Consider the following 72,089-nt stretch of genomic DNA (forward strand, 5'->3'; position numbering starts at 1 on the left):
CCTTTCCTTTGGCAAAATGGGTCAAAAGAAGGACTTGACAGGCTCAGAAAAGTCAAAAATAGTGAGATATCTTGCAGAGGGATGCAGCACTCTTAAAATTGCAAAGCTTCTGAAGCGTGATCATCGAACAATCAAGCGTTTCATTCAAAATAGTCAACAGGGTCGCAAGAAGCGTGTGGAAAAACCAAGGCGCAAAATAACTGCCCATGAACTGAGAAAAGTCAAGCGTGCAGCTGCCACGATGCCACTTGCCACCAGTTTGGCCATATTTCAGAGCTGCAACATCACTGGAGTGCCCAAAAGCACAAGGTGTTCAATACTCAGAGACATGGCCAAGGTAAGAAAGGCTGAAAGACGACCACCACTGAACAAGACACACAAGCTGAAACGTCAAGACTGGGCCAAGAAATATCTCAAGACTGATTTTCTAAGGTTTTATGGACTGATGAAATGAGAGTGAGTCTTGATGGGCCAGATGGATGGGCCCGTGGCTGGATTGGTAAAGGGCAGAGAGCTCCAGTCTGACTCAGACGCCAGCAAGGTGGAGGTGGAGTACTGGTTGGGCTGGTATCATCAAAGATGAGCTTGTGGGGCCTTTTCGGGTTGAGGATGGAGTCAAGCTCAACTCCCAGTCCTACTGCCAGTTCCTGGTAGACACCTTCTTCAAGCAGTGGTACAGGAAGAAGTCTGCATCCTTCAAGAAAAACATGATTTTCATGCAGGACAATGCTCCATCACACGCGTCCAAGTACTCCACAGCGTGGCTGGCAAGAAAGGGTATAAAAGAAGGAAATCTAATGACATGGCCTCCTTGTTCACCTGATCTGAACCCCATTGAGAACCTGTGGTCCATCATCAAATGTGAGATTTACAAGGAGGGAAAACAGTACACCTCTCTGAACAGTGTCTGGGAGGCTGTGGGTGCTGCTGCACGCAATGTTGATGGTGAACAGATCAAAACACTGACAGAATCCATGGATGGCAGGCTTTTGAGTGTCCTTGCAAAGAAAGGTGGCTATATTGGTCACTGATTTGTTTTTGTTTTGTTTTTGAATGTCAGACATGTATATTTGTGAATGTTGAGATGTTATATTGGTTTCACTGGTAATAATAAATCATTGAAATGGGTATATATTTGTTTTTTGTTAAGTTGCCTAATAATTATGCACAGTAATAGTCACCTGCACACACAGATATCCCCCTAACATAGCTAAAACTAAAAACAAACTAAAAACTACTTCCAAAAATATTCAGCTTTGATATTAATGAGTTTTTTGGTTTCATTGAGAACATGGTTGTTGTTCAATAATAAAATTAATCCTCAAAAATACAACTTGCCTAATAATTCTGCACTCCCTGTATATAGCCGATACTGTAGAGTCCATATGTACGCAGGTCGACATTCTTGACCTTGATATTATAGCAGACAAGCCATATGTCTTAGTGATAGTGAGTTATGTGCTTATCACTGAAATCTGGTTTGACATTCAAATCAGGGATTGGAATCAGGCCTAATCAGGTTAGGATTTCATTCGAGTTGGGCAAAATGAGTAGCATTACACCAGGCAATGATAAAATACCAGATATTTACAGTGTTTTGAGGTGGAAAAAACGGAGGTGGAAAGCGCTATTAATTATTTTTGAATTTCACTATTGCTTCGAAGTGTATGTGAAAGAAGCATAAATTAAAGGTGTATGAGGGACAAAATACAAGTCAACACGTATAATTACTTTTGCTTTGTTTCCCTTAGCCGTCATGGGTGTTTGCTCATAAAGGTTCAAATATTTAAGACCCTTCCTATTAAGAACGATTCGAGAAGTTTTTGGCTCCTTTGTGTTAAGCATCATTGGTAAGATTCAGGACTACCGCTTAATTTTCTCATTTTTTCCGTGGAACACTCAAGTTCACTCTAATATCCATTAATTACCTCTTTACTCCCTACCGAAACTTTGTGTTGTATACATATCAATTGCTCTTAGGAGCAGACTGTTACTGTTTGCGTGGGTTGCTTGCAGTAGGACTAAATCACGGATTTCCTTTCACAAAAAAGGATTGCGGATTTCACTCTTCCTGATCCGTTTCTGTAGTAAAAAAGAAAATATCATCTTACATCTTCGCTTTGTGCTTTTATTCAAGCTTCTATCGGTTTGCAGGCCCAGCAGGAGAGGAGGAAGCCTGGATCTCACCTGTTGCCTCTCCCCCTTCACAAAAAGTACTACATGTTTTTTAGATGCATACTACCAGAAAGTGAGATGAATGTTAATTACTGGAAGTTTGGTAAGATCAGGAGAAGACGGCCTTCTATGAATTCCAGTATTGTGTTCAGGCGGCAATAGTTCCTCTCTGTACAGAGACAGGATGGCTCTATTAAACGTTGATTTTCTATCCATGCCATAGCATCTCCTTAGCGATGCATATTGAGGACAACAGAAATCTATTATGGGTGTGACATTTTGGCAACTAGCCGGCTCACAGAATATTTAATGAAGGGACACCGAGTTCTAATTCTAGAACTCTCACAGGACATTCTGACCAGTCTGATAGCGAGAGAGCGTCGACAGACAGATTTATTTTCACTTGTGTAGGCATTAAACTCCCCGGCTCGAGCCAAGCAATACTCCACAGGTGGCAGGAAGAAAGTTCGGTAACGAGGAATCCTGTTGCGACTTAATAGAGATGGCGCGCGTTTTTTTTTAATTATTCTCCAGTTGTCATCAATAATAGCGATTCAAAAGAACTGGCACAGAAGCCTGTTTTTTTTTCAAGAAAGTGTTTCTAAAGTATCCAAATTAAGTTAAGTAAAATGACCTCAAACGCCTGAGTTTTTAGTTTTTGGAGGGAGATCTGTGACAATTCAATTTGCCACTTTGGATATTTTTTCAAGAGGTGGACCATCCTATGGAAATGGAAGAGATTTACTTACAGGACAGTGACTCTGGAATGTCAGCAGAGCTGTCTGACATGTGTCCGACTCTATTCTGGACCTTACAGAGAAACCAACCTGCAAGTTTCCAAAGTTCCATACAGACCAGTACGCCTCTAGCAATACAGGGCAGCATCAAGTCAGCTACCTGTGACATAAAGAGGGCAAGTTCTCGCTCCAGTTTTTGAGGTCAGTACATTAACCTGACATCTAAGGTGGTAGGTAGACATTTATATGTAAGCATTCCAGCCATTCACCTGACATACATGAAAAGTATTCTTCCAGGAAGAGTATGCCTCTTCAATGGTATGAAAGGTTGACAGTATCATTCATGTATTCTGCTTCCTCTGCCTGCCCACATCACTTTCAGAACTTGTTACACCACCTACGAGGCAGTCAACAATCACATCCCACCTTACCTCGCATCCAGCTTCAGGACCTCCCCACATCCTCTTCCCCTAAGGGGTTCAACACCAGCATCCACATGGGCTCTGCCCAGCCGCCTCCACTTGTACCATAGCAGACGTTTCATTTGAAGCAAATGTTAAAATATGCACAGGAAATTACACCAGCTACAAGTAGCATCCTGTTTGGGGTCTTCATAAAATTACATTTGTGTAATAAAAATTACACAGTAGACTATTTTTGCACTCACCGCTTCTATCATACGTTATCCGTGTATTTTGAATGGCTGCTATTATCGCTCGCATTTACCTTTAATGGATTCACAAATAAATAATAGTCTTTATTTATCTCAATTTCTGATTTATTTGTATGAATTCCTTCCTGATGGAAACCAAGCATTTTCACCTTGGCATGAGCTTTCCAAACACTTAGTTGTAGCCAAATTCACTTGAGTAGCTCCCAGAATTGTGTTCATTTCAGGTCCATCCCAACGCATGTTTTCAGATACAAGGATAATTCTGCAATTTAAAGCTTTACTCAGCAGCACTCCAGTAGACATGTTCTAATATGTTCTGGGTACGTTCCTCATATGTCCATACATAATGTGTGGATTTATTTTTGCATATGTGAAAGTTAGGGTGGTCCTCCTCCAACTACGGATTGGTATTTAAATGAACTAAATACTGCCTACTTGAGTAATCACTTTGGGGCTGCATTACTTGCTTTGTGTGCCAACCCACTCTGCACTACAGTATACCTTTAATTGTGTACACTGGGGCAGACGGGGATGTTGTGGCGTATCACAGCAAATGTGCAGTTCATCTGTACTTAAAACAGTGGATTAGAGAAAGGCAGACCAAATGTTTAGAGCTGCCAGTCTGCCTTTCACTTTCAGTGGAGGCCCAGTCTCCAATTCAAGAGGAGGGTGGAGGTTAGAGATTTCCATGCAGGCCAGTGCAGTAAATTAATGTATCTGCCTACAGGGGACAACCCTCCCAGAAGGTTCCCTCAGAAGCCACACTGACTGTGCACCACATCTATATAGCACACATTTATTTATTGCGCCCCTTATCTGTAATAGGGTAAATGCGTAAAGGATTATAGGATTATCTCTTTTCCATGATACCACGCACTCTTGCAAATGACATGTCCTCATGGGATCACACGAGAATTATTTTATTGGTGGCATGACCCATAGAATGAGACACACAAGCATTTGTGGACCCTTTCACAATACCAGAGTGGACTATGGTTGCGAAAAACTGGTGCACTGCGTATAATATGGTCCTGTTTTTTTTTTTTTTTTTTAGGTATATTGTTTAGTATTGCAAACAACTTCATATTTAGCAAAGCTAGTGCTTCAGAGAACTGAATTTCAGTCCAGATGATAAAAGGTTGTATCCTCGCTACTGGAAGTGATTTTGCTGCTCTGCAAAAAACGTACAAAATTGTATACTGTGGCCTGTTGGAGTTGGTAGAACATAATTTTTTACCTGATTTCAACGAGGAGCATTTATTAAGTAGGTTATTGGATGCAGTTTCATATACTCACTTTTACACAAAGGTACTTAACGCCCGATCTTTGCCCTATTGTATCCCTACATTAATTCTTATCCTATCTTGGCTTTAACTCTTACTACAACTCTCTTAATTATATTATAACCCTAATACAAACTGTGATCAGCGCTATAAAGTTATCCTGGGTACAACTAAACTCCAACCCTAATGCCAACACTATCCCTTGAGCTATTGCTAAGGCTATCTATAATCTCTTACGAGACTCCAACTCTACTCCTGACCTCAATCATAATAAAACTCTTAACTACAAAGAAAATAACTAATTGACCTCTAGCTAAATAAAAATCATCTTAGTAACTTCCCAATATTTTCATTACAGCAAATTATATGCAAAGATTTTTTTTTGTTCTTAAATTGCTGCCATAACACAATCTTCATACTGATGTTAGAGGATCATTCTTCAACATGGAAATTGTGTAATGCCAAAAATGTCAGTCACACGGTAATCATACCTACTTGGCATCTGCTATGCCCTCCGATGCTACCAAAAACCCCATTCTTGTGGAAATTCAACAACTGACCATCTAAAGGTGTCACAAAGTCCTTCAAACAGTCTATATGACTAGGCAACAACCAGACATCTAAATAATAGGACCACAAGCTGCTGCTGAAATGGCCTGTGAGCAATTATCTCTTGATGCTATTTATATGGAATACATAGGCTGCTGTATGATGAAAATGCAGCCTTGCATGTGAGAGTGAGAAAATGGGAATGGACGTGTGCTGAAGGATCTGTTGGGGTAGAAAAGGTTCACATTTCCTCATAGTTCATTGGGGTTGGTGGGGTGATGCACCTGCATTCTCCACATTCAGTAAGTCCGGATTTTTTGCTTTTTGGATCATCTGGTTTTGGACTTTGAACTGTAGGTGAGTCTCACCACATGTGACTCACCCATGGTAATCACATGGTGAACAGTCTGCGTGTATTGACCACCAGAGTCCACCTTTTAAGATAAGACTGCTGTGACACAGCAGAGGCAAGGGGTACTTGACTGGTTACAGGTGAAAATGTGTGCACACGTGTGTGCACATGTGTGAGGGCTGTGGGTGTAAGAATACTGTAGTGCTTAGCCTGGTAACTGCACACAGGGAGCTTGGTGTAGAGGGGATTCTACAGAGTTAGACATTGACCTGGGATAGGCCTTAGAATGTTAGGATAACATGTACAAAGGACTTTTGCAAATGCAAAACTGCCACCATGAGAAAGCCCACCTTGCCGACAGGTGTGGGCACCTGCTTCAGCAAGGAAGTTGCGACCAGGCAGGGGCAGCTCGGGGTGGGCTTCCCGAGCAGGCGCCCACTATTTAGGCATGTGGGGTTCCCAGGGGGGAATGGACAACCCAAACAAAAAAGGAAGTGTGCGGCGCAAGGCCATACACCAAAATAAAAAAAACATCAAAGATGTGTGAGCTCCCAGCACAGTGGGAGACCCAATACTATAAAATTCACTGATTCCCCGGAAAGGCACCCCGTAATTTCTCAAGAGAGGCTCATCTGCATGTTTGTTTGCTTCTTGTGATAGCCCCAGGAGGACAGGGCCTCCACCAATGAACATTGGAAGTGTGGAGGGGGGATGTAAAAGTTACAGAAGCCCCTAAAATCATTTTGAAGTTGCTCACCCTACATCTGTGGGGGGCAGAAAACCAAAACCCCTCTTGAATTTTGCTTAATGTTTTTGAAACATTCCCAAGGCTGGAGTCTCCGATCAACAGTTAGGATTGCAACGCCCTCTAGGGGCTTGTTCTATGGTTGCATTTACTCTGGCTGAAAGGTGTTAAAGAAGGTACAAGTTGTTCATCGCCCTCTAAGGGCAAAGTCTTCCGTTGCATGTTATGTAATCAAAATGTAATCCTCTCTAGGGAATGTTTTTATGACTGCATTTTCATGGTTGGGAAGTGTGTGGAAAGCACACAGCCACATGGTTTGCTCATTTTAAAATGTTTTATTGCTATAATAAAGTTGACAGAGATTATAGATCACAAATATGCATACATTTTAAGTGCACTTACACATGATTATTATTATTGATGATTGTGTTTATGTACCAAATTATGGGCCTGATTCAGACCCTGGCGGCCGGTGACCGCCAGGGTCACCGGCCACGGGAGCACCGCCGACAGACCGGCGGTGCTCCAAAGGGCATTCTGACCGCGGCGGTTCTGCCGCGGCCAGAAAGGGTAAACCGGCGGTCTCCCGCCGGTTTACCGCTGCCCTTGGAATCCCCCATGGCGGCGCAGCTTGCTGCGCCGCCATGGGGGATTCTGACACCCCCTACCGCCAGGAACAGGATGGCGGTAGGGGGTGCCGCGGGGCCCCCGTAAGAGGGCCCCACTGTGTATTTCAGTGTCTGCCTAGCAGACACTGAAATACGCGACGGGTGCAAACTGCACCCGTCGCACATGCCCACTCCGCCGGCTCCATTCGGAGCCGGCTTCCTCGTGGGGAGGGGTTTCCCGCTGGGCTGGCGGGCGGCCTTCTGGCGGTCGCCGGCCAGCCCAGCGGGAAAGCCAGAATGGCCTCCGCGGTCTTTCGACCGCGGAGCGGCCATATGGCGGTTCCCTCCAGGCGGGCGGCGACCGCCGCCCGCCGGGGTCAAAATGACCCCCTATGTCTTTAACATGTGGTGTGTTAATCTGGAACCTTTGCCAAGTCAATAGACTTACCTTATATGTTTGTGTCAACCTTTAGGGGGTCAAAGTTAACTATGCAATGTCGTCTATGGTATTTTCCAGCTGCCTATGTACATATTTGTAAATAACTGCATTGTATTTATCAGTATGTGTGTAATAGAGGTGCCTTTCCTTTCTCTGAAGAAAAGGCACTGACTGGACAATCATTTATTGAGTGTTATTATTGCTCGCCAGCAAACAACGACCACAGTTTCTCCCCCAAGTAGGACTTGGACTGCTCTGCTTTGCTACCCTCAGGGAGTCAAGTGCTACAATAGGGTGCTTGGTTCCCAGTAAGGAGAATTGTAGACCTATTCCTAGTCCAGGCAGCACAAATAATTGCCCCATTTTCTACGGGGGGGGTGATCAAATCCAACAGAGATCAGTCAAAAGATATGCAAATGTGCAAATGTATCCTCAATCACCTCTGTCTGCACAAGAGTTCACAAAGTTCACATTGCAAGATTAGAGCTGAGAGAGAGGGCAAAATGACACTCATAATTTACAGCCAACAGAGCTATCTGATGAACTTCACTAAATCACATTGCCCCGACCCCATAGATGTGATTTGTGGCTGGCATCCTACCTTCTTCCCAAGAGTAATGAGATGCAGCAAATCAATGTAGATAACACAAGCATGGAGACATTGATCTCAAACACACTGTGGCTTCACTATCTTGGGAGACATATATAGAACACAAGGATATCACTGCAGGGAGGCCCTGTTGCTAGGGAAAGACTCAGAAAACCCTACATCACCCATAAATGCATAGGTCCACTCTGCACAGCCCCTCAAAGGCACAATAACCATGTCAAGATGGTCATAAGGCAGTGCTGAAACCTTCCCACACCACCCCCTCTCAATTATGTCAATCCCCCAGAAGATGCAGTGGTTGGAACAAAGGTGAAAGTCTTGGTGATCTCACAATACTACCAGGAGACCTAGGTTATTGATGCTCTGTGGTCTGGGGCCCAAATGAGCAAGACTTCCCATTGCTCCACTTTGGTAGGGCTAAGATGCACAGACCTTTGCTTAGAAATAATGGTAAGAGTCCACTCGTTCATAGAATCAGCATTGTACCCTAGACGTTCATCAACCCTGCAGTGGTTCTAGTTGACCAGGTGCGACTATAGCTCATAGCAGAGAAATGCAAGCCAAACTCTGGAACAGCTCATTCAAGCCATCCCATATACTACAACAAGATAGAAAAGCAGCCCTAAATGGGGTACCTTCCAAGCAGCCACAGTTCCCAAAACACAAAACTAGGCAAGTAGTTACAAGGATAGATTGCATAATTAGAATCATTATGTATGCTTACCCCAGTTGCCACAGTACTGCAGTGGCACCTGCATTTGGAAAAGGTTGGAAATGGCGAAGAAAATGTAATGTTCAGGCTTTTCACTTCTCTGACCACTGTCACAGAAGTGTAATAGTAAAGATGGACTGGAACAGAGAATACGGTAAATTTACATCTATTTTTACACCTCCTTGTAGCAGTTCTAATGTATTTTTAGTCCAGTGTTTATTAATGCATTTAATTTTATATTTCACTTTTTACGATTGTCACCTTTGGGGATGCACATTATTTTGGATTGTTTGTAGTCAGTATCATGGGTTATGTTACTATAGACTATATGCTAATGTTGTGTAGATACAGTTTGAGGTAGTTAGACATCTTTGGAATGGGTAGAATCAAGCATACATCTCTGTGCAGTGTGTGATATCAGAGATGCACTACTGGGTTAGATGATTAGCCCATTAAGTGAGAATGATGTTGTAGGGCTGGTATGTTTAGTGGCCGTAGATAAAAGCATGTTCATTATCTCATGCTAATCGATAATGGATTTTCCTACTACTAGATTCTCATTCTAGATGCAATGCAAATAATTTAGCATTGAATGTCATAATTTCAAACCAGGCAGTGAAACTGGCAAAGATCTAGTTAGATATTTACCCTTGGTGATTTTCAGGATCAATCAGACTGTTTTTCTGCACAATCTGCATATTCCTGTGATTTCAAAAGGAGGGCCTGAATAGATGGAAAGATAGTAATCAAGACCTCAATAGCAGAGGTCTCTGAAGAAAATTAATGTATGATGTGTTGAGATCAATACTATAGTGATTTTCTTTTACTGTTGTAGGGAGTAGTCACATGATTTTACTATTTGAAGATTCAGAGGATGGACAACAACAGAATATGAATTTTAGGATGTTGACAGTATCATCTGGCTAAAGATTTGTGATCAGCTGGCCTGGACACTAAAATAGGATCAGGGAGATCTCCAAATGGGTTTTGCATCAAGAGTTACCTGACTGTGGCCGAGATACAGTTCCCTTTGAATGACCAGTTCCCTGTACCCTGATATCCCACCTATCATAAATGAGACATCAGACTGCAGTGAACTCTGTTTCTCTGATGTCACCCAGGACTGCACTAGCCCTGAGTGGCAGCTAGGAATTTTAGTTTAACTACTGGTGCTCAAGCGGAAGCAGAGAAGTTGAGCTACATTGAGGATCCTTTTGTGTATTGATTAATCTGTGTGTTTGTGTGCCCAGAGGGATCCAAAAGATATTGAAAAGATCACCTGACCCAAACCTCATCCAGACATTATCATGGCATGCTTCATCATTGGCGTCCTATCCACACCAGAGTAGGTAAGTACCACTCTGGTGGACTTATCCACGAAGGTAGTTCATAGATAACATTTCTACTGCACTAAAGCAGGGATCCAGATGCAATGTAAAAATATCTCAGAGTACACTCTAAGAACTCCCTCTATTGGTGTGTAACCGGGATATGGTTAAAAAAGTTCAGTATTTATGGCTATCTGATGAAGTGCAATAAATCATTTATCCACATATTCATACTGTCATGTTTCTACTGGTAGTTAAGCCCATGCAGGTCAGCAGTGTTCTTTAGGGTTTTTAGACACCCTGCCTATATACTGCATGCATTCAATGCATATTCATGAGGCATAAGACTAATACCTGACATTTTATATAATATGGACACCATTTTCAGGGCTATTTGAGGGATTCCTGGTCATGATTGGGGGGCACCTCCCCTGTAGTCACACATTCAGCAAAGGGTAGGTGCTGCCTGCATTACCTGAAGTTTCCCCATCTGCCATATTATAGCAGTGGGGAAACACAATAGCCACAGGTCATCTCCTTTTACCACTGCTGGAAGACCCACCTTTGAACTCCCAGCAGAGGGGAAAATAGATGTACATTCTGTCACTCCTGCAATAGTAAGCAGCTTCAGACCAGGACCCATAAGGTGAGTGCAGCAGAAGGAAAGTACCAGCTGAATTGCAGGGTCATTTAGTTCCCCCTTTTTAGTAAAATATTCAGCTTCATTGTTTAAAAACTGTTGAAGCTGAAAGAACATTTTTCAAGAAGCTGTACGCTCTTGTTGGGGTGCAAACATTATTAATAAAAATTGTGATATTAAAATACTGTATGAAATAACAAATAATAAAAGGTTTACATTAAATCGTGTATTAATAAATAAAAACATGTACCTAATATGGTGGACACCATAAACAATGTGTATAAATATGAAAATGATTGACTAATGAAAATGTATTTGTTAAATAATAGTTACATGTACTTAGAATTAATTCATATGAATACTAAAGTAATTGACATAAATGATTATTTGGTTTCAATGTAAAATTAAATTCTTAATTAAATATGGGCCTCATGAAAAGGTCTAAAGCTAATGCTACATTTTAAAAGCTTGTGCAAATGTTTCCTATCTCAGCAGTTTCTAGAAACCCAATGTTCATTGTTCACATATTGCTGACTTCACATAATATTTCAAATGTTTAGTGACGTATATTTTCAATATCCTGTGTAACTAGCACACTGCGAAAAAGTTATTTTCTTATGTTGTAACATTTGTCTATCTTCCTGGGACGAGATAATATGTACCCAGGAACAATAGATTTCAGTGCTCGTGTATAACCTGGAACAATTGTATTCTATTGCGGAAACTGGTAACTGCAGTGAGAGAAAATGAGCCAATCATAAATGGAGAAAATGAAGAATGATACTTCTGAGAATGTGGAAAAATGTTAACTGGTTCTCACCAAAACTACCCCATAATCTGACCAATGGCATTCAAGTTAGTTGCTTTCTAGGACTTTAACATAATAAAGTTTAGGATGTAAGCTCATTGCCTTCCAGTTTTAGCTGCAAGCAGATTCCATTTAACTTCAGTGCTGTTTAAATGTCTTAGCTCTTTGTCTATGATACTGACATTTCAGATGCATTAAGGCCAAACTATACTGAACTGTTCCGTATTATGCAATTGCCTAATGAAGAAGACCAGAAGATGCTCCACTGATGAAGACATTGCTGTTTTGCTGATCCATTTAGGTATAACCAAATGTGCATTTGTCTTTCTTGCAGATTTTTATGTTTTCTCTTTTTAGAAAGCCCATCCGCTATTTTTGGTTATCGCCATAGTCAAATGTTTTCCAAATTAATTATTGTCTTCTTTTCTTTTTGCATGAAGCCATACATGCCTATAAAATTGGAATAATAGTTAAGGATGTCAAATCCTAAATTCAACAGTTTCATATAATTTGATTGTAAACAATTCATCTGTGATAACTACATGCATTACGTTTCTATCATTCATCTCTTATTGTTGTTATTCTGCATGGTGGTTCTTGAATGTTTAATGATAAACATTCTTTGTAGGTTAAGATTCTTTTGAAGGTTTGGTCAGCCTGTGCTATTCTTGTTTTTTTATTATTTGGTCTGCGTTTGATTGGTGTGATCTTAGCATTGTTAATCGAAAGGGCAATAAATGTTTGAACTTTACTAAATTGGTGTGGTGATTCATGGCCACATAGGTCGTGATGCGTATTAATTACTGACTGCACAATTGAAATAGATGGTTATTGATTTGATATTGTTAATGCTGTTTGTGAGGATTTTATCAAACTCCTATCTGAATCCAAAGTTTTGTGTCGACCTCTAACCGTAATTGATGGTTAGCCTATATGTGTCTAAATAATTTATCAAAAGAAATATAAGGCTGGACACGCCCACACTCTACAACTTCCAACTTTACTCACATCTATTGCATGTCTCTTTTACCACTGGGTCAGACGTGTCTGACATAACATCGTAAAGGTGTCCATGAGATGGTTACACATGAGTAGTGAAGACAAAGACTCATTTAAGGGAAGTCATTTTCTGAGTTTCTGCACCAAGACTAAAGAACATGTCAGAAGAGAGTATACATCCAATTTCTTAAAACTCTCCAGTTTGATTACATTAGATCAACCACTAGCCTATGGCTGATCATCTTAAACCTGATGAGTTCTAGTGATGCTCAACTTAAGAGCTGCAATGTTACCTATGAGCCTATAAAATATGTATGAAAATACATGGGAGTGGCCAGGCACAACATGTTGTAGGACATATTCCTCAGGCTCTCCCCAGTGGCACTCCCAGGAAGCAGTGAGTAAGTGAAGGTCTGAGACATGTGAATGATGATGAGAGGAGAGGCCTTTCACCAGATAAACATGGACTGTTGGCTCTGTGGGGCAGCACAGACAGCATTGCAGTCCCCGGGGTGACACTACAAGAGCATGCTTTGCCTTGAAATTGCACCATAAATGGAAAATGGGACTACAGCCATTGCCCACGACTGACATGGCACATTTCTGCATACCCTCTGTGAGGTGCACATTTTGTGGGAGGGACGTCATAAGTCGATCCATTCAAGGACCTGGTAAGCCAGAAGCTGATTCCTCCCATCGAGTTGCTGGACCATACCCGGAGCTGCCTAAGAGCAATCTGAGGCTCTGAAAGCATAGAACTCGGAGCAGTGCAGATGGCTAAAGATGGTGAAAACTAAGACTAGTAAACTGCAGAGTATAGCTGAGCTATATCCATCCTTGAAGATGACAAAGGGGGGTAAAGACAGAGACTCTATTAAAGGGCTCAAAACACTCTAAAAGAACATGCTGTCAAATTCAGCACCATATTGTAGTCAATAAAGGAAATGCTGAGTAAATTTGAAACAAAGTTACACTTGGTCGCAATTGATGTCAGCCACCTGCAGCGCATCATTACAAACTATCTGAAGGAGTAATGGAGAGCAAAGTAAAGTTGGGAGTATACAATGAAACTACAAGCCCAAGTGACAGTATTTAAGGACACTCCATATTAGAGCAGATGATCTAGAAGTTTGTTTAAGGCATAATAATAACTAATTTGTAGGACTGTTGGAACCAGTGGGACAATGCCTTAAATAATTCTTGGAGGAATGACTGATAACCAATATTTTTGATAGGAACCAGTCTAAGCTATTCACAGTGCAGTGGGATAGCCAACATTTATATTAGGAACCAGCCGAAGCTCTTGACAGTGCAGTGGGCCTATATGGGTCCCTAGACTAATCCTGATGCCTGAGGCCTCTCCCAGACCATTGATTGCAAGATTGTTGAAATTTAGGGATCTTGATCAGATCCTACAAGTGGCTTTCTTGATTGATTACACTGGAACTGTGCAGTGCCCGAGGAGCGGACTCTATGATAACTGGGCCTTAACTACTCACTGATGTTTCAAGCAAAATTCAGAGTCTTGAAGGAGAAAAACATTCATATTTTCACAAATCCAGACATCTGGACCTAGTTGTAGGGCAATTGAGTCCCTGCAGAAGACCAGGGATCTGGCAACATTCAAAGAAGATGACAGACGCAGAAACAAAGTAAACTCATACTCTAGACATGGGGGAAAACAAACATGGAACAGACTTCTAAAGAAGGACACAACTGTTGGAGAAGTTGCAGGCCTTGGGGGCATCCAACTGACTTCCACAGACAGAAAGCAGGAGGGAGATATCTAGAAGTGATGAGACATAACAGCCTGACAAAATCAGTGTAGTGATGCATTGGGGTCATAAGCTGACCACAATGACAGCTGATGATGTAGCATGATCTGACATATCATATGAATGAGACCTATGTGCAGACCAGCTATTGCAGTAAGATTGCATTGATCGGAATGAACAAGAGAAGGAGCAGGGCTCGATACACTCACAGTGCATCCATGTATCCAGGTGCCCAGGTTGCCCATATGTATATAGCACCCCACAACAAATTTGCATAGAACAAAAATTCAGAATGCATGAGTTTTCACTTATTATTCAAGTTGACAGTTACAATGGCAAAGGAGTTTTTTTTTACTTTGGTCTGGGGATGTGGGCTTTTGTTAGCTAGACCATACACATATGACATGATATTGTGGTGTGAACTCAATCCAGCAACACCTACAACCTCTCTATGGAGGAACCCTGATCTGACATATTGTACACTAATAAGGGAGGTCACATTCCAGTTACACAAATGTGATGTAAGAGTGTTGGGCACGTCTGCTAAGAGGCAGAGAATACAATTACAGTTGAAATGAAAAAAGGGCCACCTTCCATAGATGCAAAGAAATGCATCTCACAAAGAAACTGGCTGCATAAAAAGTGGCATGGGCAACTTATGAGCACTGACTATTCAGTGTATTCCAGTCATACACTAGTTTGGATATCTCCGGGTACCCCTTATGAGATTAGGAATGCACACATTGATAAGAGTGACTGATACACCATATTAGAGGGCAAACCAGAGAGGGAACACTAGTTTGCCGTCCGTATTTATACCCTAAACGTGAGCTAAATTCAGTTCTATGACTCATTAGTCCCAACACTCTTCAGATTTCAAAACATTCTAAGAATATGGGAGGAAGGCTATCACTCAATAGCAGACTGTGAGAAAGACAGGTCAGTTCCTCCACTAATGGGTGCACATTATGGAATCACTGCAGATAAATTTACACTACAGACTCGGCAATGGCAACTAAAAGATATATGAAGACTGATGCACCCTGGAGATCAGGAGTTTTCATTTTAATGCTTTGGTCCATTTATACAAGACTGGATGTAGTTTTAGGGAGTTTGCAGATTGTAAGGACAACCCAAAACACAGAATATTAATGTCACACCGACTCATACCATAACCCCTTGCTACTGTCCATGTAATGGGCCAATATGCTAAAAGTGGTAACTATGTGGAGGCTATTGATGGAGGCTCTGATGGATATTGTACTCAGGGCAATAGGAAATGCAATAGGCAATAGGAAATACATAGAACACTACTTTTCTGAAACTCTGATGGGATGTTCTCAAAGTAGTGATTAAGAGTACTGCAATTAAAAGCACCTACTTGATGAAGCTGACACATAATAGGCAAATCAGGGAACCAGAGAATGTTATTTGACTTTTTGAAAAGAGGGTAGGTAATGATTAGCAAGGCATGGGAGACTTGCTGGCTGCCAAAAGAAAATACAGAACTTTTGTAGAGAGACTACGAGCAGTGGACTACAAACAATATATTGCTAGACAGCACACTGAATGCAAAAAGGCAGACAGGTTGTTGGGATAACTATTGAAAGAACAGATGGTCAGGGTGCCCATTTGTGCTGTTCATTCAGAAAGGGGGGACATGGTGACTTCACTAACAAGCGTTAACAATGCTTTTAGACAATGCCATAGGCAAATTCATTCATCTCCTTTTGACACATCTAATGACCACACTCAAGCACACCTGACTGATATACCCTTGACCCGACTGAGTCAGGAACAGACCAAAAAATGCATGAGTTCCTGATGTTGACAGAGATAACAGCTGCAATAGATCAGCTAACTGGGGGAAATCACTAGGGTCTCATGGGTTATCCCAAGTATTTTATAGCACATATAAGTCCATGTTGGCCCCCAGACTTGTGGATGTATATACAAAACATTACAACACTGGATTGTCCCCTTCTCCACAAGAGAAGCCATTGTTGTGGTCTTGCCAAAACATGGTAAGGACCCACTAGATATCTGGTCAAATAGAGCACCGTCCCTATTGAACAATGATTATAAAATACTGGGCAAAATAATTGCTAATAGGCTTTTCCGTCTGATCAGCGAGTTGCCACTTGGACCACTGTGCATTCCTACCTGGTCACAACACTCATTATGACCTGAAGCAATTGGTTCATGTTATGGACGTGATGCAAGAGGGGGACTGAATACCTCCAGTCCCCTCACTTGACATCAAGAAAGAGTTCAACACACGTCTTTGACCATACTTACTTGAATTACTAAGAAAGATGGGATTAAGAGAAGTTATAACTAAATGGATCAGTCTTTTGTACACCACCCCAGCAGTCAGAGTTCATACTGGGCGTACTGTCTCTGAACAATGGCCTAATATTCAGGGAACCCTGCAGAGGTGCTCCCATTCCCCAATATTGTTCACAACTGCAGAAGAAAATGTAACAAACAATTTGTGTACACAGGGGAGGAATGAGGAATCAAGCTTTCTCAAATGACACACATAATCTCAATGTATGCAGATGATACCTTCTCATACTCGTGCAACTGAAAAGCTACCCAACCTGATGTAATGGAAATATTATTGGATTTTAAGGCATATCTGACCTTAGGATGTACTTGGATAAATTATGCCAATTTCCCCATGAGACCTGTGGTGGGTATACACCACTTGATGTTGCCGAACACTCCTCTTGATGAGAAACAGTAACATTTAACCATGATGATAGCACGTTCCAAGGAGCTAATCTTTGGAAGGTAGTACCTAGGATTAAATAGTCGGTTCCTTTCTGGCGCAGGCTACTGTTTCCCTCCATTCGTTGGGTCTCCATTGCTAAAATGATCATCCTTCCTCATTTATTCCCACAAGATATCACTTTACCAATCACAACAAAAATATATATTTTTTAGAATACTGGACTCTATACTCTCTGGTCTTAAATGGGAACTGCGAGGACACAACTGGCTTTGATTAGGACGTGGAAGCAATTAGGAGAGGGTAGTATGGGAAATCCTAATTATGAAACGTATTATTTAGCAGCACAGCTCCAATGCAACTCAAATGGATAGGAAACACCCATGCTCTTGATCAGGCCGAGATCAGGCACTTACTTGGGTGGAATGCCCCAACACCTATCGTTTATGCAGACTCGACTGAGATAAAGGGGAAATGGGACACTTTCGTAGGTATGGCTCTTTCCAAAAAATATTGGCTTCAGGCTCTGGAGCATGCATAGAAGGTACATTTACCCAGATTAATTACCTCCACTGGGCATACCTCACTCCGGCTAGGTTAGTGAAAACTTATCCTGGAGCCCCAGCGAGCTGCCCAGGGGTTTTGCTGATGATCCTTACTTCACCCACATAGCATGGGGATGCGACCACATTGAGCAATAATGGTAAGAATCGTTTGGCCATGTCAGAGACTTTACTGTGAAATGATTAGACCTCATGCCAGGATCGTGCTTACTGGGCTTGATGCACAGAATGAAACAATATGTAAGTATGTGGACCCTGCTTTAGATTTTGCTAAAAGATACATTGACATCAAGGGGAAGCTTAGTAAGGCCCTGTCAGCATGCCCGGTACTTAGTAAGTAAACTTACAAGGGGACGCGTATAGGCCGATGAAACGTTTGATTCGCATGGAGTATCCTAGACATGTAGTAACCAATGTCCATCAATAATCAATACTCAAATCAATACTCATTAAGCAAATCATTAATCAGCAGTTAATAGCGTCAACATTTCATGAATAACCACAACTCAATATACGGTTTAGCAATTTTATTTCCCTATTGGTTACAATAGTAATTCATGGGATTAATTCAAACTTTATTCAGTCAACTCAAGATTAATTCATTAGTGACCACCAATAACATAATCTAATCAGAATTTGAGAAAACATACATTCTACCGCTTCAGCATAAGCCAACATATCAATCAAAGATGAATATGTCAACATCAGTAGCAGAGTTCAGCAAATCAGTCCGTCAATCTTTGTCTCTGTATATGCCAACGTCTCAGAATAGGAACCTTACCTTACCCAGATTAGCATTAGCATGTGGGACTTCATGTGAAAATAGTTTAGAATATGAATTTGAAAAAACATCTAATTAAGAGAAAAACTACTTAGACAGTGCAGTTGGTACCTAGAAAGAAAAGGCACAAAAGGTAATTCAGTCACATTGTCATAGCTACCTATCCAAGGTATGGATCAGCAACAAAGTCAGTCTTCGTCTTCAGGTCATCAATCGATCAGCATCACATCAGGCTCTCAAGAGCATGGGCCCAATGACAGAATCTCGAATCGCCTTGGCATCTCTCTCTATTCGTCTCATCACCATCTGTTCTCCCCTAGCATCTCCCTCATCCATCTGCATCTGAAGTTTCCTCCCTTTGTCACAACATTATATCAAAGTCACCCAGACTATCCCCCCAATTCCTAATTGGTCAGTTAATCACCAGTTATGACTCTATCCAATAATCAAAATTTCCCAAATCTATGAATTCTAATATTACAGAGTTCTTAAGATTTCGATTGGTTCACTGTACAATGTCCTCATCATCCGGCTCATCAGGTATCGAAAATGTTGCATCTTCTCCTCCAGTCAGTGTCTCTATTGTTCGAGTCCTGGGAAAGTACATCCTGTCTGCTTTACACAGTCCTTTATACAATTCTGATTCCATCATCTCCTGTCCGTCGGTTTTATCGCAGAGAATTGTAAGTAAGCAGACTTTATTAAACAACGAGCAGTTCATGGTCAGTTCAGTACATTAGCTTCTCTACATTCCATTATTATTCAGCTTCTGCATGAGGCCTGGCAAAACTAGGCCACAACATCGGCTAAGTTAGCTCTACAATATAATGTAAAACATACGTTATATATCTCTATATGACATATTACTACATCATTATTACGCATTTTCAACATTTCACACATCTTAGTTACTTTTTAGTATAATTCGTGAAGCCTGGTGAACACTTTACGTGGGCACATTTTCAAACGTGCACATTAATTCTCTACATTTTTTATTTCTACATTTTTTATTGTTCAAAATGCATAATCACTCATCAACAATTCTAATTAACATATCTGCTTCAGTAGCCCTGATGTTAAAGTGCGGATTTGCGACGTATGTAAATAGTTCACTTGGGAGATCACGGTCCAGACTACACAAAAAAGGGTAAATAGAACAAGGACTCTCTTATGGCATCACTCAGCAGTTGAAATGTTGGACTAATGTACACCCTAACGTTTATAGATAATGCCACCTGAACATGATTTTTTACATGCAGCAGCTATACGTTAATAGGCAAGGGACCATGTATGTATATATGAAAATGTTAGGCTAAGAGCATAATACATTTCTTATAATGTGCTAGGCAGCATTCTTTTTAAGGTCAAAGCCTGATTCTTAAATTGTTTCTAAGCCAGCAACACAGGGGACAGCTACAGCCAGTGGTGAGACCAAAACAGTACACATCCAATGAAAGGGATTTGAGGATATAAATAGATTCAGTGATAAAGTGGCAATTACATAATTAAGCCGCTTGTTGCCGGTCCAGCAATTAATGAGAAAAAAAGGCCTTCCCGGATGCTGTGAGGTGGCGGGTTATTCCATTGCTTCTGCTCAGCGCTCTGCTCTGGTTCAGCTTCCAGCTCTATTGTCCAAGATGTAGGTTCATTGAAGAATAAGAGATGCGCTATGCTTCTGTGGCAAAATATAATAGTAGTTAATGTAGTGTCTTGTGAGTTATCGGTGACAGGACCCTTCTGGTTCCTGATGGACTCTCTATAACTATGACATTAAGGACCTCATTCACAAAGTTTTGGTGCAAGGCAATGCCGCAAGCCTTTTTGCAGCGCCGCCCTGCGTAGAAACAAAAGGGCAGGAATGTGCTGCACTTATAAGACACAGCGCATTCCTGTCCTTGTCACTTGTGCTGGTGCACAAATTGCTACCTTATGCTGATGCAAGCACCCTTCCACCGCGGTGCAAGGGTGCTTGCATTGCAGGGATGATTGCTTATGTGCAGGAAAGTGGTGGTGCAGTGTGCCGCTAGGACCTCATAGATGAGGCCCTACATTTTAGGGTTTGGTGAACAGATTTCATGTTTACAATGTTGAGTTTGCTCTTACAAGCAGACAAATAAAAATGTGTGAGACCAAGCCCCATGTGTGGGGTATTCATTTATGAGTACCCAGGCTGGGGAGGACACTACATCTGGTGGCAAGATAGGGTATACATAACCTGAAGAACTGACATTGCTCTCCCAGAGAGTTTGCTGTGTCAAGCAATCTGCTCGTGCTTGCCACACACACCTCAGTCAAAGTGAAAAAACAATGTTTCGTGTATATGGAGTCAAAGCACCACTCAAGCCAGTGCCAAGCTTTCAAAGAAGATGAAGTCCTCACAAATAAATTTGTGTATTATTGGCAAGAAACCTGCTGGTGAGGCCCTGAAAGAAGTACAGCACCACAATGCAACACAGACTTGTAAGATATAAGTAATGATAATGGTAAAGGCAGTGAAAACTAGGTACATTACATACAATGCAAGAGGTGAGAAGGGTGAAGAAACCGTGCAATAAACAAAGTTATTAGTCACCGCTAATGAAGATGACAGCACCTCACAGCCAGATAGTGGGCGTGCGAACCCAGGTGTTAGCATACAGCTAGTGCATGACGTATGTGCCAGTACCAGTAGGCAGCAGGTGTTCCCAGACTTAGCTCCACTCTCAACATTAGAAAGTTCCACAGGTTATAATGCTGCCTGCTTATTGAACTGCCAATTCCTTTCGATACCACCAAGCAGCAAAATATTGGTGACGATTTACTGCCTAAATAGAAACTTTTGATGATTTTTTCAATGCACCCAAAGAAACAATTAACAAAAAATATCTAAAGAATCTTCCCTGTGAAAAAGGAATACAAGTAATATAGAAAAAAACACATGCTGATGAAGTATCATAACGTCAAATCAAAGGCACACTAAATCTCAAGTTCAATCCAATGACAAATGTTGATTTTGAAAGATATATTTTCAGTCAGTAAAGGCAGAAAGCTGGTGAAACAGTCAATTAATTTATTGAGAGACTTGCTATGCTCATCAAACATTGTAAGTGCAACAAATTCAATGATGAAGAAGCCATACCTCTTAATGTTATAGATGGTTGTTTTTCAGATTCATTTGGACAATGAATGCCGAGAGAAACCCTTAGTATGGAACAGGTACTCAATGGCTGCCAGAGCTGAGGAACGTGCATGTTACATGGAGGCCTGAGGTGCCTACAGTGAGTCAGTCATTAACTTGAAAAGTAAGCTGAAACACAAGGCTGAAGGAAACAAAGTGATGTCTTCAAAGGAAAAAAACTGTGCTTCAGGTGTGGATTTTCATTTCCACATCAAGATAAATGTCCCACCATTGGACAACTATGTAAGGGCTGTGAGAAAGAGAAGTGTTTAAAAATGGTTTGCAAGGCGAAGGAAAAACTATGGGCCTGATTTACAAGAATGTTGCGCCGCCACTGCACCATTTTTTTTTGATGCAGCGGCAGCGCTAAAACAACTCCACATTTACAAAGTGAAGCTGGAGGCTTCTAGCATCACTTTTTCTACCTCAGTGTAAATTGTCATTAGCGTCGGATCTGGCTGCATCTGATACCAACAATGAGATGCAAGGTAGGCGTTCCCCCTTAAAAATTGACATTGCTGCGATGCAGCTGTATTTACAAGATTTCTGAATCATTATGCATGCTAAGGAAAATTTGCACACACAAAACACCCTGGCAACATGGAGGACAACATGGATTTACTCCTTCTATGGCTCAGGGAACCAAGAAGACCACCCCAAACCCCACCATCACCACCACATGCACCAACACTACCACAATCACCATTACCCTCACACAGAGGCAGTGCAGGAGAAAGGTCTGCATCTACCGCCAGCGGACATCCCTGACTGCCCTCAGGGAAGAAGAGTCTATCACCTTCTACCTGCTGCACAGGGAGTCTATCATCCAACTACTCCACCTCATTGCACCCAGACTGCAGGCTACAGTGGACAGGGTGAGCAACATACCACCACTGACCAAGCTCCTTGTCGTTCTACATATGCTTGCGTCAGGCTCCTGCAAGACCATTCCACCACAAGCAGGAGGAGTGTCACAGCCATCCCTGTCAACATTCCTGCCCTATGATGTGGATGCCACCATCCACCTCACACCACACCACATCCTCTTCCCCTACATCCAGAAACTGCAGCAGGAAATAAAGCAAGGCTTCAATGCCAATTCCGGATTTTCGCATGTGCTGGGTGCCATGAACTGCACACATGTGCAACTTGTTCCTCCTGCTGCAACTGAACACTTATACAGGAACCGGAAACACACCCACTTAATAAATGTACAGGTCATTGTTGACCATTGCGGGGTGATCCTGAACGTGGTGGCCAAGAACCCGGGCAGTATACGTGATGCCTACATCTTACGGCAGCCCATCAATAACCAGAGATTCTAGGATGGACAATTTGTAAAGGGTCTGCTTGAAGGTGAGAAAACAGCAAGTACCTAACTGACACAATAACAAATAGATATTGGTGACAAAACACACAGATAACTGTCTGCTTGCACAGATGGGGAGTGCATGATGAGGCATCTGACACATATGTGCACCATGCTCCAGTACACATATGTATGCAAACGTCCTGACATACAGGTGAAGACATCGCAACCCAGTTTTACTCACATTGCATGATGTTAAGGCACACAGCCATGCATGGTGGCTAGGAAATCTGCCCAACATCTCTGTGTACACTGGGGGTGGCGACATGCAACACACATGGGCCATCACCTATATCATGGCTCACACATCAGGGACAAGGAGCCTCATGTACAAGGCTTTACTAACACAATGCACCACTGCAGCAACATTTCACTCGCGCTGTCATGGCACAGTGAGCCAGTCCATATTTACAAGGCCATAGAAAGCCATCTTGCATTGCTTTTCATGGCCTTGTAAATATGGACACCTTTCACGCATAACACTGCATGAAAGGGGCATTCCATGGGTTTTGCTTGGGGTGTATCCATGTAACACCTATGGCAGCTAAAGTATTCTGATGCATTCCCAGATTTACAAGGCTGGGAATGTAGCATAGTCTTACAAGACCTCAGGAGTGGCATGAGAGTGATGCAATGGGAGGATTATATTTATTCTCCATGTAGCATTATGCAGCACACAAAGAAAGAGGGAAACACCTCTTATGATTGTTTGTGGCCTGGAAGGTGTCCCTTCCTGCACAAAATCAATCATGCCCACAATGCAGGCATCCAGTAATTTGTGTGTCACTGCAGGGGAGAGGACAAAAAGGTGCCATATCTTGAAGATATGGTGCATTTATGTCCTTTCCTGGTGGCGCATAGCAGGACAGCTGCGCTGTCCAGTGCCATAGGCCCCATAAATGAGGCCCTACCTGCCAGATGACAAAAAAAGACCCTAGGTGACATGTAACTGTATAAATGTATAATGGTATGCTAAATAACTCCCATCTCACATGTTTGAAGTGTAATGCTACACATAGACATCACTTACCATGCTTCTGAAGCAGTAGCCTTGTCTGGAAGGTGCTCCCACATACACAAATTACATCTTGAAATCAAGGGAGACCACCTACAGCTCCTGATCAAAGTTTGAATGTGTACCTGCTAGCCAACTTGTGTGTAAGTCTAGTTGTATGGACCCAAAATCTGCAGGAGGCCCCAAGTACTGTGTACCAGTTCCCCTTCTTAGAGACATAGCACAGTGCAGGAAGTGGTGTAGCTGGACTGCAGATGACCACCAACAAACTGGCAGGATTCATGTGTTGTATGCACATATTGGGCACAATGCCGTCACACATGTACACAATGTTCCCTAACCGTGACATGCAACCATGGATTGAGAAATTGCAGTTGTCACATCATGTCACTCAGTTGGGATGTGGGAGTGCATACTGTGTGGATGGCATTACGTCAACTGTCATTGATAATGTAGGACAATCAAATGCACGGACAAATGTAATGTTTGGCAACACCAATATCAGGGTAGGAACATGGACCTATGCATGTGTCTGTGTCAGCCATGTCTGGTATGTCACCAACAACCTAGGCTGGACCTACAAAGACAAATCACATTCACATTCTGTCTCTCCACACATGTATTTTGAATACCAAACATTGAGTGGACTTGAGCGATGGGAAGCAGACACCTTCTAAATCTGCTGCAGAAATATGACAGTCAGGAAGTGGAATTGTATGATGTATCTGACCATGCATTACTTTTGACATGCCATACAGTGAGTGAAAAGGCCCCTGGAAATTGCAGTATGCTGATATTATCGACATCTCTTGTGGTCATAACTGGGAGAAGTGCATGATAAATTCAATACACATAACACACATGGGCAGGACGTATGCAAATACAGTAATCCAAAACAATGACTTTGTTTCTTTTCTTTTACATTTCAGCTGACGTAAGATATGGCATTCAACAGTGGGTCATGACACCATTTGGACAGCATTTGGAAACCCACAAACTGAGACAGAAAAGGCTTACAACCAGGCACACAGTTGTATGAGAAACGTAATTGAGGGGACCTATGGTCTACTCAAGAGCCGGTTTTGCTGCCTGAATGTTTCGGGTGATAGACTCTTGTACTCCCCCCTCCCTGGTCTGCAAGATAATATTGGCCGGCACAATACTGCACAATATTTGAGTCAGGAGAATTATCCCTTGGGACGAAGAACAGGAGACACCAAGGGAAGAGTAGGAGGAGGAGTCACCACATCAACCTGACCTCCAGACCACTGGTGCAGGTTCACAGAGACATGCACACCTCATGCAGAACTTCTTTAGTTAAAGACATGTGTCAGTCAGTCAGTCACAAAACTTTATTCGGCAAATGCCATAAAAGTACAGACAAAAACACAAAAACCACACAATAATTACGTTACAGTAAATAGATAGAAGAATAAAATAGTACCATATCTAAAACATTACGTAAACATCCGGTCTAAAATCCCATAAAATAAACAAATAAAACTCATAACATAAGGAAAATCACAATAACAGAATACAAAAATTAACTTACAATATTAAACTATACATACATATACATTTAAAATGAAATGAGCCTTTTCCTAATACTTAAAGAGGCTGTAATAAAATCTAATACAAAATGACAAATTTGCCTATCTGGCAATCTCTGAAAATATATTAAAGCTTCCTTGTAATGGATGGGTCTAACAAAACGTAAAGTGGGTAAAATGCAAACTCCTCTAGGAGCAGCATAAAAAGGGCAAAAGAGGAAAAAGTGCAAAGTACTCTGGGTTGATCTAGAATCACAGGGACAAAGAGGTAAATCCCTTTTCCAAAAACATGGTTCAGGAAACGCTACCTTAAAATGAATTAAATTAAGTCTAAAAAGTGTTAAAAAAGAAAGTATCTTAAAACTGGAAAACCAGGTCAGATAAGGTTCAAGGCATGGGGCTGTCACTACCTGAGAATAGGAATCAAAGGATTTTAATTTCAGAGAACTACAAAATCTCAGGTCTGATATGTACTCGGAGTAAGTAGCCTTCAGAACGGACCTAGAATTTATAGTTAATAGGTGAGGTTCATCAAACATGTATCTAAGACCTAAATTCTCAAAAGAGTTTCGTAAAAACATAAGCCAGGGGATCCTGTTTGAATTTTCCAATTGTAAGCATTCAGAAATACAATCTTGGACCAATTTTGCCATTGGGTTTAGCCAACATCTAATCCAAAGCAATAATGGCGCCAAAAAAACCCTGTCCTCCAAAAAACACTGACCAAGTTCTTCGTGGCAGATGATATTTGCAGTACATTTTGGAACCAACAGTAATCTTCGCAAAAATTTATTTTCGACCCTCTGGAGAGATGGTACCTTTACACAGCCCCAAACGCCTGCTCCGTAGAGCACAGCTGCGGTACACTTAGAATTATACAGAGTTTTCATCTGTGCAGGGGGTCTATGGCCTAATTTATTAGAGAAGCGAAAGATCGCTTCGGTGTTCCTTATCAGCTGTTGGAGCTTAAAATTAATATGAGTCTTCCAGGACAGAGAGGAACTCAAATACATGCCTAGGTAACAAAAATCTTTGACCTTGATAAGAGAATGCCCTCCCATAGTAAATTGTTTGGATTTTGTGTTACGTGGGCCACAGGTAATGACAAAAGTCTTGGGGTAATTGACCTTCAAGTCGAGGTTCGACATAAACTCATAAAATATGTCCAATAAGCCCTGTAAGCCATTTGCAGTACGAGCAATTAAAACTGCATCATCCGCATATAATAAAACTGGAAGTAATCTTTGGCCCATCTTCGGTACATCCTTTGCTTGTTTAACCAAAAAATCATAGAGCCCATTTATATAAATCAAGAAAAGAAAAGGGGCTAAAATACATCCTTGCCTTACGCCCCTGGTTGACGGAATAGGGGGGGTTCTCTGCCCAAATGAGCCGACCTGAACAGAAACCGTTAGGTCTGTATGTAGATGTTTAATAAGCTCCAATAGAGCCGGGTCACACCCTAGAACTTCTAGGATTTGCCATAACTTTGATCTGTTAACCAAATCAAAGGCACTGGTTAGATCGATGAAAGCCATATGGATGGACTCTTTCTTAACAGACACATATTTATTAAGTATCAATTGTAAGTTTAAAACTTGCTCAACTGTGCCCACACCGGGTCTAAAACCGAATTGAATGGGAGATAAAATCTGGGCATCTGTTACCCAATCTTCTAAACGGGACAAGATCACACTACCTAAAATCTTTGCCGTTGAATCAATAAGGGAGATTGGTCTGTAACAAGAGGGGTCTTGTCTATTACCTTTTTTAAAGATGGGAACAATAATAGCCGATTTCCATGAAGAGGGCACATTACTAGTTACCACGTTGTTCAACACATTTGTAACCAAAGGGCCCCAGAGCTCAATTTCTGATTTAAAAAGGTCGACAGGAACCCCATCGGGGCCAGGGGCCTTTCCCTGCCTTGATCTATCAATGGCACCTTTGACCTCATAGAGATCAAAAATAATATTTAGGGCCTTAAAGTTAAAATCTGGAGTAAAATGTGTAGCAGGAATAACTGCCACATGCGAATTCTCATAGGTTTCAGAGCAGAAAACTTTCCTAAAATGATTTATCCAGACATCCTCAGTAATAAAACATTCATTGGCCAAAGAGTTCTTATCAGAAAAGTAAGAGTGATTTATCACTTTCCAGAATTTGGAAGTGTCCTTAAATTCAGATGCGGCCAGAAGATCGCTCCAAGCCCTGGACCTAATTTCGAATTTCCGTTTATCAAGGGCAACCTTATAGTCAGTCCTCGCTAATTTTACTAATTGACGTGCGGGAGGAACTGCTTTAAGAGCTTCTTTAAGTTTTTTATGGGCTAAAGAACACGCAGAATCAAACCATCTATGGACCGCCGGCCCCTTCCCGGGCCTGTCCATCACCAGGGCGCGTGAAATATCACTACTTAAGGATTCGAATTCTCGCACAATACAGTCAGAGTCTAGCTGCTGAGACAAGCACATATGAATCGTATCAGACCTACTTCTTACAATTTCTTGGTTAAACTTTTTAGGGTCAATTTTATCCCATTTTAAACGAATGCCACTATTTAAATTGTAAACTGTAGGATGCACACAAATTTTTGTTCATGGGTGCCTGATTTACCTTTAGGTCCAGTGTAATACTAAGAGGGTTGTGATCACTTGCACAATGAGGCGTAATCTTAAAATTTCTGATTAGATAAAAATCAGGAGAGCTGATAAGTATAAAATCAATGGTACTCCCCTTCAAATTCCCTGTGTAAGTGGGCGTATTACGGGCATCAGGGGCCAATTTCTCTGTAACGTGAACCAGATCAAATTTACAAATAAAAGAATTTAAGGCATCTCCTTCAGAGGTATGATTAAAATGAATTGGTGACTCTCTGCCCTCAACAGGGAAGGCACACAAGTCCGTGTGTTCTTTACAGCATAAGGGAATATTAAAATCACCCACCCAGAAAATAGTTAAATCACTAAACTGTAAAGCATGTGAGGAATCTATAAAATCCATTACCTCTTCCAGATGGGTCATAAGGAAGCCCCGAGGGATATTATTATAAAAGTTTAAAATTAGAATATCCTTTTGCCCGCTTATAGAGACGAGAACAACCATAAAATAAGGGGAAGACCAAATTAGAGACACATTTAAAAGCGGAAGATTTACAGAAACAAGTACTAAAAGGCCACCACTAGCTCTCCCCATGTGAGAAGTCCGTGCCGGCTGACAAAAAGAAGTAAAGCCATTCAAGAAAAACATATCTTTAGACCAAGTTTCCTGTAGACAAATTATATCATAAGAAGAAATGAAACTCTTCCAGTCCGAATTGTTAAGTTTAGATCGCAACCCTGCTACATTCCAACTGAGCAGGGTTAGTGGTCTAAATGCAGAACATAATGATGAGACTTTGGTATTTAGATGAGTTTGTAAATCTGTAATACACATTCCTGTGCCCCTGATACGCTTGGTTTGGACGGTCCCAACCATCCGTCTTTCTAAATTGGAAGAACAGTGGTGGGTCACCGATAGTCAATCATTCTCATCAAAATGACTAAGAGTCGAGAATCTATTGCTAGTTGGAACGTTGACCTGTAAGAGAGACCTATCTGGCTCTTGGCTGTGCATGCTTAAATTAGTAATAGGATGATTTGGTAAAAGCACAGGGTCATAAAAATGGTGCAGGGAATGGATTTGAATCTTGTTATTTAACATATTACAATAGGCCGATTTAGTCAAAAAGTAATCTACTGACTGCGGATTGGCAAAGTTTAAAACAACATAATCGCCCTCCTTCAATTCCTTTGAGAAGCCAACCCTCTTCACCCTTCGGGCCATAAGAATCTTATCATTACGAAAGCCTGAAGAATTTGGTTTAAATTTAGAATTCAACCAATGGCCGGCTTTCCTAATTAAAGAGTGGGTATGTTCTAATTTGCGGCACTCCAAAGGAGGAACGTTAGAAAGAACCAAAACGTACGGATTACAGTCCGGAGGTAAATGTAAAAAGTCTGCATGATTGGTGGATAAGTTGGAGCCATTGTCTTGCAACCTAGAGGAGTGAGCCTTCCTTGCTGGACATAATACAGGGTTATCCACAAGGGTTCCTTGGCCAGGGACAACTTGTAGATCAGACAAATAGTTACCTGCTCCTTGGGGTGCCAATGTAGGGGGAGGAGTAGGTAAATAAACTGATTCGGGGCCAGGGAGAATTCCCGAGCTAAGTGGGCCAGGTTTAGAAAAACTAGATAAAAGCCTAGTTACATCGTTAAAAAAACAATCAAGCTTCTCGGTAATCAAAGTTGTAATTTTAACCTCTAAAGTTGCACAAAATAATTTAAGTGTCGAGTCAAATCTATTAGAGCCATCTTCAGAAATGACCGTACTTGGAAGACATTCAGAGGTAAAAACCAAGGGAGCTGAAGGTTTGTTACTTTGGGTCAAATGGGTAGATAAGTTCTTTTTAAAACCTGTGACCTTTTTTACATTTTGTGGCTTTTTCCCGGCTCGCCTCTTCTTCGTAGGTGGAGAAACAGTCTGAGAACCCTCAGAAGGAGGAGTAACTAAAAGGGGAGAAGAAGTAGTACGATCAAAAGTAGGAATTTTGTCTTCTTTCAACTGGCTGGAGTTTGTTGTTAAGGACAGTGGTGAAAGACCAGTACTTAAGGGGGTAGGTGCGTGGCTGATAAGTTCCAGAGAAGGTTCCAGCGGAGGATATTGGACAGTACTTTGGACAGCCCCAATCCTTTCTTCTACATGTTCTAGTTCAGACTCAATGGCCCCCATTACAGAAGATAAATAGCTGGTAATGGAGGACTGGAGGGAGCTGGACCCACCTATCCCCTTCTGAACATTGATTTTCCTTTTCCCCATATTTAATAAGAGATCACACTGTACCTGGCGCAGCACACAAGTATAAATGACACTGTAGAGAGGAGAAGGCGTAAGAGGGGGGGCCCAGCCCGGCCTCTTCCGGTCGATGACGGGCGAAGGACGGGCCCGCCCTTGGCCCGGGCTTCGCCCGGGCGCTGCCCGCGCGCGTCCCGCGGTGCGGGAGCGCTCGAAGTTATTTAAAGGGCTCCTGCCCCGGAAATGCTCTGCCGGTCCCCAGCGGTGCGGGAGCGCTCGAAGTTATTTAAAGGGCTCCTGCCCCGGAAATGCTCTGCCGGTCCCCAGCGGTGCGGGAGCGCTCGAAGTTATTTAAAGGGCTCCTGCCCCGGAAATGCTCTGCCGGTCCCCAGCGGTGCGGGAGCGCTCGAAGTTATTTAAAGGGCTCCTGCCCCGGAAATGCTCTGCCGGTCCCCAGCGGTGCGGGAGCGCTCGAAGTTATTTAAAGGGCTCCTGCCCCGGAAATGCTCTGCCGGTCCCCAGCGGTGCGGGAGCGCTCGAAGTTATTTAAAGGGCTCCTGCCCCGGAAATGCTCTGCCGGTCCCGGTTAAAGACATGTGACTAAAGGCATGACTGCCAAACATGCCAAGAAATGTGTCAATCTAACATATGTCTTGGTTGTCCATCACAGTCCTGCTTAAAAAACATACACCCACATCCAGGAAATCATAAGTAGGCCAAAACATTTGTCACTCAAGTGTGGAAACTGTCATCATCCTCAAAGTACCAGACACAATGCACTGATCTATGAAAAATGTGGTGTGTAATCTATGCATTTCCAGTCGAACAAACATGTTCAAATGAAAATTCTCATATTTGACAATGAATTTTCAGTACAAAAGGAAAATAGATAGATATGAATCGCCATGTAATGCGTTAGGACTAAAGTGTATGACAAGGTATGTAAATAGAAGACAAACTGCAACAGTGGATCAGTGTGAGGTATGTGTCATCTCAATGGGTGAAAGAGTCATGACACTGGTCTTTTGCACAACCATGTATGGCAAATAGTAAGTGTGTCACACAAGACAGTACACCTATATATGTACCACAGTGTCCAACAAATCTGTGATCATTTTGCATGTATGTTAATCAATGGCATAGAATGCCACATACTATTGCCAATATGTTTTAGTACATCAGGACAAAGAATGACCTGTAAATGTGTGGGCCATTAGCTGTAATGACCATTACATCAACCCACCTCTACTCACTGTGCAGCAGGCAAAGGATATAAACTGCCGCTTTGGGTGAGTACTCCTCACAGTCACACCTATAAGTAAAATAAACAGACTCAAAGGTAGGTTCCAAACAGGACATGCTGCATTGTAGAGGGGATGTCAGAAGATTACCCATTAAATCAAATTTTCACAGGAGCAGATGCCTTTTACCCAACTCCCTACAACAAATGCGTGATCAGACTTTAACTGATTATCTGAACCCTGCATCCGATAGGGGGAACGGGGAATGGGAATGAAAAAAGAGAGACCGCCTCCAGATCCAGTTCCAGCCTGTGTTTCCCACTTGAAGATAGGATATTCAGTGTGTGCCTCTGAAAACCTGCACCTTTCCTCTTAGTGGGATTTCTTTAAAGGATCTGCAGTCGGGTGATAAGAGCATAGATAAGTACATTCCTACTGTGCATTCAACTGTTCAGCCATTCACATTCACCTAATTCTATCGTTCTCCTAACCTGGGTATTTTGAGAGACTAGCTTTTCTCTAAGAGAACAATGTTAACTTAATATCTTCTTTTCTCCAAGAGTCAGAGGGTTTCCAAGGTTCTCTGGAGAACAGTTCAAAAGTTCACAAATATACAAACTACTAATGTATTTTACAGGAAATGAAAACTCCTTCTCAGGGTTCAGTTTTCTCAATCACAGTCTCTAGGAATTAGTCTGAGCACTGAGGTTTGTCTCTAAGACTGACAAGTCTACAAAGCAAAGAGTTCTTGAATGTATATATTGGCAAGCCTGGAAATCAGGATTCCTTACTGCAGTTGCTTGAAGTTCTGTTAAACCAAAACAAATTCTCCTCAGAAAGCCGACAACCAGTTGTTCGAAGAAGGAAAAAAATCTGCTTCTTCAAATGGGAAAAAGTAGCTGGTGTGCACACCGTAACAAGAAAAATAATTAATTACTAAAAACTGGAAGATTTCTCTATGAAACGAAGCGCCTCAGGAACACTGCTCATTCTCCTCAGGATGACAGTTGAAGTGCAGGGCTCCCAGAGAGAAACAGCTGGAGGGAAGCTTCAGCACAAGACTAAGGTAGAAACACTAAAGCACTGACGTCACAAGGACTTGAGGCCACCATCTTGAGTGGTATTCAAACCTGAAGAAGCCAGTTCTAAGAACAGCTTCCGCAAGAGCCACCGGGAGTGAGGACGCCGCTGCAACCAACGTGGGTGCAAGGAAAGGGGGAATCGTTTTTGCTGAGGGAAGAACTTAACAACGCTGGTAATAGTTTTCCTGACAGGGGACTTCCAAAGTACACAAGTATTAGTTCGGGAGTGAGGATATGTTTGGGGGGCCAATTAGTCCACTCGCACCAACAGCAACTAAACCAATACTAGTGTGATGCAAATTGCAGAACACATGTGCAGGGCATAATCTCCCAGGGCCCAATGACAATAAGGAGCATGCAGAATGGGATGATGAGTATGGTGAAGATGAGGAGCAAGCACAGGATGTAACATCAATAGCAGCAACATTGCTGATGTATAATATACTAGTCATGTGTGTGGTACATGCGTGAATGTCTCAAACATTTCCAGAAGAGTGTGATTACAAGAAAAAGTGTTACTATGTAAGATAACACATATCATCACAACTAGTGTGTATCCAAATTACCTACCCAGTCACAGTGTAAGAAAGTCATCCTGTTTGCATATACAACCAAGTTTGACAGACTGAAAATGTTGGTGACTGATCCAGCATGTACCTTGGGTCTGCTAACCAGGCCTAGGACCACTATGCTGAATAAAAGGCATATGTAGAAGTGGCACAAGTACAACTGCCAAAAATAGACTCCTGTAGCACCCAGTAGATAATAGGGCAAGGGGGAATCAAACTACATATAAGTCCTTTGCACGTAGGAATCAAACTACCTATAAGTCTAGAGTAGATAATAGGGCGAGGGGGAATCAAACTACCCATATGGGTACCCATTAGGGGGAACATGAGCCAATTGAACCAATCACATATCCATTCACATGTGGGTACTTGCTATCATGACACTTGCCTGCACTGAAGACTGTAATACCACCCCCCTATTGTCTGACAGCCTGCTGTCTGGACTGTAGGATACAGCACATATTGGCACATGTTGGCGCTGCCTTAGACGTGGGTGTGTGGCCCACATTCCATGGCAAGTCCATGGCATCCCTGAGGGTAAACTAAGCAATGGATTCAGGTGCCAACACATAGTTGGCACATGGGGCAACCCTTTAAAGGTGTATTGTCAAAAAAAACATAGGAAATGTGCCCTATGCATGATCTGAACCCTGTAATACACGTACTTTCACCCATGTACATTTACGAAACATGCATTGGACACATGGACAGAGAGAAGAATGTAAAACACAACTATTCACAGGCAAAAGAGCAATCCACATGATTATTAAATTGAATCCCACATGACACAATACACAGATACATATATTTCATCCATTGCATCAAACAAATCGACGCTTTGTGCCAGTGTGTGTTTTTCAGCCATTGCGGATTGCCAAAAATTGATGCATACCATGCGACGCATCGGAACTTCCTCAGAGTGCTTTGTCATGTGTCCGACAAAATCCACGCATTGGCGTGTAGCATCAAAAAAAAAAACATATTGACTCAAAACATGCCTCATCAGCACAGGAAATGATGCAATGGATCAGCCATGTTGTAAACCAGGAACTATAAACTTAGTTTCACTTTCTCTTACACTCACAGTCTTTGTGTCTGTGCTTGGGAGAGGTTGTGAGCTACTGTTGGTGGAGTGAGGAGTGAGGAGTGCTGTTCATTGAGTCTTCTGGGCTGTCTGCTGTGCCTGTTGTGTCCCTGACGTCTGTTTTGTCCATTGTATTTGTATATTGTGTTGTAAGTTACTGTGTATTGTTGGGTGTTTGTCCTTGGGGTAAATATGTTTCTATGAGTAGCTGGGGGTGTTTTGGGTATTTTTTTCCATCAGTCATGCGTCTGGGGTGGGACATGTCAGGGAAAGGAAGGGCTCTTGGTATGAGTGCAGATGAGTTGGTAGGCTTCATATGGCTGGTCACGCACTACCTGCCAAATATGGTGGCCATGGGCAGGCGGGTTATCTTGGGCTACAGGACTGAGACACGGACACTGCGGTGGGAAAAGGTCCACTTCCATGTGCAGCGGATCTTTGAGGTGGAGCGAACAACCCACCAACTTAAGCATCGATGGGCAGACATCATCTCACGGGAACGTGACCTCATGGATTACTTCAGGACAGAGGTCGGTGGAACAATCTATGTGAGTGATTCCTGTATCGAATTTGCAAGTAGATTTCTGCTACCCACAAGCACTTCTTTACTAAGTGTGGACAGAGGGAATGGCTGTAAGTCGTGTTGCTGTGCCACACAACATTCCTGACAAGTGCAGCAATGTGCTGTAAATATGACAACTGGCACATTCCTGTACTTGTCCCCTGTGGTAACCCACAAATTGTTGATGAGTACCAGTGTAGGCACCCTTTTGTCATGTTGCAAGGGTACGTGGCTGCCAGACACAAGAATACATATGCATGAAGGGACACCTTCCTGCCCATATACAATCATCATAGCTGTTGTCCTTTGTCTATGTTTCTAGGTATTGCATTCCCACAGGGCCACTGTGAAGCTCCCCGAGGTGACGTATGATGTGATGCATTATCAGCCTTGTGCCCATGGTCAAGCACACTGTGCCATGAACCCACAGACATGTTACTCTAGTGATGCAAGATGAAACCTGGGCTGGTAACTGTGGCCCACTGTGTCAGTGGTTGATATATGTCAGGGCTCAAATGCCATCACATCCCCAAAATGTAATTTCAGAGAGAATGCATTATACAAAGGTTTACAAAAACTGGTACGTTATGCCCCTACACTAAGTAGTAACCCTAGCATACCTGTTGGACACTTTTCTGTTCGCACCACAGTGCACGTCACTAGATGTGATGTGGGCAGCCTGAGGAAATGTGCACAATTCCTATATTTGGCCTGCTGCCAGGGCATATGTCAACATGTGCTGCCCTGGGAGATGTGCCTTAGGATTGGAGATCCAAATTTGAGACACATCAGTGAATCATGTTTCATGTAGATGAGACATGATGTGTGTAACTATGAACATAGTCATAACATGTCGAATGCCATACACCTGATTATGTCACACACATGTGTGTACCTGAAATGAGAATGTAGTGGTTTGGGGTTGTGGAAAACATTAATGTTTGTAGTCTTTGAGCATGCAGCAATGGCATCTAATGATGTCTGCTAAATGAGGGGACAAGGATGTCTAACTACTGTTGTATGTTGCATAGTCATGTGTATGTGACAACGAGTGAGGCAGGAGTATTGCTAGTCAGGGCTGAGTGTGTTCTGTGAATCATGTAGTTGCAGAGGATTATATGACGGAACACCGAATTAAAAACAACTACTAACCATAACAACGAGGTCGGAACACCGACCTCGTCCTTACTACTAATGATTTTACCACGAATGCCTTAACAACGATATTTAGTTGTAAAAGCATTCCTGATAAAATCATTAGCAATAGGCACCATTCACCCTACATCCCTCACCCCACCCCCCCAACCCCACCCCAAAACCTAAAACCCCCTGACCCCCCACCCACTCCCCAAAACCAAAAACGCCCCACCCCCCCAACCCCACCCCAAAACCTAAAACCCCCCACCCCCTCCCCAAAACCAAAAACGCCTCACCCCCCCAACCCCACCCCAAAACCTAAAACCCCCTAACCCCCCACCCACTCCCCAAAACCAAAAACGCCCCACCCCCCCACTCCACCTCAAAACCTAAAACCCCCTGACCCCCCCCTCCCCAAAACCAAAAACGCCCCACCCCCCCAACCCCACCCCAAAACCTAAAACCCCCTAACCCCCCACCCCCTCCCCAAAACCAAAAACGCCCCACCCCCCCCAACCCCACCCCAAAACCTAAAACCCCCTGACCCCCCATCCCCACCCCAAAACCTAAACCCACCACTTACCTTCGCCAACTCCCTTCTTTGTACCTTAACCACGCATGTTCGTTGTTCAGAACATACGTAGTTAAGGCACAAAAATACGAAGTCGTGGCTAAAAAAAGCGTTGTTGCGCTTTCGTTAACCACGACTTTCGTAATAAAAAAGTCATAAAAAAGGATGTTTACCGTTGCAGAGTGCTACTACACTTAGCTAGCCTTGAAAAACCATGGGGTAGTTAGTCATTTAAAAGCCTTACACTATGTACCTGAAAAAAAGTATGTATGGTACAATCACATATGTGTACATATCATCCTGGTCTAACAATGTATGACATTGAGACATGCCTAATGGCCCATTTGAGTTGTCACAACCATAAAGCTTTTATGGTCATTTGCAAGTCACATGTAATGTGCAATATTTGACCACAATGTTCATTGTTCAGCATTCAAAGTGCTATTCCTTACGTTATATCTTGCAGGTGGACCCAAGCTGTACACAACTGGAGAAGTAGAAAGTTTAAGTGACTCCGATGTTACCAATTAGTACCATCCTTTATGTGAAATGGCTAGTGCAAGGATTGTGTGTGATGGTGTATGCTGGGTGCAACGCCATGTGCAAAGTGTATGTATGCAAAGGGAAACTTCATAGGCTGTACATTGCTATGGACAGTAAGGTGGAGGGTGGGGTTAGGATGTGCCTTTGCATCTGACTAATGCCAAGATGGTTCTGATTGCTATAACCGAGGGCCCAGAAATATGCTGGTATGACCAAAGAGCAATGACCACAATACCAGGATCTCTGAACATATGTGGTTGTGGCATCATAACTGAATATGGCAGGGACCTGTATGCCTAAGTAAAGTTTTTCATATGCGCCGATAGGCTGTTGTTACTCACGGTGCAAACTATGTCTGATGTGTCTGGCTTGCACACGTGGTGTATGAGTAAAAACACAGTGATGACAGTAAGAACATGTGCCAGAACTATGCTGGGTGACTTCCAGGACTGAGAACCGCGTGAATAGGGCCCTAAGATTAGCAGGACAGTGGTCAGCATACCACACTTGGATTTGGAGTTGTGTATGACAACATTTCTATCCCCTGTAATCTTCAAAGATCTGGAAATGTGTGTTAGACTAGAGTGGGATGTCCATACAACAGTGTCATATGACATGCCAATACCAAATTCAGCTTCAGATAGTGCTGGCCCTGATAGTCTACGGGATGTAATGTACATACAATGAACATCATTAGCCATTGCTGTTCCAAGATCCCTTTGCAGATGAGATGTAGGGCATGCAAACACCCACCTATTAAGTGGCTGTGCTGCATTCTGTGCAGCAAGGTGACATGAATTGTGCACCAATATGTACAGGCAATGGGCTGCATAGTGGGAAACATCCAGTTACTCAGGGAATATGCTAGGAGTCATGCTACAGCCTGCAATGTATGCACATGAGTAGATATGTGAGTAGTTTCATTTATCTCTGTGTGATGTGAGCTAGCCACCCTCTATTCTCACATATAATACCTGGCACATGTATATTCCATGTAGCAATGTGTCCAGATATGTGTTCTTGCCATATCAGGTACATAATGTTGTGAGACATACCATCTAACTTACAGTGCTTACTTAGATTACTTTGTTAAATTCCAATGGATTCAAGGGCAATGGAGTATGCAGAAGGCACAATGATAAGCAAAGCAACATGATGAGTGTGCCATGCCATGATCACAAACAATATTTATCATAACCATAGTCAGCGATGACTTGGTCATTCACAGATGTCCCAAGACAGGGCATTGCTTTTGCGTAACATTCTCTTGGCCTTGATAGCTTGATCATAATTAATATGAAGATGATAGATGTTGGGCAGATGTCTAATCACTTTGCCCTACAAGATGTTATTGCGATTTGTGATGTGCATCATGTAATATTTGCAGATAGTATTTACATAGAATGCTTGATGTTCATTAGCCTTATTAACCCTTGTATGCCATGTATTCCTTCTGTTTACTCAGGAAACATGACCTCATCCCAGAAGAGGAATTTTGAGAAAAGGGCTGACCGCTATCACTACATCCAACGTGTGCAAATGGCCTTCAGGAATATGGGAAAGACATATGACCGGGTGAGAGCATAGAGGTCCTGGAGTGCCTTTCCCCAAGTGGTTCCAACCATGGAACCAGCCACCTCCACCTACCATGGAAAGGGCAAGTCTCGGGTCACAGACAGAGGTGGATCTGCAGGGGCAGGTCCATCCACTTCTACTGCCACCACAACTGCCCCAGCCACACCACCAGCCCCACCAAATGTACTTCGGGCAGAGTTTTAGCAGGACATTTGTCAGGAAATTGCAGACATGAGGATACGTTTGTCAAACATGGAGCACAAGCTCTGGGAGATCTGGGAAATCAAAGCCACAATGATCAGGAAATGAAGAGGAGGATGGCCTAACTTGACACTTACCTCCCTTCCCCTTGTATATAGTTTTTATAGTTGTGGTTTGCAGATAGTTAGGTAAGTTAGTGTAGTGTAGTTTTAGTTCAAAGTAGATTTTATTAGGGGTGGGTACTTTATTTTGGGTTTCTTATTCTTGGGTGTTATTGAGGTGGGTGATGTTTTAGGTCTGTGTAATTAAAAAAAAATAAACAATTTATAAAAAAATACAAAACATAGGCCTAGGTGTTTAGTTAGTTTATGTATAGCTGTAGTTACTGTTGTTCTTGTCAACAGATGTGTTTTAAGATGGGTGGGAGGTTGATGTTTATCATGTGGTGTCAAATGCACAGGATAAGTTAAGATAAGTTAAGTTAGTTGTAGTCATAAAGTATTTCAAGGTAGTGTAGGATAGGTAAAGATAGTTAGGTTAGGTAGTTTAGGTAGTTTTTCGTGAAAGATCAATAGTTTTATAAAAGGTTTATTGTTTACTACATCATGGTCTCCTTCATGATTTACTGTCTAGAATTTAGCATGTGTGCACAGGCTATGTTAGGTACATGCATTTGGCTTTGCAAGCAGTATTTGGAAATGTGTGATGAGGTGTATTCGCTATGGGCAAGTACATGAGCGGGTTGGCAACGGGATCCCATCAGTTATCTACAAACATCATTTAGCAAAGTAAGGGACAATCTGGATGTGAATTAATACATATCCCATAACAGGTATTCATGTGCATTTGACCTGTGTTGGTACGTCATTGGACATGCATTTGTGAAATGTTGTCAGTGCACTCATCCTAAATCATAGATTTGTTACTCACACACTTATGCCTGCCCCTCACAGGCTTAAACCTGCATCATTTGGTTATAACATCAATGTGAGATTGTTGCTACTGTCTTTGCTTAGATCAGCCACTTGTGGTGTGAGTTACATCAGCTGTCACAATGGCTGTATGATACCAGTTGCATTACATGCTGGATGTCCAGACAGAGACCATGGGGGTGAACATGTCATGGTACATGTATAGTAGAGAAGTGCTTTAGCGAGAAGGAGGACCACATTGCCATTAGGGAACATTGGCCACATTGAAAGTTGACATATGTGAGAGGTCAACAGTGGAGATTCCAATTGAGGATGGTGGCAGGTGTTTTGACACTGGCATGATCTTAAGCACAGAGCAAAGGAGAAAGGGGCCATGTGTCACAGAGAAAATATACCAGGAAAGATGGTCTTTCCAGATCTTCATCCTCTGATGTATCTGGTGCCTACCGCAACATTGGTGTTGTACGCGTTCAAGTTGAGGGAGGCACACACACATCAGGGGCTGAAGATGTAGATGCCGTGTCCGTGGCAGCTCTCATCTGTGGGAACACATGAGCCAGCACAGCAGCAAGGAGGAGCTGCAGGCTCTGCAACACTGCAGCAATGTCATGGTAAAGGGCACCCAAGGTGGCAATGAGGGAGTCCTGCGTCTGCTCCATGGACTGCAAGTTATTTTATATTGCCCCCAGCCTGTTGACCAACTCGCTGGTGGCACTTGGGCTGGGCATTTGCTCGTGCCTCTGCCTCATGACACCAGCAATGTCAGCCAGGGATTGCTGGAGGCCAAAAAGCGGAGAGTAGGTGCCCTGTATGAGGCACCTCCAGACTGCCTTTAGGGCACCTGCCACAATCTCTAACCCTACGCTCACCGTATCTGCCAGCTCCTGCTGGACTCCTACCACATTTTTGTGGAATGTAAGTGCTGGTTCCTGGGAGTCCAGGGCTGTGCTTGATCTGGCAAGTGGTGTAAGTTGACTATTGGTTGGATCATCTGAAGACCCTGCAATGCTGTCTAGTCTTTCTGCAAGTGGAGATGGTGTCTGTATGGCACCCAAAATTTGCTGGAGGGTATCTGTAGCTAGCCATCCACATCATCGGAGAAGTCCAAGACAGGCAGCTGGCCAGGAGTTATGGTGTTCTTCTCTGCAATAAAATGGAGCTAAGTTAATGTGGAGCTCTGCTAAACGTTGACATGAGTGATCAGGTTTACAATCAAGGTTTCCAAAGGAGCACTTTAAAGGCCTAATTTCCTAGGCCCTAGCAGCACACTGTGCAAGTGGAGTGTCACTGAATTTGATGCTCCAGTGGCACAGTGTGCAGGCCCATGATTTACAAGGCCACATCACACCAGATTGTGTAACTTGTCATGGCCCTTTAATTGTGTACCCCCTGCAGGTACCACTACACCATGGTACCAGGGTGCCTGTGTCGGCGCTAGGAAGCAGTGAGTACACCATCATGGAGGAAAGTACAGGTATGTTGCATATTGGTAAATACAACACATCCCTGCAAAATGATGCAGTGCAGCACAGCAAGCTGGCCTGCAGCACCAGGTTGCATCATTTCCTCATGCATGGGGCACTGAATTGGACAGTGATGTTTAGTACACCTGTTTGGCATCGGTACTGATGCACAGTTTCCTAAGATTTACATTACAAATGGATTGTTCTCACTGGCACTGTGTACCTGCTCTGAGCGGATGGGTTCTGTCCTACTAAGTAGTTTAGCTCACTTACATTCCACCCCTTATGTCCTGATGTGAGTTGTTTATCTGCATGATATGTCACACGTCATATGACTCAGTCCCACGCCATTGTATGTGTTCATACCTCTTAAGAATATCCACTTTTAAGTCCTGGTACAGAGGTCACATGTGGTCCATTGTTGTACATTTTTCATATCACCCACTCTCCAATTGATAATTTATGATGAGTTCCTATGGTTCCTTCCTTGGCAACTGACACCTGTGTGCACTCCATGTCAGCTGGGTGCAATTTAGTTTCATGCAGGGTACAATAGGCATGTCTCTTGCCATGTCCCTATGTGTGTATTCCTCCCATTGCCCACACCTGACCCCACTCAGATGTTATATTATTTTACAATAATTTTTAGAGCGCTACAATTACCCAGAGGTGTCGAGGTGCTGACTGAAGTGGAAGCCAGAGAACCCCACCACGAAAGGAGGGCCTGATGGTAGGAATGTGAACAGTGTGGACTGGCCTAAGGGTGAGATTAATGTAAATCGGGGTTGAACAGCCAGGTTTTCACTGCCTTTCTAAAAGCTAATAAGGTTGGGGCTGATTTGATGGCAATGGGCAATGCATTCCATGCCTTGTTCAAGCTGAGGATGCAGCTTCTGCTGCCCCAGAATAAACATTTGTACGTGGGAACTAATGCCATCATGCTGAAAGCTGACCTAAGTGACCTTTCTGGTGTGTGCCATTTTCTATTTTCAGTAAGGAAAGCTGGCGCTTGATAATTGAGTACTTAGTAAGCAATACAAAGTGCCTTGAAAGCAATCCTGTGCCTAATGGGTAGCCAATAAAGTTTCCTAATGTGTGCGGAACCCGAGTGAGACTTAGGAATGTTTAAAAGTAAATGAGCTGCAGCGTTCTGTAATGTTTGTAGTTTATTTAGTACGTTTTGCTGTGCATATTGAAGGAGCCCATTGCTTATTCCAGCTTTGCAATCTTCACTCTTAAAAGACATGATAATTTGTGTGTCATCAGCGTATGAAGTGATCGGGAAGCCAGTAGATCTAATTAAGCTTGACAGTGAAGTGATGTCTGCAATAAAGACGGTGGGGCTAAGGGAGGAGCGCTAGGGGACCCCACATGGGATGGAAAAAGTGGGTGCAACAAATTCTCCAAGATGAACCTCCTGTGGGCGATTGGAATAAAAAAGACTTCAGAAAGTCCCAGGCTGCTCTTGTGATCCATATGTCAGCGGGATGCTCCAACAGCAACTCATGGTTGACCATGTCGAAGGCCGCGGACAAATCTAAAAGGATAAGGGCAGCATGCCCACCCTCGTGTAAGGATCATCTAATCTCCTCGGTGGCCTTAATAAGTGCTGTTTCAGTGCTGTTCCCAGGGTGGAACCCAAACTGTGTGTGATCAAGAAGATTGTATGTGGTTTTTTTCTGCGGTTTTAGCTGGAAAAGGCAGACAGGAAATAGGACAATAACTGTTGGGGTCCTTAGGGTCCAGATTCAGTTTCTTAATGAGGGGAAGTACAGAGTCTTTCGTCCAGGAGGCGGGAAAAGATCCACGATTGAACATGGCCTGAAAATATTTAGAAAAACTGAAGCAATAGTCTCTGCTGCAAGCTTCGTCACTCTTAGAGGACAAGGGTTCGGAGGGGACCCTGATTTGGTGGAGAGGATTAATCGTGTCACTTCCTCAACTGAAGGTGGAAGGAAATTGGATAGGCATAAGGGACTGGCAGGAATAGCCAAATGAGTGTGAGGAGTAACCAAAACAAAGTCACTATATACTGCAGCAACTTTTTGCTGAAAGAAGTTAGCCAGTGAGTTGCAAAAAGATTGGCTAACGTGCATATCGGAATTGGTTGGAACTGTAGTGAGTTTGGATACCATTAGAAACAGTTCTTTGGTCGAATTGGCCGCCGCTTCTATTTTGTTGGCAAAAAAAGCTGTTTTCTCCTTGACAACCAGGGCTTTATATTTGGCTAGACAGCTCCTGTATTTAACCAACTCGGACTGGTTGTAGTTTAATCTCAATCTCCTCCGTTGACGTCTGCTAATTTATTTGGATGCCAGGAGTTTGTCCGAGAACCAAGGGGCCATACAGGTGCGTCTCTTGGGTTTGACTATCTTAATAGGGGCCAGAGAGCAGGCCACTGAGTCTAACCATGTGGTATAGCATGACACTGCTGCTTCAAGATTGTCTGTGTTGGGTGGGAGAGAATTGGTTATCATGCTACTGAAGGGGGTGAGTTGAATTTTATCCCAAGCATGAATTTTCACAGATGTAGGAGGGGCATTAGTAGCTGGTGGTAAGCCCTTTATGCTAATGTCAAATACAATTGCGCTATGGTCTGACCATGACATTGGGAGAAACCTTGTGTTGTCAAGGGCTGCGTTATTAGTGAAAATGCCATCAAGTGTATGCCCAGCAGAGTGTGTACAGGCATCTACAATTTGAATAAGACCAAAACTGGACATAGTCTGGAGCAGAGCCTCAGTGTCCTTGTCCGCAGTGTCTTCCAGATGGAAGTTAAAATTGCCTAAAATGGTAAAATCTGAAAGAAAAGTGTTTGCTTCAATCAGACTGCTGATCTCTGGGGGAAAGCAGCTCTGGAGTTGGGAGGCCAAAAAATGACAAGTCCTTTCAAAGTTTGGTTGGAGTAAAGGCTTAAGAAGAAGGCACGTGCCTTGCAAAGAGATGACGGTACCGGATCACAGTGAGCTGCTATGTTTGATTGGAATACAACAGCCAGGCCGAGCCTCACTTTCCCGTCCTATCATGGCAAAAAATGGTGAGGCCCTCGGGTAGGGCCACCACAATATCGGGGCTGGAGACTGAGTCAGCCCAAGTTTCAGCAATGAAGGAGAAGGAGGGTTTGTAAGTCTCCATCACAGGTGGAACTCTGTGGGATTTTTTTATTAGGGAGCAGGTGTTGATTATAATGCTGCTTAGCGTGTTCTTAGATTTACTGGGCTGAACCAAGGGAGATGCAGAGAACCTATGTATCGGGAAGTGAGCATTGTTAAAGCCCTCAATGGAAGTCCAGAGCAAATATAGTGGATGACCGCAGTGGGGACAGATGATAGCGTCGGACCCATCGCTGGTGCTGAACTTAATTTGATTGCAGCAGCTGGAATTACCTGTTTTGAGTGTCAGTAGTGTGTCGCTGATGTATGTGTTTAATTGTCCCCTATCTGGCGCTCTGTGCAGGCCAGCCGCTGACGGGCTTGACTCAGGTACGCAAGAAGCACACCCGCTGTGCGGATGCACTCTCTTACCCTTGCTATTGACCGCCATGAGCAGGAGGCATGGTGGGAAGAGTGGTCCGAGGCGCTTTGCTTTCCATCGTCAATGAAAACAAGAGGACAACAAACTGGGGTCCAGCAACCCCTGAAACCTGTCACAGGCTCCCCTGTGGAAGGTTACTACTGGTAACATAAAACAAATTTAAATAAAAGTGAGGAAGGATAAAATCAGAAAGTAAGTAAAATGAAGGGAGGCACCTTCGTCGATCTGGCCTCCGTGAGAGCAGGGAGCCAGGCACCTCCCGATAAGTGGCAGCAAGCTGTCTACAAGGAAAGAAAATATGTAACACTCATGGAGCCATCAGTGAAGCAGACACCCTCTCCTGCCATTATATCGATTGCCATGAGTGGGGGGTGTGGTGGGAGGCGTGGTCCATGGCACTCTGCAGTGCGCCATCAATGAAAACAAGTGGGAAACTAAGGAAGCTAACCAGGGTCCATTAAGCCCTGAAACCTGTTGCATGCCCCCCTGTGGCATGTTATTACTGGTAACGTTAAACAAATTAAAATAAAAGTGAGTAAACATAAAATAAGTAAAATGAAGGCAGGCACCATTATCAATCTGGCCGCCCTGTGAGCAGTGAGCCAGGCACCTCCCGATAAGTGGCAGCAAGCTGCCTACAAGGAAAAAAAAGATGTAACACTCACGGAGCCATCAGAGAAACATATGAACTCTTCTGCCCTTGATATTGTCCGCTATGAGCAGGGGGCATGGTGGGAGGCATAGGCCAGAGGCACTCTGCAGCGCGTCATCAATGAAAACAAGTGGATAACTAAGGAAATTAACCGGGGTCCAGCAACCTCTGAAACCTGGTGCAGACTCCCCTGAGTCAGATTACTACTGGTAATGTAAAATAAGTTAAAATAATAGTGAGGAAGCATAAAATCAGAATGTAAGTAAAATAAAGACAGGCACGTTTGTCTGTCTGGCCTCCGTGTGAACAGGGAGCCACACACCTCCAAGCTGCCTACAAGGAAGGAGAAAAATGTAACACTCACAGAGCCATCAGTGAAGCAGACACGTTCTTCTGCCCTTGATATTGACTGCCAAGAGCGGGGTTGTGGCAGGAGATGTGGTCCGAGGCGCTCTGCAGCAAGTCTTAAATGAAAACAAGTGGATAACTAAGGAAACAAACTGTGGTCCAGCAACACCTAAAACCAGTTGCAGACTCCCCTGTGGCAAGTTAGTACTGGTAATGTAAAACAAATTAAAATAAAAGTGAGGAAGGAGAAAATCAGAAGCTAAGATGATTTTTTGTCCTGTGACAAAACCATTCCATTCAGAGGATTTTCATCCTAGATTAGTGTGTCTTGACTCAAGTGAGACCCAGTAACTACATGGGTCAAGGATGTTTGCATTGGATCTAGGCAGCAGTTTGTGCGCCATCGCTGTGGAAAGTACAGGGATGCCTTGAATTTCAGTGCATACAACGCATCCCTGCATTTCTACGTGACACAGCACAGCACAGCAAGCTGGCTGCACTGCGACATTTCCTCGCACATGAGGCACAAAGAGCCTCATTCAAGTGGGCCCGTAGTGAAGGGCAGGGCAGCAGGTACCTTGCTGTGCCACACTGCACCACCAGTAAAGGGCAGAAATCACTGTATCTACAAGGTAAGGCACATTTCTGTCCTTTCCCCCTGTGCTGGTGCACAAATTGCTGCCTAGTGCCAATGTAGGCACCTTTACACCATGGTGCAAGGATGCCTGCATTGTGAGGATGACTGTTTTTGTGCAGGAAGGGACACCTTCCTGCACAAAAACAATCACAAGAGGTGTTTTCCTCTTTCTATGTGTGCTACATTCTGCAGCACACGTAGAAATAGGAAAAAAAGGGGAGAAAATAAAGATATTTCTCCCTGTTGCACCATTCTTACGCCACGCTTGGGGCGGCGTAGGAATAAGATGCATTCCCAGGCTGGTAAATCTGTGGATGTATCAGATTCCTTCAGGTTCCATGGGAGTTACATGGGAACACTCCCAAGCAACACACATGGAATGTCCCTTTCACACAATGTTATGCGTGAAAGGTGTTCATATTAACAAGGCCATGAAAATCCATGCCGGGTGGCTTTGCGTGGCCTTGCAAATATGGCACACTGCGCCACGAGAGCATCAATAAAAATGATGCTCCGGTGCCGCAGTGTGCTGCTTGTGCCTTGTAAATTAGGTCCAAAGTGAGGTAAATGTGGAATGATGCTGCACTTCACACAACGAAGGAAGTGAGGTAATGGTTCTGGCCTAGGATGTACTAATTGTGGGAGGTCAGTGCACATTACATCTCTTGCTGTTTAACCATCAGTGCCAGCATATTACACTATACCCCAGAGACAGTGCATTTTGGCGCTGCAGCTGTCTCCCCCTTTAGACACTGCATAGTTACCACATTGCTCACCGCTGCGATTTACCCTGTGGTTGTTGTAGTTTCTCATATGCTCTACTGTCGTGTCCTTGGACTCCTGACACCAACTCCTCAGGGATGACAGCTGCCACCATCTCCTCCAAGTCATCCAGCTCCTTGTGGGGTGCTGGACTTCCACCTCCGGTCTGCAATGCAGCCTTGCAGTTGCTGACCAGTTTTTCCTTTGTTCTGCACTTACAATCGTTCCAGTGCTTTTTACAGTCGATGATTGTCTTCCTCACCTCTGCCACACTGTTGGCTTTGTCCACTATGGACTGCTATATGGCCTCTTTCTTCCCTAATGGCAATTTTGAGGTGATGAAGAGCTGTTGTTGATGCTCCATCACCTCAGTGATTAAGATGTTGTTCTCCTCCTCGCTGAACCTGCACTTCCTCTTCCTCTTCCCCTTCTCCTGGGAGTATGTCTGGACATCCTGGCTGGTAATAGGGTTGTTGGGGTTGTCCTTCGGACTCTGGTCTCCTGGGGTCTCCATTTCTGCTTCTGCAGTGCCTCCTGTTTTTTTTGTGAAGGGGTGTTTTGCACCTGTTTTTCTGAAGCTTTAGGTGCAAAAGTGATGGTAGGCTGGTTAGCTTCAGACTTCGTGCCACTAATCAGGCTAATTCCACTTTTGCAGCACTATTGTAATTTTTTTACGACATGGCGCACAGGCTAGCGTCATTAATTTTTACACTGCTCTGATCCTAAATACGTAAATATGGCATAAGCATTGTGTTAAGATCTGTTGTTACATGGCGTTAAAGATTTTGACGCAATGCTGCACTGCAGCAGTGGTGCGTAATTTTCTGTAGATAAGGCCCTAAGTGCATCACACAGAGAAAACAAAATGGACACCTGAATGTTTCAGAAGCAACGTTCTACGCGCGTCCACAAGGCCAAGTGGCAGCATCAGCTGAGGCCACTCAGCACTAAACTAAGTCGCTCACCATCTAATCGTCTAAGAGTTCTTCAGTTTCAGCCTCAAGTACAGTGAGGAAACAGAATGTGCGATGTCGATGTTCACTGCAGAAAAACGTGAGCATGTCGGAATGGCTACATGTGTACAAAAATCTGAATGGAAGAAATGTTGATGAGACAAATCACAAAAATCATTCAAACATTGTCTGAAAATTACACTAAAGATAAATGGCATTTTCCCTGATGCTCAAAGACATAGACAAATTGATTTCATTTACAAGAAGATGTTGAAAAAGAGTTTGAGACATTATTAAAGCATTATATCATTGAGCAAACTATTGATCCAACTCTGTGGGTTTTGCCCATAGTGGTAGTGCCCCAAAAGGACAGTGAAGGAGCTGTATGTATCTGTGTTGATATTTGTTGAGCTAAAAAGGTAATTGAAAGAGAATGACATCCCGATCCGCACGTCGCTGACATGATCACAAAGTTAAATGGTACCAAGCTCTTCTCTCCCCTTGATCTGAACAAAGGGTACCATCAATTGGAACTTGAAGAAAATTGCAGATACAATTCTTCCTTTTCTACTCACATTGGTTTGTTCAGATGTGAAAGATTAAACTTTGGTGTGTCATCAGCTACAGAACTTTTCAAGATGTCATTCGACGTATAATACAGTCTGTCACGAATGCTTTCAATTATCGTGCTGACATAGTCTTTGAGGCTACATGAAAAGAAAACAATAAAGCTCTTACATGAGTCTGTAGACTACCTGCTAATGCACGTCTAACCTTAAACACAGAGAAGTGCGATTTCCACAAAACTCAAATTCTTTGGCCATATTTTTTCTGATGGTGTTATGATGCCAAGTCCAGCTAAGGTTCAAGCTTTGTCAGCCATCAATCTCGGACAAGATGTTACCTTTTTACGTTCATTCCTTGGCAGGGCTAGTTACTAGTCTAGATACGTACGTGACTTTGCTACAGTAAGTGCTTCCTTAAGAGAATTAACAAACAAATTTTACTGTTCATACGAATGTGAACAGTTTGAAGAAAATCAATCAAGGAATTGAGAATACCAATGAAATGGCCTAATTTGATCTGAAACTACATACAGAGTTTGATGTTGATGCAAGCCCGGTTAGGTTGGGCACAATCCTTGCCCAGCCCAATTGACACCCAAACGATCAAAGGCATATTGTGGCATATGCAAGCAGACGTTTATCACCAACTGAACCTGCTATTCACAACCTGAAAAAGAAAGTTTAGCAGTAGTGTAGGCTTGTAAAAATGTCCACATATTATTGTATGGAAAACCTTTCACTCTTGTAACTGGCCATCAAGCATTGCTTACCATCCTTGCCCATTCAAAAGCCAAGATGCCTCCCAGAATTGAACATTGGAATTTGTGACAACATGAATATGACTACATTATCATGCACCGACCGGGGAAATATCAAAATCCTGAGGACCACTTTTAATGAATGCAAGGACAGTACCATGGTGTTACCCCGTCCAAAGCGGCTAACGCCTACTTTAACTTCATCGTAAAGTCATAAAACCCTGCTACTATTTCTTTGGAGCAAATTATTGCTGCAAAGAGGAAAGACAGTGACATGCTGATACTGAAGGACAATTTTTTGCACATCAGTCCTGGAAACAGCACCCTCGACCTCTCAAAAGTGATAGTGAATATCAGAAGTTCAAGAATGTAAAAGATGAAGGGGATCATTCTGACCCCGGCGGTCTAAGACCGCCGGGGCCAGGGTCGGCGGGAGCACCGCCGACAGGCCGGCGGTGCCCCGCAGGGCATTCTGACCGCGGCGGTTCGGCCGCGGTCAGAAGAGGCAAACCGGCGGTCTCCCGCCGGTTTACCGCTGCCCTTAGAATCCCCCATGGCGGCGCAGCTTGCTGCGCCGCCATGGGGGATTCTGACACCCCCTACCGCCATCCTGTTCCTGGTGGTTCGCCCGCCAGGAACAGGATGGCGGTAGGGGGTGCCGCGGGGCCCCTGGGGGCCCCTGCCGTGCCCATGCCAATGGCATGGGCACGGCAGGGGCCCCCGTAAGAGGGCCCCGAAAAGTATTTCAGTGTCTGCTAAGCAGACACTGAAATACGCGACGGGTGCAACTGCACCCGTCGCACCCCTGCAACTACGCCGGCTCAATTCTGAGCCGGCGTCCTCGTTGCAGGGGCATTTCCTCTGGGCCGGCGGGGGCTCTTTTGGAGAGCGCCCGCCGCCCAGAGGAAATGTCTGAATGGCCGCCGCGGTCTTTTGACCGCGGTGCGGTCATTCAGCGGCGGTACCCTGGCGGACGGACTCCGCCGTCCGCCAGGGTCAGAATGAGGCCCGAACTGTCTTACTATGTTCAAGAACTGTGATACCATAGAGTCTACAACAATAAGTAATTAAAGTAGCCCATGAAGAAACATTGTGGAATTGTTGCCACTAAACGAGCTGTCCGAGGCCGAGTTTGGTTTCCTCATCTTGATGAGAGAGATGAAAAAGAATTGAAGGCCTGTCATTTATACAACTGCTTAGCTCCCAAAATCACTCACCACACCTTGAACATGTCAGTTTTACCAAAACAAATACAGGAAAGAATTGCTGTTGATTTCTTTGGTCCTCTTGGCAAAGGACATCGCCTGCTGGTGATGAATACTCCCATTTTCCTCTAGTAGGAGATCTCTTGTTGATTACTCAAGAAAAGTTATGGAGAGATTAGATGGTATTTTTTCATTATGGGTTCCTTTAATCCTAAAGTCTGAGAATGGTCCACTTTTCAACAGTTGAGAATTCCATGACTTTCTTACTTATCTTAATTTGAAGCATCAGAAATTCACAACTCTTTGGCCAAAAGCAAATGGTGTTATTTTACATTTTATGAACACACCTAAAAAGAGTATCCAGCGTGCTAAACTGGAGAAGCTTAAACTTGGTATTATAAGTGATGTTGTTAAAAATGTCATGAGTGCCATAATTTGTGGGGTAATTGGCAGTGCATGGCAAGGGTACGAGTTATAGTTACCTTCGGGCACAAGTTATGGTTACTTGAGATACCTCGAACTATAACAGGAGAATTTCTATGGTTTGGATCGTTTAAAATGTGAGCCTAACTATGACGTCCCTGTAACCTTTGTTTTTTTCTGTGAATTTCTCTGTTTTTTTAAATGTAACGTAATTTTCATTACTATATGTTAAGCCAACCAAGGCCAGACCCTGCGACCAACACCCCTAACCCACCAACCCCACGCTGCACAGTTGGCCATGGCCTTTCTCTCTGGGTATGAGAGGATGTATCTGGAGGTAAGAGTGGCTGTGAGAGTGTCTGTGTGGGTTTGAGAGTGCGTGTATCACTGTCTTAGTGGGTGCATCAGTGTCTGTGTGGGTCTTTGAGTGGGTGCGTGAAGGTTTCAAAGGGTCTTTGACAAGATGTGTGAGAGTCTGAGTGGGTATGTGAGTAGGTGCATGAATGTCTGAGTATATCTGTGAGTCGGTGCATAAGGGACTTAGTGGGTCTATGAGTGGGTGCACAAAGGTCTGAATGGGTCTGTGAGTAGGTGTGTGAGTGTCTGAGTGGGTCTATGAGTGGGTGCTTAAGGGTCTGAGTGGGTGTGTGAGTGAGAGACAGTTTGGAAAATAAATTGTGAGAGAGAAAGAGAGTGAGAGGTAGAGATATAGAGAGTTGTTTAGGCTTTGGTGAATGATTTACTTAGAATGAGATATTTCTGGACAAATTAAAAAGAAAAATGTATTTGTCAATGAAAAGAGTGAGATCACCTTTTATAATTATGAACATTAAAATTTTGAAGTTGAAAATAAATTAAAGTAGGGAAATGTCCACAAATACATTAGGACTAGAACCCTCAACTTTCAGTGGGAGGATCTGGGACCTTAACCAAGATGGATGCCAACACCTCCTGGTTGAAGTGTTGACAGCCAATCAGATTTCAGCACGAGATCAGGAGAGGTCGCCAATTCTTTGCTTCCCTATATATACAAATTTGTTTTCCCCTTAATTTCTCAAAGACTACTGAATGGATTTACACCATAACAAAAAAGGTTGCTTTCTGGACCAGGACCAGGGTTGGGGTGGATGCTACAATTATGAAGGTGGGGACTTTCTCTTTGCTAGGAGAAAGGAAGTATCATAGACCACAATTGACTATAACACGAGTGAGGAAATAGCATCAGAAAATGTTTGACCCTCAACGACATCACAGGTTTGACCCATTTCTCTACCCACAGTGCTTGAATAGCAGAAGGACTTGAGGAAGGGAAATAAGTGGTAACTGCAGAAACCTCTATTCCTCCTACTGCCTTTATAATCTGTGATACTAGGGGTAGCAAGCCAGAAGGAGTACCAAAGGCATGCCAGAGATAGAAACCTCTACAGTTGGCTACCCATAATTGAGGTCCATGGAAACTGGGTGAAAAAGCATGTCACTTATTAACTGATATATTTAAAAATGCTTTCAGTGAATATGTGGACATTTATAGCAAAACAATGTTTCCTCCAAAAATACATGCTGTGGTCTTCTAATTGGTATTTATGGGGCAAACTCACATAAATAACATTACTTTAGGGCAATTCATGTGTCAGAATATATAGGTTGGGGATCTAGCGAAAGGAATTACAAGTGGTACAAAACGTTGTAGTATAACTATGGTCATTGAAAAAAATACGGGCAGTACTTCGAAGCTCCTGAGCTTCGGCTTTTAACTTCATCTAGCCTATTAAAAGATACATGAATTTGAGATATACAGGACTGGTATAAAGTGCAGCAAAGCCTGTCAACGAGAGATAAAATTAATATCAAATTTTTAATCTAAAGCAATAAATAGAAGTCTTTAGGATGGGCTATTAAACCCACTAATGAGACGTAGCAGAGAATGCCAGAGAGTCGCAAAACCAGTCTAACTTCATGACCATTTTAGGGATAAATCTCACCAATTACAAAAAAAAATGCAGAAACTCAAATGGCCTTAAGGTCTCAGCCTATGTTCAATTTCAACGTAAAAATTCAATTTCCGAAATTCTATCCAGTGTGGCACTTCTACTCCGAGGTCAGTCATCCTCCTAGTCTTGTACACAGCAATGCTGACGAAAAGATGCACATTCCTCCTGCCACTTTAGCTACAAACACCTTTTGCCTATATTTCTGTTTGGGGTTTAAGGTAAGCTTCTTCGAAATGCATATATAGATTGTCCAACACTTATATAGACCATGTACATACACCATGATGTGGTCGAGAGCCACCTGGTTGAGACAATACCCAACAGTGTAACATACTAGTTATAATCATCCGATTATGAGTAACTACCACACTTTAAGAAGACATATTTTCTGATTCCTATTTGCACAACAACTGCCTAGATGGAATCGCATTCAGGCCCGTTATTAATTTATTCATTCATGCATTCATTTATTCATTCATAGGGGTTTATGTCACAATATTGTAGACATAAATCTGACATACCTCACATCTTAAGTATGGAGTTACAAAAATAGCTCTCATTTCATGTAGATCTTCTGTTATTAACTCCCATGGAGTGAGATTTTTGCAGACAATATTTAATTAGAATACAATATTTATGTCAGATGATATTCTGACAGTGATATTCTGATTACCATACTGTCTTTCACTTCTCAAGAGGGATATCTGGATTAAATAAATTGGTGTCAGACCAAAAAATTCACCACACTGAATTATAGCAAAGTTGGAAACGTGCATCGGACTTCTGATTCTGTCTTTGTGGGTGGAATTTGAACGACATATGCGTTGTGCGCTGGCGAGGTCTACCATTCTTTTTGAGAAATTGTAGTCCTACATGCTGGTGCAGGTGATTCTAGCTAGCATGAAAGAGGTAGATTAATAACTCAAATCATAGCAATCGTCAAATTAGTATTATTGTTCACAAATACACAACATCTATACCATGCATATCTTAGTCAGTGATGGGTTAAGACTCCATTTCCATTTAGAGTGCTCCTCCTCTAATGTAATCCCCTCCTCTAATTTTGATCCCTTTAAGCTCCCAGACTACCAAGCACATCGGGAAATAAGCACCTCCTCAACTCTACCTCCTTTCAACTTCGTCTTCAGATGGGGGAGCACAAATAAATCTATCTAAGGAGATGCTGCATGAGAGCGCTGGCTAAAATAACTGGAAAGAGGTAGAAGGATTTAGTGTACTGCCCTAGCATCTTGCGATCAGTATTCTATGATTTCTGTCATTTTCTAATTCATTCACTGCCACCCCAAACTCTCATGTTATCACCTCTTTTATCCTATGTATTCTTGTATTTTCCAATCTCTTTCTCACTTCCTAATAATCTATGGCTCCATCAGGTGAGACACTAGCTTCTTATAAAGCCCCATGTCATCCATTAGACTCTTCATTAATTCTCTTGTGTTTATTCCTCGCCGCTGGTTCTTATTTTTCATTTCTGCTAACTTTTGTTAGAGATTTGAGGTCATCCTAGTGGTGTACAATGTGACATAGAAATAAGTAACATATAACAAAAATGCAGCAGTAATTTTTTTTGCATCTTTACTCACCCCATGCATACAGCAACTTTGCACACCAGCCCAATCCCAGAGAACTCATTGTTAACCTACCCACCATCAACGAAGATGGCCACATGACCAATTAGACAACCCTCACTAGAAACAACCCCAACAGCAATTATGCGAACCATCCACTTGAAGTGCCTAACAGACCCATGCCACTGCCACATCTTCAACCTGGGAACATCACCAAGCAGCACCACCCTGACCCATAATATCAATGCCTCTATCATGTTCACCACTTTCTCAGGAAAATGGAAACCTGCAGAAATCAACGTCCCCCTGAAGAAGCCCACAGCTAACCTCGATCAACTGAGCAACCTCCTACCCATCTGCCTGCTCCTCTATTGAGTCAAAGTGATTGTCAAGCAACTAAGACCCAACTCAAACTTCACCATCTTCTAGGCAACACACAATCAGGATTCAAAAAGAACCAAATTACTGAAACAGCTCTCAGTGTGGCCACCAATGACATTTGAAACATCCTGAACTGAGGAGAAACAGCAGCTCTCATCCTTTTTGAGCTGCCTCCTACAACACCCTTATCAGAAGACTCCATGAGATTGGCATACAAAGATCTGCTCTCAAACTGATCTGTTTATTCCTCATGGGAAGAAGCCAGATGGTCAGGCTGCCACCCTTCACATCGGAGACCAAGAAATTGATAAGCGGTGTCCCACATGGATCGTCCCTCAGCTCCACTCTTTTCAACATATACATGACACTGCTTGCCAACATCACCCAATCACAAGTCATCACTGTAATCTCCTATGCCGATGCCATCAAACTCATCCTCTCCCTGACAGGCAAGACAAACACCACCTGAACTAACTTCACCAGCTGTCTGACTATGGTAGCAGACTGAATGCAAACCAATTGACTGAAACTCAGTTCTAAGAAGAAGAGAGTACAGGTCTTTAGCAACACGACCTCCCCATGAGATTCCACCTGGTGGCTGTTGGAGCTAGGACAAAGAGCAACAGCTGCAGACTATCTAGGGAATCCTCCTAGATGATAAGCTCAACATGACAGCTCAAGATAATGCAGTGTGCACCTCCTTCTTCCACATCATACACATCCTGCAAATGATCTTTAAATGGTAGCCTCAGAACACCAGATGGACTTTCATGTAAGCATTTGTCACCAGGATGGACTACAGCAACACTCTCTGTGCTGAAATCCAGAATCTCAAAAAAAATCCTATACAGACTCCAGACCATCCAAACACAGCCGCAAGACACATACTCAATCTACCATGCTGCACCCACATCAGATCGCACCTCAGGAAGTTTCATTAGCTCCTTGTTCACAAGCACAGACAATTCAAATTTCTCACACACAGATACAAAGCCCTACACAATACAGGACCAGAATACATGAACAGCCACATACACTGTCGTCAAACCACTAGACTCCTATGCTCTGCCTCAGTCTTACTCACACACCCTCCATGCATCTGCAAAAGCAAATCTGTCAGGTCGCTCATTATCTTACATCATACACAAGACATAGAAATACCTCCCTAAACAAATCATAACCTCCCCCTCACTTCTTGAGTTCCGAAAGAAGTTGAAGACATGGATCTTCACATAAGCATCTTGGGACCACATACCTATGCACCGTGCCCAAGTGCCTGGATACCCTCTCAGGTGATTGGTGGACTATACAAATAAACATACCATAACATAACATAACTTATACACATAAGGTGCCTGCTTCTCTCCCTGCCCCCATCATACATAAAGTGTCTCTTTATATCTCTCCTTTAAGCCTCTATCTGACACTCATACATTTAATATTTCAATGACACTTACAGCCCCTTTTATAGTCACAGAAAGGCGTAGTGTCTCCTACCTCTCTCCCTCCATAACATACCAAGCAGCCCGTCTCCCTCTGACATTTCTCTTCACACATCCAGGACTTTTTTCATCTCCCTACCTCCCTTTTCTCATCATGTATCTACCAGGACTGCCTCCTTCTCACTGTCACACAACAGCAACACCCCAAGACTTCCCACTATGAAGCTATCAAGTTTTTAGATCCCAAGCATGCACACATTCTGTTCAGCCACAGCAAGGCTTTCTTTTACCTGCCTCCCTCTTCCCAAACAAATCTGCTATCTCTCCCTAACTTGACATCACTCACCCATAAGCTGACTTACCTCTCCACATATGATTCTCCCCCTCACTCAGACCTGCCTCCATTTCTTCACCACAGACACACACAGCTCTTTTTTAGTCTCCACATCTCATTCTCATTATGCATACACAAGCCTGCAGCCCTCTCCACACACACATATACACATACACGCACACATCTACACACACACACACCCTCACCTTTCCCCCCCACTTCATATCAGTCACTAATTAGAACTTTATTCTCCCTTCACATCTCACTCTCCTCCTCGCACATGCTCTAGACCCCCCTTGATTTCATCACCATAAATATAGCAGCTCTTTATTCCTCTCCACACCTCACTCTCCTTCTCACACATGTGCCAGGCCTGCTCCCTGCCTGCCACATACACAGGTCTCTCTCCCCTCTACAGGTCAATTTCCTCCTCATAGATGCGCCAGACCAGTCTTGATTTCTCCACCACATACCCAGAAGCTTTCTTCCTCTCCACATCTCACTTTCATCACATATTCGCCAGACCTGTCTCCTCATCCTACTATACAGTACGTGCATCAGCTGTCATTCTTCTCTATTGCTCCAACTCTCATTTTCCCATCAGCATGACTCAACCAGCTGAGGTCCTCACAGTAAAGATGAGGGTAATTGAAAAATACAACTGAAGGAAGAATACAAAACAGCATATGCATTCAAGTTATGATTATTATAACGTGCAAAGGGGCTGTCACAAAGGAGTGTTTTACAGCATCTCTGACCTTGAGCATAGTGGCTCACATGATGAGCGCCACCAATGAGTTGATATGGCTAATATGAAAGCATGGCATGCTTATATAAATGTGTTTTTTATACCATTTGCTGCCACCAAATTACTGCTTCCCAAACAAGAATTAAGTGATGTTTAAAATTCCCTGCTAACTGGGAATCCTGGGAGTACAGAACCCTTTTTTAGGTTTCATTTAACAGCACACATGTGCTGTCAGCAAAAGCTAAAGCTTAAAAATGACTTAGAGCTCCCTATTACTTAACTTTACTTACCAATGGCTGACTCCCATGTCATTCTCATTTCCTTGCATCCTAGTAGTTGGTGCCTCCTCCTCCCCTCCAACTTCCTCCTGGGATTCAGTCATTATCCCTGCTTCCTGTGGCCAGTGTCCTTCCACTGGCCACAGGGTCCTTCTAGTACTCTTTTTAGGCCAAAGCCTGCTCTTATCTTGTCACATTTGATGTGCATTCAAAGACAGAGATCAAATGTCAGGCTCTCTCTTCTGAGGTAGCTTTATGTTTACTTTTAATTCTCTGGCTTCAAAATAAGAGGATTTTTTCTGACAATCTGGGGGTGGCTTTTTCGCTTTGATTCTGTGTAGAGGTTTTTCATCTTTTCGTTTTAATTTGCTCTCCCTGCCTCTCCCTGCCTCTGTCACAGCGCGTTAATGCTGTGACACCTTTGGGTACAGTGTGCGCCACACATTTATTTTACTTACCCAGTAAAGGCTTTCTTCTCGCACATAACAAAATTTAAATGTCTGTAAATGAATTGCGCAAAGATTTCAGAATATATCAGAATTAGGAAAGCACAAATGAAGCATATTTTGGTGTAGTTCTGAATGTGCTGGAAACAAATATTTGAATATGATCATAACAACTCAATACACTAAGGGGGTCATTCTGACCTTGGCGGTCTTTTCGCAAGACCGCCGAGTTACCGCCGCGGTGAAGACCGCCGACCGCGGCGGTATGCCGCTGTGTGCATTCCGACCGCAGGGAGCGTTCTGCCGGAAAACCGCCAGCAGCCACACTGGCGGTCGGCGGGAAGGTGGAGACTGGTCAACCTCCACCGCCACGCCAGCAGAACACCGCCCACAGAATTACGACCCACATTTCTGTGTGGCGGTCTTCTGTTGGCGGTCTTCTGTTGGCGGTCACCTCCCCATGGCTCCTGTCGCCTCCCGGAGGACCAACGCACAAGGTAAGTTGATCGTCCGTGAGGGGAGGGGGTGGGGGGGTGTTGTGTGATGTGTGCGTGCATGGGGGTGTGCGTGTGAGTGTGTAGAGGGGGTGTGTGAGTGCGTGCATGCGGGCGGGGAGTGCTGCTGTGCCTATGGGCAATGTGTGTAGTTCGGCGGGTGCGCATGTCGGCATGTATGTGTGCGGGTATGTGTCCCCGTTGTGTATGTGTGTGTGTAGGGGGTGTGTATATGTGCATGTTGGGGGTGTGTGCATGTCGGGGTGCGTGTATGTGCATGTCGGGGTGGGGGTGGGGAGGGGGTTCGTACCACCTCTGGGGGGTGGCAGGGGGGTGGAGGGTGTGGGGGGAGGACTCGGGGGGGCAGTGGGGGGTGGGGGAGACCCCTATCAGTGCCAGGGAAGGAATTCCCTGGCCCCGATAGTGCCTACCGCCATGGTTCGTATGGCGGTTCCCGACCGCCAGAAACCGCGGCGGTAAGCAGGGTCATGATACCGTTGGCGGTCTTGGGTCGACCGCCGGACCGGAGTGCGCAGACTCCAGCCCGTCGGTCATGACCGCCGTGGCTGTCGGAGTGGGGAAGTGGCGGTCGATCGCGGCGGTGACCGCCGCGGTCAGAATGCCATTTTTTTGACCGCCGGTCTGTTCGCGGTCCGACCGCCGCCTCTCCGCCGACCGCCAAGGTCAGAATGAGGGCCTAAGTGATGCCAGGTGATGCTCAATACACTAGGTGATGAATAGTTTGATCAGTAAAACTTTATGTCTGTGCAAATGAAATGGCCATTTCAATTTCAATGGTGTTGTCTGGGATGGCTGTGCAGTACCACGCCATGCTTACTCAACTCTATGCCACTCCAGGATACTGTACCCCACTGTATGTCACCCTATGACACTCTACTCAATTCTACTCTAATCCACTCTACCCCACCCTACTCCACTTCACTGTAGACCACTCCACTCTATTACACACTACGCTGCTCCACTGTATTATATGACACTCTAACCCACTCTGCAACACTCTATTCAACTCTACTCCACTCTACACCACTTTAATCTATCAAGCTCTACTCCCCTCTATGCCACTCCACTCTAAACCACTCTACTTCACTATACAACTCTTCACTCTATGACAATCAACTCTATCCCACTCCACTGTACCCCACTCCACACTATGACACTCTACTCCAGTCTACACCACTCCACTCAATGACACTTTATAACACTCTATTCAATGCCACTGTATGCACAATCTTCACTATTTCACCCTAGGCCACTCTACTCCTCCCTACAGCACTCCACTCCCTGCCACTCTATGACACTCTATGCCAATCCACTATACTACACTCCACAAAACTTTACTCCACTCTACAACACTCCATGCCAAGCCACTCCACTCTGACACTGTTCTCCACTCCATTATGCAGCACAACACTCTACACCACTCCACTGTACTTCACTCTCCAACATTTTACTGCACTCCAAGACACTTTATGCCTCTCTACACCTCTCACTCTATGTCACTCTACTCTATGAAACTCTACTCCACACCACGCCACTTCTTTCTATGACAGTCTACTCCACTCTATGGCACTCTACGACACTTTACACCACTCTATGCCACTTTATGCCACTTAACTCTAGGCTACTCTACTCCATTCTATGCAATTCCAGTCTATAACTCTACTCAACTCTATGACACTCCATTCTATGACACTTCAAATCTATGACGCTCTATGTCACTCTAAGCCACTCCATTCTATTCCACTCTATGACACTTTATTCTACTGTAGTAGGCCACTCCACAACACTTTACTCTATTCTTTGCCCTTCCTCTTTATGCCCATCCACTTTACTCCCCTCCACTCTATGACCCTGCCCCCCAAGGCCTTCCGCTCAACAACACTCCACTTTACAAAACTCTACGCCACTCCATGCCACTCTATGACCCTCCAACATAGTCTGCAACACTTCACAACACTCTACAACACTCCACTCTACTCTACACTATGCCACTTTACTACTCTCCACAGCACTCTACTTCACTCTACTCTACACCACTCTACTCTGCGATATTGCACTCCATCCTATGATACTCCACTCTATTTTGACACTCCACTCTATGATACTCCACTCTACTCCACTTTGTGATACTATACTGTACTCCACGTTATGACATTCTACACCCCTCCACTCTATGACACTCTATGCCAGTACACTCTATGCCCCTCCAGTGTATGCCACTCCCCTCTATGTCACTCTATGCCACTTCACTCTACTCCAGGCTACCGCACTTTACACCACTGTACTCCACTGCACTCCACAACACTCCACTCCACCGTATGACACTCAATTCTATGATACTCCAATCTACAGCACTGCAGAGCACTCCTCTTCACTCTATGACACTACACAACACTCCTCTTTACTCTGTGACATTCTTCTCCACTCTATGCCACTCTATGGCACTCCACTCTACTCCATGACACTCTCCTCTACGCTACTAACTCTTAGCCATGCTGAGCCGCAGCCATGCTGTTGTATGACATAGTTAAAGCACATGGACAAAGCCAGTAGCTCTTGCATAAGTGATATTTACTGGCATTCATAAAGCCCCCCTCATCTCCCATTCTCTTTAACCCACTCACCCCACAGCCTTTGTTTCCCATCCTGCTTTTTTTTTCTATCCCAAGGTTTATATAACACAAACTCAGCCCAAACTTATTGGATCGCTTTACATGGGTATCATTTTGTTTTATAAGCGGAGGAATTTTAAATGATTTGGCCAGAATCACAGGATGTTGAGCCACCAGCGAGACTCGAACCTGGTTTTCCAGTTCCACAGTCACTGGTTTAAGGTATATTTTACAGCGCCACAGACTGCAGTACAACATGTCTTTATGTAAATAAAAACAAAGTGCTATGATGCGATCAACACTGGTTGGGCCATAGTGCTTTGTTGTTATTTACTTTGATGCACCTTTGGAAAATACTGACAACATCAATAGGTCCTGCAGAGGAGAAACATATTGGCTTTGACAATGTTTGTTTCTACTGAAAATTTTTGGCTCAGTGATAAACACTGTTTCGTCCATTATCCGAAAAGATGATTCTGCAATCGAGTAAATTAATGAATTATCTGGAAGGTGTACAGAGCACAGCCCTAAGGCAGCAGCTTGATTACTTGTACACCACTGATGATGGTCACTTTACGGTGTCTGTCTGATGCACTGCAATCAGGGAGGTGTGGCTGGCCAGGCAAGTGCTGACTAGCACAACGTATGCGTGGACATTAGGAAGGGTGCGAGGGTCCACAAGTTGTGAAACTATTATCAGGCCTGCCAGTGTAAGCAGACATAGGGGTATTCTAACTTTGGAGGAGTGTTAATCCGTCCCAAAAGTGACGGTAAAGTGACGGATATACCACCAGCCGTATTACGAGTTCCATAGGATATAATGGACTCGTAATACGGCTGGTGGTAAATCCGTCACTTTTCCGTCACTTTTGGGACGGATTAACACCTCCTCCAAAGTTAGAATAACCCCCATAATCAGCTACTTAGTGTGTGTATATTTGTTCAAGAGTTTAAGTGGAATGTTACAGTAGTTCTTATAGCGCTAACTTGGGGCAGAAGCTTTCTTTAGACACTTGGGCCCATATTTATACTTTTTTAGCGCCGCATTTGTGTCATTTTTTTGACGCAAAAGCGGCGCAAACTTCCAAAATATAATTGTGTTTTGTAAGTTTGCGCCGCTTTTGTGTCACAAAATGACGCAAATGTGACGACAAAAAAGGATAACTGTGGGCCTTGGCCTTTAGTACCTGTGAATGGACTGATTGAAGTAGCTGGAAACTAGAGCGCTTATGGCAGTGCAGTACCGCATAGAAGTGTGCCACCGAGCTGTGCCGTATTATGCTGCTGGTTCCAGCAAGGTAGGAACATTACATTAACCACTGTAAAGGAAGCACTAATATCTTACCTTATAAATGTAAATCTGTCTTGGTCCCTGTTGTTGGCTTTAAGCCCCATTTGAGGTTGTTGAGGCTTCAGTAAATAACCGTGACACGATGAGGCTGTTCATTACCGCTCCCTGCATTGTTTTTGCTGGGGAAGGGATTTATGGAAGTGAGGTGATAAGTGGCCAGCATCTCGTGACAAATTATGAGTTTCTTTGCCAAGGATGATATTGTATTTGAAGGTCCTTGGTATAGAGATATATTTAGCACTTCCAGAATTTTTGGGGTCATATTGTCCATGTAACGTTTTAGGAAAGACGAGGGGCGTGGTTCTGTTGGTTTGTTAATGTATTTATTTTTTATTTTTTTATTTGCCATAGGGTCACTGGTTAAAATGCAGATCAGTGCTAAGCGTAACAAATGCAGATCAGGACCAATATTCACACCAATAGCCCACAAGCAATGAACCACAATCTTAGACCAATTAAAACCTGCTTTGTACTAGTCCTCTAGCGCACCCTATGCACAAAGCCAGAATCCCTTTGAAAACCCCTTCAAATGCATTTTTTAAATTCCATGATAACCCTTCAAAAGCATAAACCTGACACCCCTTGATTAATCTGTCACATCCCACTGCAGAGCACCAAAGAGCTCACCTGGAAGACCTGAAGAAACTTGGGGCCAGAGTTACAAGAAAGTGGCTCATTGTTACAGATGCACCACTTTTCTTGCGTGCCCCTACCATCACCTAACAACACCATAGTTGTGCCATATTTACAATACAGTGCACCATGGTGCATGTTAGGACAATAGCATAAACATTTTTGATGTTATTGTGGCACTTTGCTACGCTAGCGTCAAAAATGTTTATACTAGTGCATCAAAGTGCAAGGAGGCCCATTGATTACAATTCATGGTTCACTTTAACACCTGCATTGAGCAGGTGTTAAAAAAAGACACCAAAAATGGCACAGTGAAATCTTGTAGATTTCACTCAGCTATTTTTGCGGGTCTCCTAACGTCGGATCGCCCTCTTGCATTCATTATGCCTGATGCAGGCATGATGTGGTGCAAGGGGTTACAAAGTGGCACAATGCATGCATTGTGCCACTTTGTTAATATGGTGCGGCGGGAATTGCCTCCTTGAGCCACATTAGCGTAAAAAACATGTCTCTAATGTGGCAAAAGGAGGTGCCAGGGCCTTGTAAATCTAGACCATGGGCTAGGACCGATGACTTGCTCCTCACTGATAGGTGTGCGTTAACTCGTGCCTCCCAAAAACGGAACCACACCCATTTTGGGATTGCCTTTTTTAACGTTCTGGAGAAATGTCACCCGTGTCTGGCTGGCTGGTTCCTGCCTGGGTTTGTTCACTTGAAGGCATCATTGTGGCCGGCTCAGGCATTGATGGCGGAGCCAGTGGTGACCGCTTGGCCATGGGGTGGCCTCCGGCAGATCTGTCCACACATTTCCCAGAGTCATCCATGCTGGCTGATGGCATATTGTCCATTATCTCACTCTCCAGCATACCACTGTCTGGTAGCCAGGATGATCTTTTGAAAAGGGTAAAGTTCCAGGTGACAAGCTCAGTACCTGTCACCATGGTGCCTTTTACACCAGTGATTGTCCAAGGGCCAGCCTCAAAAGGCAAATGTAATTTTCCCTCAGGATGGTGGTCTTTGACTAGGACCTTGACCCCAACATGCAGTTGCTTTTCTTGACACGCTGCCATCATGAGGCATACTCTTTGTTGAGAAGTCTTCGGGTGTCTGAACGGTTGCAGGGTTTTGCTGGTTGACCCACATGAGATGGCGGGGAATAGTATCTGTTAGAGTTTGTCTGAAACAAAATTTGCTTACGGTTATGCCTGTGGTGGAGTGTGATGTTAGCAGATGGCACTCTTTCTATTCTGGGCCTCAACTGCAGCAATACGGATGACTTTTGTCAGCATTCTCACAAACTGTCCTACTTTGCCATCAGCTTGGGTCTATTGGGCGCTATGCTGTGATCTTTGGTATTTCGGGATTGTAGATATTCAGCCCAGTTGCGGTCACTGAAGGGGGACCATTGTCCATGCGTATCTCCCCTAATAGACCATGGGTGGTCATAATTTCTTCAGTCTTTGGGGTGACTTTTATTGCTGATATGGAGAACACAATTTCCACTTTGGGATAAAGAGAAAAGCCATCCACTAGGATGGGCATGTACGATCCATCTGGGAGGCTCCCAAAGTCTATACTGACTCATTGCCATGGATCGATGGGGCTGTCCTCGGTGATCACTGGTGCCGAGCTTTCTGGTGGTCCAGTTGCTTGGCATTTGGGACAGCTCTTGACTACTTCTTCCACTCTTTGTTTGAGGCCTGGAAATGAGACCTTGCTCCTCAGTCTGCTCTTTGATTTGACTACACTTTGATGGGTTCCATGCGCCAGGAGAAAGGCTCATTGTCTCATGCTATCAGGGAGGACTATGCGAGGACCATGCATGAGGCAGCCTTCTGTTGTGACAGATAATTCCTGCTGGACAGATACAAAGACAGGAGAGTTGCTTTTGCTTCAGCAGTGCGATATGCAGGCAGGGAGCTGATGGGCCACCAGTTCCCTGACAGTGTTGACCGTATTGCAATTTGCAGGCAGGTATCTGCTGGGTAGCTTCGATCACTTCATCTAGGGACATGGGGATTGGTTCAGACCTCTTGAATACCAAATGGACTTACTCTTCTGAGCCATGGGCTTCTTTTGCTTCAGAGGGTGTAACAGGGGTGTTATAGCATGACAGGAAGTCATCAGGATTTCAGGCACCTGGCTGGTATTCAACTGTGAAGTTGAATTCCTGTAACTGAAGGATCCACTTCTGAATCCTCGGGGTGACTTGGATGAGGATCCTTGGAAAAACGGGATCAAAGTTTTATGATCTGTGAGAACGGTAAGAGGATGTCCATACAGGCATTTGTAGAAGTGTCAACACCTCCAATGAATTGCGATGGCTTCTCCCTTTTTATTTTTTTAATTTGTTTTTATTAATAATCAGGTAAAAAAAAGATCATTACATACTGCACATTCATTGTCATGATTGATACACACATATGAATAGAAAAAAAGGCAGCACATGACTCTTGGTGTATTTCAGTAGAAGAGGGGTCTAACTCGATACCTTGAGTCTATTGGTCCATCTAATCAACCCAAATATCCCTACATTTTTTGAGAGCTCCAATTCTATGGGCATACAATTTTTCTCATTGTTTAATCCTTTTCATTTGGTTCACCCATGACTCGAAAGTGGGGATCACGGGGGATTTTCACTTCTGTAAAATTAGTGATTTGGCAACCACGGAGGTGAGTAACAGAAATTGTTGCTGCCCTAAAGATACCTGCTTGTTTGTGGTCGGTGTACCAAAGAGTGACCCCAGGGGGTTGGGTCTATGTGGAACTGCAACTTTGTGCTGATTGAAGCTAATATTTTGGTCCATTCACAAACCAGGGATGGGGTGGCAAAGTCTACGTGAAGCCAGTCTCCTTTCACCTGTCTGCATCTAAAGCATTCACCTGAGATGGAGGGATACATTTTCTGTATGCGATATGGGATATAATATAGTGCCCGTTTAGAGTAAAAGGCTATTCTTTTGAAATGTGCTCCTTCAATAACATTATGAGCCATAAAATTGTAAAGTCCCCACGAGTTCTGGTCTATTTTGCACCCTTTGGAAGTTGTTATCATGGCCAGTGCAGCCGGAACAGCTGCCTCCTGAAATTGCAAGTACAACACATGGTACCAGTTACCTATTCCAGTGACGCCGTTCACAAAATAAGCTTTACTGATATTATCCAAGAATTGATTAGTCACCATCAACTTATGGCATATATGATGACTAATTTTCAAATAAGAGGGTGCTAGCACTGGAAATATGGCAGTATTGCTGGCAGTCAATTGTTCCCAGGATTTCACTTTGTCAGCTATCATGAAATGGCTAAACCTGGAAAATCCTGCTCTTTTCCAACTTCTGGTAATACTGGACTCTGTGGGTATGCCTAGGAGCACGCATTTTCTTAATCACACCAAGGGGCGAAAGAGGGGAAAATGAAATTATTCTTTGAGTTTCGTAAATCTGTGTGCAAGGATGTGTGGTAGCTTATATCTGGTGCGTTTAGGCAACTTAGGGATTTTGAAGAAAACAGGGATATGAACATCTAGCTCTTGAAGCATGCACTGGAGATAAAAAAAATTGACTGGCTATTCACTGTCACAACTTGAATAAGCCAAATAAAGAAAGCTGCTTGATAATATTTTTTCATGTGTGGAAGTGCCAGCCCTCCGTCCTCTATATTCAGCTAGATTGTTGTCAAATTATTACGGACCTTCTTCCCTTGCCACAGAGCGTGGTGTATTACATGATCTATTGCAGAAAAGAAAGGTTGCCATACCTTAATCATGACATTCAGGAAGATAAAAGTGAACAATGGGAGAATCGGCATCTTAATTAATGCAACCCATTCTATAATGGTCAGGGATCCAACTTTCTAATAAAGCGCATGCTTTATTAAAGATAGTAGTTTAGCTTCTATTGAACAAATCTGAGAAATCATGTGAAACAAATATACCCAGATACCTTATAGGGCAGGTGGCCAGAAAGTGCTGCCTCATTTCAATGGGTAGAATTGAAGGTGTGCTGTTATACAGAAGGACTGGAGTGATTTATCTTGTAGCCCCGTATATCTGTAAATGTGTGGATTTTATCGAATGTGTTAAGAATGTTTTGTTCCTCGCCGGCTAAATAAGGGATCACATTGTCATAAAAGACTTTAATCTTCGGTGCACCTGGAAGGGGAGCTGTAACCTAGGTGTCGTATATTAACGCAGCTGTCAAAGTCTCTTTAAAGAGGGCAGAGAGGGCCATTGACATTGGGCAACCTTGCCTTGTACCTCTTCTAATGGTAACGTGCACTAGGGCTTGAGAGTTAATCACGATTTCTGCCTCTGCCTTTGCATGCAAATTTTTCAGCAATTGGATTAGCTTCAGGGGGAGTCCAAAATGAAGTAGAGTAGTGAATAATTCCTCCCAATGCACAAGGTCAAAGGCCTTTTCGGTATCAAGCATGATAATGACAACCTTATAATTTTTGTTGGAATAGTAATCAATTGCTTGTATTAGAAAAATTAGTATTTAATGACATTGATCTTGCAGGCAAGAATCAGCTTTGGTTACAGTGAACCTCAGATTGTACTGTGGGAGCAAGCCTTAATGCTATGACCTGCGAAACAGGTTATAATCACTATTTAATAAGCTAATGAAACTATATGAGCCAGGTTTCGAGGGTGTTTTGTCCTTCTTAAGGAATCTTACAATCACTTCTTCCAGGAAGGAGCTAGGCACCTAACAACCTTTCAGAATTTAGTTAAATAAAACACCTCAAAAGCTTGCTAACTGCTCTTCAAATGCCTTACATACAGTAGTTCGTCCGGTAGGCCATCATTTCCACATGCCTTAGCACTGGGCAACAATTTGATGGTTTCTTTGAATTCTGCTATTGAGACAGTGGCAACAACTAAATCCTGGAGATCCCTGGGAAGCTCAATTGGATGTTAAAAGCCCTCAATCTTTTCTGGTGTTGTAATATTAGAAGAAGCACAGAGGTATGCATCATGTTCAAGGAAGACTTTACCAATTTGCCCAGATAACGCAACTGCTTTTTAGTCTTGTCGAAGGTTGTTTCAATAGCCTTTCAATAGCCTCCCAGTTCATCTTTGTTTCACATACCGAGCCAAAAACGTCTTAACATGTTCGCATCCCTCGTAATATTTCTGGAAGCAGGAGTTCTGGTTGACCAGTTCTCTGGAAATGTAATAATTCTTTAAGTTGTGGCTTGCTTGAGCGAGCTTAGCTTTAGATTCTGAAGTGTGGAGTGTAGAATACTCTCTACTAGCATGTTCGAACTCACATTGTAAGGCTGCTGCTTTTTCTCGCCTTAACCTATTTACTGGAGCTTTGAAAGAGACCACATCACCACAAATGAAAGCTTTGCAGGCCCTCATACAGCAAAGCTTGTAGTGGTACCTATATTTCTAAGAAAAAAAATCCTCTATGGCGGAATGCATGTCCAGATAGAGAACCACGTAGAGCACCCGTCATGCTCCCTGGTTGAGGTTGCTTTTGGTTGACTGACAGTGTACTAGTTGGCAGGTGAGAACTGTGCTGCACCTCGCTGTCACCAGTGAAGTCTTATTTTCGCCGGCGTCTCGTGGTGCCTTGCAGTTTGCTGACTGGCTCTTTCGACCCTGAATTGAGGGTTTGTGATCTAGCAGGAGAAACCCGACAGCACAGAGAGGAATTAATGGCAAGTCCCCAGCCAGAGCCACAGACCAGGATTGTCTGTGGGCGGCGTGAAAAAGCAGAACAATGCAGTCTTGCTGCAGCATGAGGCACTTGCTCCCTTTAATCCTCCAGCCTATAGAAGAGCCACCACCCATATTGCGCATCGCAGGTTTGGGCAGCAGCGCTTGGTAGGGTACTGTGAAGCATTGTATTTTGGACTGTTTTTCAGAAGCTCTCCTTCCCCATAACAGAGCGTATTAGCGCTACACTACATGTATGCATTCAGTTTTACGGGGTCAAAGGATAAAAACCAATGCCTATCAGAGTGACACTACATGTATGCAATCACTTTTACGGGGCAAAGGATACCAAGGCCTCTCTAAGGCACAGTGGGTATATGGCAGGATGTTACGATTCTGTCAGGACTGCCAAATCGGAGGGAAAATTAGCATAACCCCCATGCACTTAAAGCTCAGAGGAAGGGGGAAAAAAGAAGCAGAGGAGGAGGTGCAATCAAAATAGGGAACAAATAGCAGGCAGCTGACTACGCAGCAAGGCTTTCTAATTAGCCAGCACAAGTTAAGAGGCTTATAAAGTAGCACAAATAAAATAACAAGCTGGCAAGTATTGACTGCTGATAGTCGTGTATCTTGGGGGGTACAATAGGCATCCTTCTAGGTGGAGTGAACCCAGGCGGTGTTCCTGAAGCAGTCTGTGTAGCTACGGATGCGGCTTGTTACCCTTCAGCAGACTGCTTGCATTCCTCTGGTCAGTTGAAGACTGAGCATTTGCTCCCATTTTTGACACCCGACTAACACCTACTTCACAAACAGTCATTCTCTGCCCTCAGTGCAAGAAGCTGGCTCTCTATATAGTGCACTAAAATGAAGTACACTGTGCAGAGAGTTCAGTGGATCCCCAATTGGTATTGCAGAGTCAAAAGTAGATAGGACTAATGCTCTGTTTGTGGTAGCGTGGGAAAGCAGTTCGACTTATCAGAGGGTAGTGCTAAGCATTTGTTGTACTCACAGAGGCAATAAACACACACTCAATGAATAAATATGAGACCAATTTAGAAAAATAACAATTCTTGTAATATATGTTTCAAGTCCAAGAACTTCGCAAAGAGATACGTAGAATTGTAAGCGTAAATACAGACAAAATGCAATTTTCAGTGTTCTCTCAATGATATCCTATGGAGGAAAAGCAATGTTCATTAAACACAGGGTTAACAACGACTTATGAAGCCAATTTCAGGGAGTTAAGGTAAGTACTGGGCACTGATCAGAACCACACCAGCAGTTCACACCAGGTGGCACTGGGGTGGTTGGGTGCACAGGTGCAGTGAGGCATCTGGTGCCCAATGGTTTCCTATGGGAGTTTGACCGCATGATAAACAGGCTGTAGGCTCTGGCAGGGAAGCCAGTCAAGGACAACAAACATATAGGTAGTAGACTTGGGGTGCTCGGGGACATGGATGCACCTCTGGTCCTTTTCTCCTGAGGCCAGGGGCAACTGATGTAGGGGTGTCTTTAGGCATCAGGTTTTCACATCCCTGAGCACTCGAGGTCAGGGGGTCCTGTGTGTTGGGGCTGCGCAATGGTGGATTCAGGGTGGACTCGAGCTCTTAGGAGCCGGGGGACGTTGTTGGCACTGGTGACCCACCTCAGCTGGGGTCAGGGGTGCAGTGGTTGCTATAACTGTCAGAATTTCTCTCTCCACAAGCCTGTGAGAGAGGGGCCTGTATGCAGAGACTGCAGGCATCTCGAGAAAGTCCAAGATGGGTGAGACCACACTAGACTCGGTCTCTGGGCAGCTGGGGACCCATGTTGGTACTGTTGGTTGGCTTTACCTCGGGTCCTGGACCTCGGGTGCAGTGGTCACTTCTGGTGTTGGGTTTCCGGGGTTCCAGCAGCTGCAGAGTCCTTTCATTTGAGTTTCTTGTTGCAGGGCAAGTCCGGTGCTCACAGGAGACTTCACTCTTTATTGAAGGTTGGAAGAGTTGGCTTCTTGTGCAGGATCATGTGAAGTCAGCAGACAGGCCGGAGAGGCTTGTTCCAGATCAACTGCTTCTTCTCCTCCTCTTCTGGGTATTAAGGGGGGATCAGGAGGATTAGGTAGAGAAGTTCCTTGTCCAGGTCTTCTTAGGTTGTTGAAATCTGAGTTCAAGGGTTCAGGTGTGCCACCTAAAATCTCAATTTAGGGACGTTACAAGGGAGTACCAGGCAGTAGCCAATGGCCGGACCACCTTGAGGGTGACTACACCCTTCTTATGACCATTTCTGCTGGGAAGTGGCCATAGCCTTAACCCTGGTGGCCTAATTCTTTCCAAACAATATGGAGGAATTTAAAAAGCAGTGTTCACGTCAGCTCGTCCACCTTAGGGGTGGGACTGGCATGAAGTGGGCACTCTTCCTAATTTAACTAATTTTCCCACCTGTGCTGCTGCCAAAAGTGGGGTCAGGACAGGGGGGTTGGTCATCTTCACCATCTGGAGAGGCTTGGGTCACATTACAAACACAGTAAGGCCATTGAAGCTCCCCGTCCTGGAATATCCATCCTGCATGAGAGAGGAGGTCACACCTCTGCCCAGAGCAGGCCTTTGTCTCAGGCCCTTGAGAGCGCTGGCTCTCACCTTGGGGGCCAGACATGCATTTGTGGTGGCTTAACTGGTCAGGACCAGTCAGTCAGCACTCTAGTAGCTGGTAGATTTTCAGGGGGCACCTCTAAGGTGCCCTCTGTGTGCATTTTTTATTAAATCCATCACTGGGATCAGTGAGGGTTTATTATTCTGAGATATGTGATGCCAAACATCCCAGCATTCAGAGAAGCCATCATATATCCGGGGAACTCAAAATGACCAGTGTCCAGCACATTCATTTAAA

Source organism: Pleurodeles waltl, chromosome 3_1, assembly GCF_031143425.1.
Source record: "Pleurodeles waltl isolate 20211129_DDA chromosome 3_1, aPleWal1.hap1.20221129, whole genome shotgun sequence".
Lineage (NCBI taxonomy): Eukaryota > Metazoa > Chordata > Amphibia > Caudata > Salamandridae > Pleurodeles > Pleurodeles waltl.